This window comes from Scyliorhinus torazame, chromosome 6 (assembly GCF_047496885.1).
Source record: "Scyliorhinus torazame isolate Kashiwa2021f chromosome 6, sScyTor2.1, whole genome shotgun sequence".
In the NCBI taxonomy this organism is placed as follows: domain Eukaryota; kingdom Metazoa; phylum Chordata; class Chondrichthyes; order Carcharhiniformes; family Scyliorhinidae; genus Scyliorhinus; species Scyliorhinus torazame.
Genome location: NC_092712.1, coordinates 174201881 through 174273969, shown reverse-complemented (window position 1 = coordinate 174273969; position 72089 = coordinate 174201881). Strand labels below are relative to the sequence as shown.

At 46.4% G+C, this 72089-nt stretch overlaps 1 protein-coding gene across 1 annotated transcript; it reads left to right on the top strand.

Annotated features, from left to right (window-relative positions):
* The first annotated feature begins 27933 nt into the window (after window positions 1-27933).
* LOC140425154 (cytochrome c oxidase subunit NDUFA4-like) lies at window positions 27934-48578 on the top strand. The gene is made up of 4 exons (XM_072509114.1): window positions 27934-28196; window positions 44837-44925; window positions 47749-47809; window positions 47992-48578. The coding sequence occupies exons 1-4, from the start codon at window positions 28155-28157 to the stop codon at window positions 48046-48048; spliced, it is 249 nt and encodes an 82-aa protein (XP_072365215.1). The 5' UTR covers window positions 27934-28154; the 3' UTR covers window positions 48049-48578.
* Window positions 48579-72089: the final 23511 nt, after the last annotated feature.

Here is a 72089-nt window from a genome sequence, read left to right as displayed (position 1 = left end):
TTTTTGGAGGGTCCTGGGAAGCAGGGGACTTTCTCATTATAAGTTCCCACTGCCTGGGCAATTCCCACAGAGTCATTGCATTGGAACATCTGAGGGGTCAGTTAGCATATTGTTGTAACCCCTAAGATCCACAACCTGATTTATCTCCCTGTGGGGCCTGTGGAAAATGAGCTCCCCTGCTGAGGGGTGGAGGCCCAACAGCGGGGTTCATCAATTTCACCCGATAAAAGCAGACACAGAAGGAAACCAATATCTTCAGATGATCGTGGATGGGACGGGTTGTGCTCACCACCGCTGTGCGGTTTTACTTTGTGTTGGAAATAAAACTACCTGGACTAACCGTTTTGGGACTCCTCATGACTACAATGTTGGCTATGAGAACAAAACAGAACTACAGGCGGCACTGCTGGACATTCAGACCATAGCTGCATCTCACTACAGAGGAGCAAGGTTAGCACTGACTTGAAAATGTCACTCTTCAGGAGGCTCGAAGCTTTTTACGCAAGTGTAGGAGAATGGTCCCAGTACACTAAGAGAATGTGTTACTTTTTCAGGCAAACGCCGTTACAGGGAACGACTGCTGGAAGGTGATATTCCTGATCGACTGTGGGAACCCTACTTTTCGCACCATAAAGAGCTTAACCTACCGTGCGGCCCCAGACTCCAAGACATTAAATGAATTAGTGGTGCTCGTGGCAGACCTGTATGACTCCAAACTGTCGGTCATTGTCCAAAGGTACCAGTTCAATACAGCCGAGAGAATCCCGGGGGCATCCGTTACACATGTTTTTGGCGTGCCTACGCAAGCTGGCCAAACACTGGGCCATCCCTACCGAAGATACTGAGGTATCGCCTTGTATACAGAGTCAACAACATGACGACCCAACGGCATTGCTGGCTGAACTATCTTTGGATTTGAAAAGGACCATAAAGATCTCTATTTCACATGAAAAGTGCATAGAAGGGATTCCAGGAGTTTCAGAGCTTGTCAGAGATGGTGGTAAATAGCATTGGATGCCCCCCATTCAGGTAAATGGCATCCCTAAGAACAGAGCCTCTGGGACCAAGCCATTGCCGAAGCAATGTCAGGGCCAGACCCGTTGGCCGCGTGCCACTACGTCTCCCCGAACCCCTGGAGGAGGACCTGCAGAGCTGCTGCACCTGTGGTCTGAAGAACCGCAGGGACCAGGAATACCAAATCAACCATCAAGCGTGCTGCCCTGGTCAAGGGACATGTGCGCCTAGAGCCAGGACTTTCCACCTGGTGCAGCACGACGAAGAGGAGTGCATGCAGGTGAACTGCATCGCCACGCCACAGGTTGCCCCCATCAAAGTCACTGGCCGTATTAATGTCACCCACTAGGAATGCAACTTTACACTGGAGCTGCGTTCTTGGTGATAGAATGTTCACGCTCCAAAAGGTCAGGATGGGAATCCAATGCGTTGACCTGTGGCACACTGAGGTGCGTATGGCAATGTACACGGGAGAACCATCGGCCATCGTGGGCATGCATTACCTATGGACAGAGGTCTATCCAACTGCCTTTGATAGCAGGATTGGAACCCGGACCCAGTCTGTTGGGTCATGACAGGCTGCAGAGACTCCACTGGGACAGGCAGCAGATTTTCACGATGGACACTGGTCCTAGGGAAATACCCAGAGATCTTCCAGATATCCTGGGAAAAATAAAGGTTCTTGTGGCCAAACGTTACATAGACCTAAAGCCGAAACAAGGTCCCTATGCCTTACTGATAAAGATAGATGATGATGGAGGTAGATCATAGCCTGGGAATCTTTCAGCCGGTTCAATCTACGGAATGGGCAGTTACTGTAATCCCGGTGCTGAAGTGGGATAAACCCTCCGCCTATGTGGGGATTGCAAGTTAACAGTGACAAGCCCTCTCATTGGTACAGGTATCCAATGCCATGCATGGAGGACCTTTATGCAAAGCTGGCTGGAGGTCACTTCTTTTCAAAGATTGACATGAATCACGCATACCTCCAATTGAAGCTAGATGCAGCATCCAGAGTGTTTGTGACAATTAAGATCCATAAGGTTGCCATTCTAGGTATCATCGGCTTGTCCAATATTTCAGAGAGTCATGAAGAGCATCCTCAAGGACTTCCAAGGGTGACGGTTAATTTGGAAAATGTCCTGATCACTGGAGCCACCGAAATGTTGTTCCTGAGCAACTTAGAGGAAGCTCTCTACCGGTTTTCTGAGGCAGGTGCCGCCTTAAAAGGGGCAAATGCATTATTCATGCAAAAGAGGTTGCATACTTAGGGTGTCGGGTCAACATCGGCTTGGGACAGACGTGAGGAGCGGAGCTGGAAGAGAGACTGTGGACTGGATTGGGGAGCTGGAAAATGTATAAATGCTATAACATTCTTTTTATTAATGTGTATTGTAATTTACTTCTCTTCACATTGTTACAGAGTTCAAGTTATTGGCTGGGTTGATTGGAATGTTGCGACGGTTATATCTTATTTTAGTGAATTGTATGGGTTGGATTGTTGTTGTTTTTTCTCTCAGGGACTGGGTGGGAGGGGACGGTATACCTTGAGGGGGGGGGGGAGCCACCTGCGCTAGCTATCTAAAGTCGGCTAGTGAACGGAGGTGAGGTGAGAGGAGGGCTTTGGACATTGGAGCCTGGTTAGCAGGTTTTGATGGGCCTACGGGGCGAGCAAGGTGGGGGGGGGGGGAAGGGATCGATGCTGGGAGACGTTTTTTCAAGAGGAAATGTAGGGGGTGGGGGATTCTAGGAGAGGGGAAGGGGTTCGATATTAATAATGGATAGGGGCGTGTCAGACTCATGGGGCAGGGCCCGGTGGTATGATGATGGTGGATAAGAAGGCTGAGGGGGTGAGAGACCCCCAGTTAGGATAGTCACGTGGAACGTGAGGATGTCAAGACGTCAAGGGTGCTTACGCATCTTAAAAGTTTGAAAGCCGATGTAGCAATGCTGCAGGAGACTCACTTGAGGGTGAAGGACCAGGTGGGACTTAAAGAGGGCTGGGTTAGTCAGGTGTTTCACTCTGAATTTGAAGGAAGGGCTTAAGGGGTAGCGGTAATGGTCAGCAAAAGAGTACGTTTCCAGATGGAGAATGTGGTTGCAGATCAGGGGAGTAGATATGTGATTGTGACAGGGGTGTTGGAGGGGAGGTTAGTGGCACTGTTAAGTGTATATGGTCCCAGTTGGGACGATGTGGGATTCGCGAAGAAAGTGTTTGGGGCCATCCCCGACTTGGACACACATGAACTGATAGTGGGGGGGGGTACTGGAACTTGGTGCAGGAGCCAAGGTTGGACAGGTCACGGCCACGCTCGCTGGTCCCATCAGTAAGGTGTTTGGTTGGGCTAATGGTGGAAATGGGAGGGTTGGACCCTTGGAGGTTTCTGCACCCGAGGAATTTTTCTCAGTAGTCCATAAGGTATACTCGCGAATCGACTTTTTTGTGGTGGGGAAGGCTTTGTTGGCTGGGGTTGAGGGGTCGGAATACTCGGCAATTGCAGTATCAGATCATTCTCCGCACTGGGTGGATATGGTACTGGAGAAGGGGGTAGCATATAGGCCGAGGTGGAAATTAGATGTGGAACTTTTGGGGGACCAAGGGTTCTGTGACAAAATTGAAAAGGTAATTGACAAATATGTAGGTTTCAACTGTACGGGTAAGGTGTCGAAAGCAGTTGACTGGGAGGCTCTAAAGGCGGTGGTGAGGGGTGAGGTGATCTCGTTTAAGGCCAGAGTGGACAAAGAGGAGAGGTTGGAGCGGCAGAGGGTAATAGATGAGATGTTGGAGGTAGATAGGAATTATGCAAATGATGAGGACCCAGTGAAGTTGGAAAAGAGGAAGGAACTACAGGCGAGCTTTGACTGACTATCTACCAGGAAGACGGTGCGCCAACTGAGGCGAGCAAGGGGTGCAGTTTACGAGCATGGAGATAAGGCGTATGTTAGCAGGTCAGCTTCGGAGGGAGGCAGCGGTAAGGGAAATTGTTCAGATGAGGGACAGGACAGGGAAGTTGGTGATGGCGCCAGATCAGATTAACAAGGTCTTTGAGGAATTCTATGAGAGGTCCGCATGAATAACATCAGCTCAAGATACTTTTCTCTCCACCGTGAGACTAGGCAGGGATGTCCTATGTCCCCCTGCTGTTTGCACTCGCGATTGAGCCGTTGGCTATCGCATTAAGAAGTTTGGGGGTATGGAGAGGAATAGTGTGCGGGGGGGGGCGGGTACAGAGCATAGGGTGTCCTTATATGCCGATGACTTTTCATGTCGGAGCCAAGTGTGTCAATAGGGGAAATATTGGAGCTACACCGGGTGTTTGGGTCTTTCTTGGGGTACAAACTAAATCTAGACAAGAGTGAGTATTTTGTGGCGGCTCGGCCGGGGTGGGGGCAGGGCTGGGGGGGCTGCCATTCCGTAGGGCAGGGACTCACTTTAGATACCTGGGGGTGTAGATTGCCCAGGAGTGGGGGGGGGGTAGCTCCGCAGGTACAACATTTCTAGTTTGGTGGGTAGAGTGAAAGCTGATCTGGTAAGATGGGATGGTCTCCCTCTGTCACTGGCGGGTCCGGTACAGCGGTTAAAATGAACGTGTTTCTGTTTATTTTCCAATGCGTGCTAATTTTCCTGCCAAAGGCATTTTCAGAGAGATTGAAGGAATGATTACGTCGATCATATGGGGAGGAAATGTGGCCATAGTTAGAAAGGTGCTGCTGCAGAGGGGAAGGCAGGCAGGGGGTTTGGGTCTTCCGAACCTGATGTATTATTATTGGGCGGTGAATGTGGAGAAGGTGCGGAGCTGGGTCAGAATGGAGGAGAGTTTGTGCAGTGGGTCGGGATTGAAGGCACTGGAAACAGCGCCGCTCCCGATGGCCCCGAGGAAACACTCAGGGAGTCCGGTAATAATAGCTTCATTGAGAATTTGGAGGCAGTTTCGCCAACACTTCGGGTTGGGGGCAGGGTCAAGGGAAATGCCAATTCGGGGGAGCCACAGATTTGAGCCAGGTAAGTGGGATGGAAATTTTCGGAAATGGGAGGAGAAGGGGATTAAGACACTAAAAGATTTGTTTCTTAGGAGTCGATTTGCAGGATTGAAGGAGCTGGAAGCGAAGTATGGTCTTGAGCAGGGGGAAATGTGCGCTACAGAGGTACATGCAGGTTCGAGATTTTGCCAGCGAGGAGATACAGAGCTTCCCGGTGGAGCCGGCCTCCACATTGCTGGAGGAGGTGCTGATGACAGGGCGACTGGAGAAGGGGGTAGTGTCGGCGGTTTATGGAGCTATTTTGAAAGAGGAGAAGGCGCCACTGGAAGAGATCAAAGCAAAGTGGGAGGAAGAGTTGGGAGAGTGTATGGAGGAGGGGTTCTGGTGTGAGGTGCTCCGAAGAGTGAGTGCCTCCACCTTGTGCGCGAGGTTGGGTCTGATACAGCTGAAGGTGGTATACAGAGCACACCTCACGAGGGTGAGGATGAGCCGATTCTTTGAAGGAGTAGAAGATGTGTGTGAGCGTTGCAGTGGGGGGGCCCCACTAATCGCGTTCATATGTTTTGGTCCTGTCCAAAGCTGGAGGATTACTGGAAGGAGGTTTTTAAGGTAATCTCTAAAGTGGTGCACGTGAAACTGGACCCAGGCCCTCAGGAGGCCATATTCGGGGTGTCGGACCAGCCGGGGTTGGAAACCGGTGCGGAGGCAGATGTTGTAGCCTTCGCCTCGTTGATCGCCCGAAGGTGGATCCTGATGGGTTGGAGAGCAACCTCTCCACCCTGTGCCCTGATGTGGCGGGGGGACCTGTTGGAATTCTTGGCTCTTGAGAAGGTTCAGTTTGAACTGAGGGGAAGGATGGAGGGGTTCTACAATTCATGGGCATTATTCATTATGCACTTTTGAGAATTGGATCACATCGAACATTGGGGGGGTGGGGGGGGGGGCGCTGGGAGGGTTGGGGGGAGGAGGGCTGTGTGTGTTAATGGTGACTATGGGTGATTCCTGATTCCTTTTTGTCATTTGTTTATGTGAACATGCGGGCTAATGTTTGGGGTTTGGTGGGAGGATGGGATTGATATGGGGATTGACATACTTGTTACTGATTTTTGTTTATTGTTGGTGGGTGTAAATTTGGAAGAAAATGTAAAAAAGGAGTAGAATTAAAATATTTTTTTTAAAAAGGAAAATGTTATGGTCCATAAACCAAGTTTCCCTCCGAGATTTGGTTTGCTCAGCAATTACCATCTGCCATGGTTATAAAATCATCACTCCTGTATGCTTCACCCAATGCCGGTGTCTATGTATTTACATTGTGTACCTTGTGTTGCCCTATTATGTATTTTCTTTTCATGTACTAAATGATCTGTTTGAAAAATACTTTTCACTGTACCTCGGTACATGTGACAATAAACAAATCCAATCCAAACAAATTGGATCACATCAAAACGTAGAGGTTGGGAAATACGCCACTGCTCATAAAAATGGAAATCAAAATCTAAACACCTTTCAGCTTAAGGATGGATGGTGAGAGGAGAAATCAGGGCCATTTAAATTAATCCCCCTCCTGTCTGCACAAAAGTTAAAAACAAATGAAATCGAATGGACCACCTGGCTTCTCCCCAGCGTCCAGAAATAACAATGGCACAACCAGCCTTGTCGAGCTTCAAATGTCCTCCTTGCAGATGCAGATGCAACTGTCTATTGATGGGAGTGACCACCACACAATCTTTGTGGCAACAAAGTCTCATCTTCATATTAAGGATACCCTGTGTGTGTGGCACACTACCATTGTATTAAATTGATAAATATTTCAACAGATCTAGCAATTCAAAACTGGGCATCTGTGAGACAAGATGGGCCATGGGAAACAGCACAACTGTATTCAACCACAATCTGTTATCTCATGACCTGGCATATTCCTTATTCTACCATTACCATCATGCCAAGTAACACTACTTCAGTGAAGAGTGCAGGAGAACACACCAGGAGCAGCATCAGGCATATCCGAAATGTGGTGTCAACCAGGTGAATCTACAATAGAGGACTATTTGCATGCCAAACAGCTGAAGCAACGTGCGACAGACTGCTATACAATCCCACAGCCAAATGATCAGATCAAAACTCTGTAGTTCTACCACATCCAGTCATGAATGGTGGTCGACAATTAAAAAACTAACTGGAGGAAAAGACTGTATAACCATCCCCATCTTCAGTGATGAGGGAGCCAGGCACAAAACACACAAGAAAAACAACAGTAAACAACAACATTTACAATGAACTATGACGGTTACCCAGAAAGATGCTTAAATAATTCCCATTCCCCCCACCCTCCCCCGGTCTAAATCTATCTACTTTCCAAAATTCCAAGAATACACCTTCCCCAAAATAACACCCCATAACTTTTAAAGCTATGAGACAAATCCAACAAATAATTACCACATGGGAGCTTTCTTTTGGGAACCTTTCTTCTAGTTTAGAGTAGACATTATGGGGTCTCACACAGACAGACTTCGCCTGCTTTCTTTTCTGCACAACAGCTCTACTTTGCAACTGGGCATGGCTATGATCTAGGTCCTACGGCTGTTGGACTCCACTTTGCTTAATAAGGTATCTGTTTCACCCTGCTACTAGGCCTATCTGCATTTCACAAGTACCCAGAGCAGCTAAATCTCTTACAGTTTCTTTTTCATCCAATTCTTTACTTTTCATTTCATTCCAACTTCCTAACACTGATAAGTGGCAACTAACATTCATGGCAGCAGGAAAATACCATCTCCAACGAGAAAGAATCTAATCATCTCCAAATGGCATTTAATGGCATTACCATCGCTGAATCCCCCACGATTAACATCCTATGGAGGAGAGGCAGGGTTACCATTGACCTGAAACTGAAGTGGACGAGGCGTATAAATAATGTGGCCACAAGAACAGGTCAGAGAAAATTTTCAGGAAGCCCAGGAAATCTATGCAAACACAGTTAATTTTTAAAAGTTATGTTAATAATGTTGTAATTGAGTGCTTAACATTTTTAAATTGGCAACCACTTCTTCCAAGGAGATTGCTCGCAAACAGCCTAATGCACTGCAGTTAAATGCAGAAGTCAGCAATGTTAATTTCTGTGCTTTTAACCCCTCTCCCTCACCTGCTTCCAAACCCACCTGCTTCTGCAAGTTAAAAATCACTCTCTGTTTACACCCACTGATGCGTTCATTACTTTTTCTGTGAAAGGAACTATCATTTGTACAGGAAGCACAGCTTGCATAGGTGGCCTAATTCCCTCAATTGCAGAGTCAAACATGTGGGTATTAGAACTCTTCATATTAACCCATAGCCATCATGAAGAGAAAGGTTCTAAACTCAATTAATTTTCAGTTGATAACTAACCACAGTAGCATCATCATGAACATCAATCACTATTATCCAGAAAGCAGCCAGCAGCCTGTAATCCCTCCATTGTATGTCATTTTAATGCATCTGTATTACCTGATGTAGAAAAAAAAAATTTGATGGATGGCTCATTTGCATCACTGGCTGCTGGCTTCTGACAACTTCTGAGCACTTTGTCCTGATGTCGAGCAGCTACTATCTTTACTTGCAAAAGTGTGGATCCAGCTTAAATACAATGAAAAGGTGTGCATGGAAGTGCAGTGCTTCAAATGTTCTCTTGCAGATGCGCTGCAATTTTTAATGGGGGTTGTGCAATTGTTTATTAACCTACAAGAAATGTCATATTAAAATGAGGGGCAAACTTTTCTTTGTTCCTAATAACAATAAGCCTCAGCTTAACTTCCTTATTGCCTAACTATCAAATTCAATTCAATGAACGCGAGCAGTTATATTGGGGTTGACTTATTACTTCACCAGTGAGCCACTATCTTATAATAATCTTTATTGTTATCACAAATAGGCTTACATTAACACTGCAATGAAGTTACTGTGACAATCCCTTAGTCGCCACACTACAGCACCTGTTCGGGTACACTGAGGGGGAATTCAGAATGTCCAGTTCACCTAACAGCACATCTTTCGGGACTTTTGGGGAAAACCTGAGCATCCGGAGCAAACCCACGCAGACAACAAAGAACAAACAAAGAACAAAGAAATGTACAGCACAGGAACAGGCCCTCCAAGCCCGTGCCGACCATGCTGCCCGACCAAACTACAATCTACTACACTTCCTGGGTCCGTATCCTTCTATTCCCATCCTATTCATGTATTTGTCAAGATGCCCTTAAAATGTCACTATCGTCCCTGCTTCCACCACCTCCTCCGGTAGCGAGTTCCAGGCACCCACTACCCTCTGCGTAAAAAACTTGCCTCGTACATCTACTCTAAACCTTGCCCCTCTCACCTTAAACCTATGCCCCCTATTAATTGACCCCTCTACCCTGGGGAAAAGCCTCTGACTATCTACTCTGTCTATGTCCCTCATAATTTTGTATACCTCTATCAGGTCTCCCCTCAACCTCCTTCGTTCCAGTGAGAACAAACCGAGTTTATTCAACCGCTCCTCATAGCTAATGCCCTCCATACCAGGCAACATTCTGGTAAATCTCTTCTGCACCCTCTCTAAAGCCTCCACATCCATCTGGTAGTGTGGCGACCAGAATTGAACACTATACTCCAAGTGTGGCCTAACTAAGGTTCTATACAGCTGCAACATGACTTGCCAATTCTTATACTCAATGCCCCGGCCAATGAAGGCAAGCATGCCGTATGCCTTCTTGACTACCTTCTCCACCTGTGTTGCCCCTTTCAATGACCTGTGGACCTGTACTCCTAGATCTCTTTGACTTTCAATACAAGGGGAGAACGTGCAGACTCCGCACAGACAGTGAACCAAGCCGGGAATCGAACCCAGATCCCTGGAGCTGTGAAACAACAGTGCTATCCACTATGCTGCCATGCCACCCACTTGACTCTATCTCAGTAGAAGTAGTGCAATCTCAAGATTTCATGACTATTGAATTTATACCATGAGTGTGCATTTGATTTGACTAATGGAATGAATCATAACTACTGGTATTTCTCACCTGATTAAAATAAAAATACTAAATATACTTAATAAAAAAAAATAAGGATATAGATGAATCATTAGTGAATCCATTTCTCTAAACTAATGTAGCAAACGTAAGTGTCAAAATAATGGTTGGGATTCTCCGTTTCTGTCACTAAGTGTTGACGCCAACAGAGAATCCGTAGACTTTTACAACAGAAAGTCTGGCGGCGCACCTGAACTGATTCCGCTACCATTGAGGGGCTAGCACCGGTGCCACATGGAAAGCACTCAATTCTAATGAAAAATGGTGCGGGACACGTGATCGACTCTTGGGAGGCTGACAAGCTGCAGCCGCACATACACACTCCCTACATACACATATCCCAGACAAACAGATGGCATTGGTTTTGCCGGAACACACCCATACAGCTGATGGGTCGCCTGGGGCCAGAGGGCACCAAGGGGGGGGGTGGGGGGGGGCCTGGTGAGACACCTATATGACACATGCCACCAGGTTCAAAGCGGGCTGTTAGCGGTGTGTACAGCTGCATGGTTGCCTTACCGGCTGTGGCAATGGTGCTCCATGTCCGTCCACCCTGACCCCAAAGCCCAACTCCTGGCCACCTCCCCACTACTCCCCCCAGCTCTGACAGAAGCCACCCCGGCCAGCAGCACAACTGTCAGGAAACTAAGACTATATTGGACACTTTCCGTACTCCCTCACTCTCAGCAGCTGCCATGCAGGTTTCATGATTTTTAAAAGCGCAAGTGAACCACGCAGTCGGGAACTCAGCCCAACGGAGGTGGAGAATCCTGCAGGCTAATGATATGTAAATAGTGCCTACTGTACATGCGGAGTGAAACACATTTACGACGTTTTTGAGGTGACTGACAATCACGATTTTACGTCAAATCAGCACCTGCATTTCCCAATTTTGGTGTCAGTTAAAGGAGAATCCCGCTCCATGTTTCTCAGCTTTAAATCATTAAATGATTTCTAATGCACCTTTTAAATATCATAACCTTTGTTTTAAGTAATTGCTTTTGGTTACCATGGCCAATACTCTGCACCAGCTCTCCCAAAAATGACATTTGTTTGCCTTGTGATTTGAAGAACCTTGAAATGCATTGTGCAAAGTGTTCAATGCTATTCTGTAACTTTACATACACATACATTATTTTCAGTCCCTGCTCCAATCACCGTTCCCTAATGATCAATTCCATCTCTCTTCTTGGCAACAGTCTGACATTAAATCTGTCCATTTGCAATCTTAATGTCATGTCTGATCCTGAAATGAGCTTCTGAACTCAGATTTGTGCCATCTCTAAGGTCGCCTATTGCCACCTCCATAACATCACTTTATCCTTGTTCAGCTTATCTTCTGTTGAAATCCTCATCCGTACGCTCTATCAACTCAGACTTGACTATTCCAATGCACTCCTGGCTGGTTTCCCCACATTCTACCTTGTGTAAACTTGAGGTCATCTAAAATTCTATTGCCCATGTCTTCACTGACAGGAAATCCCAATCCCCTATCACCCCTTTGCTTTCTGACCTCAAGCGACATTCATAATGCTGAAGTGCAAAGGGACTTGGGAGTCCTAGTCCAGGATTCTCTAAAGGTAAACTTGCAGGTTGAGTCCGTAATTAAGAAAGCAAATGCAATGTTGTTATTCATCTCAAGAGGCTTGGAATATAAAAGCAGGGATGTACTTCTGAAGCTTTATAAAGCATTAGTTAGGCCCCATTTAGAATACTGTGAGCAATTTTGGGCCCCACACCTCAGGAAGGACATACTGGCACTGGAGCGGGTCCAGCGGAGATTCACAAGGATGATCCCAGGAATGGTAGGCCTAACATACGATGAACATCGGAGGATCCTGGGATTATATTCATTGGAGTTCAGGAGGTTGAGGGGAGATCTAATAGAAACTTACAAGATAATGAATGGCTTAGATAGGGTGGACGTAGGGAAGTTATTTCCATTAGCAGGGGAGACTAGGACCCGGGGGCACAGCCTTAGAATAAAAGGGAGTCACTTTAGAACAGAGATGAGGAGAAATTTCTTCAGCCAGAGCGTGGTGGGTCTGTGGAATTCATTGCCTCAGAGGGCGGTGGAGGCCGGGACGTTGAGTGTCTTTAAGACAGAAGTTGATAAATTCTTGATTTCTCGAGGAATTAAGGGCTATGGAGAGAGAGCGGGTAAATGGAGTTGAAATCAGCCATGATTGAATGGTGGAGTGGACTCGATGGGCCGAATGGCCTTACTTCCACTCCTATGTCTTATGGTCTTATGGTCTTATGGACATCTTGATTCTAAAATTGTCTTCCTTGTTTTCAAATCTTTTCATGCCTTGCCCCTCCCTATCTCAGTAATTTCCTCCAACTCCACTGAGATATCTGTACTCCTCTAATTCTGGCATCTTGTGCATTCCCAATCAAAATTGCTCCACCATTGATGGCTACTGCCACCCAATCTCTGGAATTCCATCCCTACACTCTCTGTCTCTCTACTTCATTTTCCTCCTCTAAGACACTTCTGAAAGCCTACCTCTACCTAATATCTCTTTCTGTAGCTCGGCATTATACTTTGTTTCACAATGCACTAGAAAGTGCCTTGGGATGCTTCATTATATTAAAGACACTACACAGATAAGGTTTTGTTGTAAAACACCATTTTGATAGTTTATGATGTAAAGAATTTGTTATCAGCTAAATATTTTTCTATGAAAATCAAAATATGGAGTGTGAAGTCTTTGCCCTTTGGCAATCGAATAAATTGTCATCTGTTTGATGTCCTTAATGCTATCGAAAGAAGCTCAATGGCCAGTGCAAAGAGCAATGGAGAACTGGAGCAGCTCTGTCTAGTGCCCCTGACTAACAGAAAATATTCTGATGTTGGATTTCGGAACATTGTACATCAGACGAACTGAGGAGGAAAATTTGAGGCCAAAACCAAATCTACCCAAGATCTCAAAACGCTAGATCCAATCCATATTTTGAGGTGCAGTTGGCAGGGGTGCAGCCAGGGTGTGTATGTCTTGGACGTTGCAGTTCAGGAGGTAGATTTGAGAGGGTGTAGTCAGTTGGGGGGGGGGGTGCAGTTGAAGAGGGGTATGCAGTCATGGGCACAATCAGGAGATGGGAGTGCAGTTTGGGTTAAGAATCCTTTGTGGGTCCTGTGTTTTAGAGGTGTCCTGTGGGGGTCAGGGGGTGTGGGGAGATTATGATGGTCAGTTTGGGGTAGGGTGTGGAGGGGGAGGGGAGGTTTCCCATGGGGGTTGGGATGATGTTGTTCCTTTGATGGGCCATCCTTCGGAAGCCATATGGCAGTTGCAGCACTAGCGGGGGACCCGGGGCTAGAGGTTGGCAGTTGGCACCTGTGGTATTATAGGTATTACGGTATCTGAGAGGCTGAAGTACCATTGGTAGAACCTATATGCTTGCCATTGGCTAGAGTGCAGAATAGCTCCGCCCTGATAGGCGGGGTATAAGAACCCGTGGCGTCCCAGCAGCCCTCATTCTGTACCTGAACTGCTGGGGGAAACATCTAGCTTATTAAAGCCGTCAGTTGTACTACAACCTTGTTTTAGTGGTCATTGATTGTGCATCAATTTAATAAGCTAGATGTTAAGAAGAAAGGATGGAACTTCAAATCAAGCCGCAGTGTCTGCAACTCAGCCCCCACGCAGCGAACACAGCGGCGATCTTTAAGCACTGGCTGGCGTGTTTTAAAGGGTACCTCGAGACAGCAGAAAACGCACCCACGGGAGAGCAGAAACTGCACGTCCTGCACTCAAGGGTGAGCCCGGAGATCTACACCCTCATCGAGGAAGCGGAAGACTTTGATGCAGCAATCGAACTGCTAAAAGGACACTATATTCACCCGGTAAACCAGATCTATGCCCGGCACCTGCTTGCATCAAGACGGCAAACCCCTGGGGAATCGTTGGAGGAATTCTACCGCGCACTCCTGGTGCTGGGCAGAAGCTGTGGCTGCCCGCAAGTTTCAGCGAGCGAGCACACGGAACTCTTAGTCCGGGACGCTTTCGTGGCATGTATGCTTTCATCTCAAATCCGCCAGCGCCTGTTAGAGAAAGACACCCTGGGTCTTAGGGGGGCACGGGACCTTGCTGGCTCCCTGGATGTGGCCGCCAGGAATGCCCGCGCCTACGTTCCTGACCACGTGGCAGCCCCTGGGCAGCGTGGAACCCCGCAGCGGCCGACCCAGAGACTTCCCCCGTTCCCCCGCAGGCCTGCGCTGCAGGGCGGCCTGCCAACTCCGAAGGGCCCCGCTGCTACCTTTGCGGGCAGGCCAAGCACCCCCGCCAGCGCTGCCCGGCCCCCGCATCCACCTGCAGGGGATGCGGCAAAAAGGGCCATTTCGTGGGGGTATGTCAGGCCCGAGTGGTGGCCGCAGTCTCCAGCGGCGACTACGGACCGCCACCACAAATTTCTCCACGGGCCACATGTGGCCAGCGGTCGCTGCCACCCCCATATCCCAGGGCCACATGTGGACCCCAGGCGCCGCCATCTTGTTCCACAGACGCCACGCTTGAGGGATGGGCGCCGCCATTTTGTGCACCCCCGGCCATGTGCGACCAATGGGAGCTGCCATCTTGGATGGGCCCCCAGGACCCCAGCTCGGCTGACCTCACACTGCCTGAACAGAATTCTCAACTACTGCGTTTTGGCCTCGGTGACTCTGGATCAATCTCGACCTCGAACACTCTCAACCGCTACGACGACCGTTTTCATCAACGGTCACGAGACGGCCTGCCTAATTGACTCTGGGAGCACGGAGAGCTTCATACACCCCGACACGGTAAGGCACTGTTCTCTCCTCATCTACCCTGTTAACCAAAAAATCTCATTGGCCTCTGGTTCCCACTCAGTGGAGATAAAGGGGTTTTGTTTCGCAAACCTCACAGTCCAGGGAAGGGAGTTCAAAACTTTCCGTCTCTATGTCCTTCCCCACCTCTGCGCGGCTACACTCCTGGGTTTAGACCGATAGTACAGAGTTAGAGGGAAGGTTGAAAAAAAATAGTACAGACTCTATTAAAGATGCCGCTATTCAGAAAAATAGAATATTCAACCCCAAAGCCGAGAGTTGGGGACAGTGCATTATGAAGCTGCGTTATTTTTGCGTGGTAAACAAATAACAACTGAAGCAAAGCAGAAGGTGATACTGCTCACAATCTGTGGACCACAGACTTACAGTCTAGTGAGGAGTTTGACATCACCCAAAGCTTCAAATGCAAAATCCTTCGACAAGTTTGTAAATTTAGTTCAATATCACCACAACTCCCAACCTCCCATAATCATGCAAAGGTACAAATACCAGTCTCTTATTAGGGAGCCAGGAGAGACGTCTCCAGCTTTGTAGTTAAACCCTGATAGTTGGCTGATCACTGCAAGTTCGGGCCTGCATTAGAGGACATGTCGCAAGATCATTTGGTTTGTAGGAGCAATAACTTCAATATCCAAAAGAAACTGCTTGCTGAAACTAATATTTCACTCGAAAAAACAGTGGAGATGGTCCAAGCAACTGAGTGTGCTGAGCAAGACGTTAGTGAGCTACAAAGGCATCTACGAGCAAAATGTAGAGTGAAACTGAAAATGATGATAAAAGCAACATAGGAACATAGGAATTAGAAGCAGAAGTAGACAATTCAGCCCTTCAAGATTGATCAGGCTGATCTCTTCCTGATCTCAAATCCACCTCCTACCTGTTCCCCACATCCTTTAAACTTGTTTTTTAAAATCAGAAATCTCTTTCCGGGTGCGGCTATGCAGAGCTAGGTCGCATATTCGGTAGCTCCCGCTTGGAACGGACTTTTGGGCTCTTTTACAGGGCCCCCACGGCATTTGTTTGACATTTCCCGGTGTGGCAAGAAGACTGCAGCATTCCCCTGACAGTGTCCCCCAGGAATGTTATGTCTTTTGGCTACCAGACCCGGCAGAAACAGTAAAAGATTTTGCTGTAACTGCAGGATAAACAGAGCCTCTTCCAGCATGCAGGCGGGGGAAGGGCAGGCTTAAAGCTGCAAACTGACCTGAGGGCCTTTATCAAAGTTGAATTCTAACAGCAGAGGGAACAACTGTGAAAAGAGCTCACCAAGGCCACTGAAGAAGTGGGGCGAGGCTTCCGGTGGCGGCCATGGAGGAGTAGGTCGCGCATTCAGCAGCTCCCGTCTGGAACGGACACTTAGACCTTTTTCAGGAGTTTCCACAGACATTTTGGGGTAGATTGGTGAAGCGAACACTGCCAAAAGGATTCCCTCTCGAGACTTCTGGTTGCGGCTATGCGGAGCTAAGTCGCACATTCGGCGGCTCCCGCAAAAACGGACTTTTGGGCTCTTTTCTGGCCCCCAAGGGCACTTTTTCGACGTTTCCCGGTGTGAGAAGGAGTTAATAATAGCTCCCCGTCAGTATATGGCTTTAACTAGGAGCGGGGTGACAAAAAAGGTGGTGGTGGACCAGAAGAAGGGAGGGAAGAAGGACAAAATGGCGGCGGGCGGAGACCAGGCAGCGTGGAGGCAGTGGGCGGAGGAGCAACAGGAGGGTATCCAGCGCTGCCTCAGAGAGATTAAAACGGACCTGCTAGAGCCGATGAAGGCTTCTATTGATAAGCTGCTGGAGACACAGATGGCCCAGGGGGTGGCGATCCGAGAGGCACAACAAAAGATCTCTGACAATGAGGACGAGATCTTAGTCCTGGCGGTAATGGTGGAGGCGCACGAGGCGCTCCACAAGAAATGGCAGGAGCGGTTCGAGGAGATGGAGAATCGGTCGAGGCGGAAGAATCTGCGGATTCTGGGCCTCCCGGAGGGGCTGGAGGGGCCGGACGTGGGGGCCTATGTGATCACCATGTTAAACTTGCTGATGGAAGTGGGGTCCTTCCAGGGGCCCTGGAGCTGGAAGGGGCCCATAAAGTGTTGGCGAGGAGGCCCAAGGCTAACGAGCCTCCGTGGGCGGTGCTGGTGCGGTTCCATCGGTTCGTCGATCGGGAGTGTGTGCCCAGTTGGGCCAAGAAGGAGAGGAGCAGCAGGTGGGTGAAGGCGGAGGTTCGGATATATCAGAACTGGAGTGTGGAGGTGGAGAAGAGGAGGGCCGGGTACAATCGAGCGAAGGCGGTGCTGCACAGGAAGGGGTGAAGTTTGGCATGTTGCAGCCGGCGCGACTGTGGGTTACCTACAAGGACCGGCACCATTATTTTGAGTCTCCAGAGGAGGCGTGGGCCTTTGTTCAGGCCGAGAAGAGCTGGACACAGACTGAGGGTCGGGATGGGCGATTGGGGACTGTGGTGGATATGTTATGCCTATTTTTGGTTCGGTGGGGGGGGGGGGGGGGCCTCTGCATTGTTTTGGGTTTCTTTTTCTCTGTGTTTGCCTCTTTCGGGTTGGGGAGGGTGGATGGGGCGGGTTGGGCACTGTTTTGGTTGGTGGCGGGGCCTGGTAGGTGGAGAGCGCGGGATTTTTTTCCCGCGCCGAAGACTGGGGGGGGGGGGGGGGGGGTGGGGTGGGACCGGGGCGGGGAAACGAGGATTGTTTCCCGCGCTTAGAACGGAGGGGGAGAGCCTGTGAATGTGGAGCGGGAGAGGAGGGTGTGCCACACAATGGGAGGAGTCGAAGGGGAGGCGGGAGTGGCCGGGGTCAGCAGGAGTCAGCTGACTTGCGGAAGTGCAATGGGGGGGAGAAAACCAGCTAGGATTGGTCCTAGCCGGTGGGGGGGGGGGGGGAGGAATCGGGTTGCTGCTGCTAAGATCAAGGAGGAGCTGGAGCGAGTGGGGTGGGTCGAGACGGGGGTATGCCGCTGTGGGGAGCGGGCCGGGTGTGGGGTGCGGGCGCGTGGCTGGCCGAGGAGGGGTCATGGTTGGTCGGCGGGGGAGGGGGGCGGGTAGCCCCCTGATCCGGCTGATAACCTGGAATGTAAGGGGACTGAATGGGCCGGTTAAGCGGGCCCGCGTGTTCGCGCACCTGAAGGGGCTCAAGGCGGATGTGGTTATGCTCCAGGAGACACACCTGAAGGTGGCAGACCAGGTAAGACTGAGGAAAGGGTGGGTAGGTCAGGTGTTTCACTCGGGGCTAGATGCCAAAAATCGAGGGGTGGCGATCTTGGTGGGAAAGAAGGTGTTATTCGAGGCGTCGAGCATTGTGGCAGATAATGGCGGTCGGTACATAATGGTAAGTGGTAAGTTGCAGGGAGAGAGGGTGGTACTGGTCAATGTGTATGCTCCGAACTGGGACGTTGCGGGTTTTATGCGGCGTATGTTGGGTCGGATCCCAGACTTGGAAGTGGGGGGCCTGATAATGGGGGGAGACTTTAACACGGTGTTGGATCCTGCACTGGATCGCTCCAGGTCTAGGACGGGTAGGAAGCCAGCGGCGGCTAGAGTGTTGAGGGGATTCATGGACCAAAGGGGAGGGGTGGACCCTTGGAGATTTGCAAGGCCGGGGGCTAGGGAATTTTCATTCTTCGCACATGTCCATAAGGCTTATTCTCGAATCGACTTTTTCATTTTGAGTAGGGCGCTGATAGCGAGAGTAGAGGATACCGAGTATTCGGCAATAGCCATTTCGGACCACGCCCCGCATTGGGTGGACTTGGAGATGGGGGAGGAGAGGGACCAGCGCCTGCTGTGGCGCTTGGAGGTGGGGCTGTTGGCGGATGAGGAGGTGAGCGAGCAGGACCGAGGAAGTATAGAGAGGTACTTGGAGACCAACGACAACGGGGAGGTCCGAGTGGGGATGGTATGGGAGGCACTGAAGGCAGTGGTGAGGGGAGAGCTGATCTCCATCAGGGCCCACAAGGAGCGGAGGGAGCGGGGGCAGAGGCAGAGGCTGGTGGGGGAGATGGTGAGGGTAGACAGGAGGTATGCGGAAGAACCTGAGGAAGGATTGTTGAGGAAGAGGTGCAGCCTCCAGGCCGAATTCGACCTGGTGACCACCAGGAAGGCGGAGGTGCAGTGGAGGAAGGCCCAGGTGGCGGTCTACGAGTATGGGGAAAAGGCAAGCCGGATGCTGGCGCATCAGCTTCGGAAGCAGGATGCAGCTAGGGAGATCTGGGGAGTTAAGGACAGGGGAGAGAGCCTGGTGCGGAGTGGGGTTGGCATCAATGGGGTCTTCAGGGACTTCTACGAGGAATTGTACCGATCCGAGCCCCCACGGGAGGAGGGAGGGATGGGCCGTTTCCTGCACCAATTGAGGTTTCCAAAGGTGGAAGAGGGACTGGTGGCGGGACGGGGGGCCCCAATTGGGCTGGAGGAGCTGATCAAAGGGATAGGAAGCATGCAGGCGGGGAAGGCACCGGGGCCAGACGGTTTCCCGGTCGAGTTCTATAAAAAATATATGCACCTGTTGGGCTCGCTATTAGTTAGGACCTTCAATGAGGCAAGGGAGGGGGGGGCTTTACCCCCGACAATGTCCCGGGCACTGATCTCCTTGATCCTGAAGTGGGACAAGGATCCCCTGCAATGTGGGTCTTACAGACCGATTTCCTTGCTAAATGTAGATGCCAAGGTGCTAGCGAAGTTCTTAGCCACGAGGATTGAGGATTGTGTGCCGCAGATCATCCATGAAGACCAGAGGGGTTTGTGAAGGGGAGACAGTTGAACGCGAATGTGCGGAGGCTATTGAACGTTATCATGATGCCGGCAAGGGAGGGGGAGGCGGAGAAAGTGGTGGCGATGGACACTGAGAAAGCCTTTGATAGAGTAGAGTGGGGGTACCTGTGGGAGGTGCTGAAGAGATTCAGGTTTGGGGAGGGGTTTGTCAGGTGGGTTAGGCTGTTGTATGAGGTCCCGATGGCGAGTGTGGCCACAAATAGGAGGATGTCCGAGTACTTTCAGTTGCACCGAGGGACGAGACAGGGGTGTCCCCTGTCCCCCCTGCTCTTCGCACTGGCGATTGAACCGCTGGCTATGGCACTGAGAGAGTCGAGGAACTGGAGGGGGTTGGTGCGGGGTGGGGAGGAGCATAGGGTGTCGCTTTATGCGGACGACCTGCTGCTGTATGTGGCGGACCCAGTGGGAGGAATGCCAGAGGTAATGAGGATCCTGAGGGAATTCGGGGACTTTTCGGGGTACAAGCTCAATATGGGGAAGAGCGAGCTGTTCGTAGTTCAGCTAGGGGACCAGGAGAGGAGGATTGGCGAGCTCCCACTAAAAAGGGCGGAGAGGAGCTTCAGATATTTGGGGGTCCAGGTGGCCAGGAGCTGGGGGGCCCTGCATTGGGTAACTTTAAAAGGCTGGTGGAGCAAATGGAGGAGGAGTTCAAGAGGTGGGACGCGTTGCCGCTGTCCCTGGCGGGTAGGGTGCAGTCAATCAAAATGACGGTGCTCCCAAGGATTTTGTTCCTGTTCCAGTGCCTCCCCGTGTTTATCCCAAAGGCTTTTTTCAGGCGGGTTAACAGGAGTATAATGGTGTTTGTGTGGGCGCGAGGGACTCCGAGGGTGAGAAGGGTGTTCCTGGAGCGGAGTAGAGATAGGGGGGGGGGCTGGCGCTGCCCAATCTCTGTGGGTACTACTGGGCCGCCAATGCGACAATGGTGCGCAAGTGGGTGATGGAGGGGGAGGGGGCTGCATGGAAGAGGCTGGAGACGGCGTCCTGTGTGGGTACGAGTCTGGGGGCGCTGGCAACGGCGCCGCTGCCGCTCCCTCCAAGGAGGTATACCACGAGCCCGGTGGTGGTGGCGGCCCTCAAAATTTGGGGGCAGTGGAGGCGGCATAGGGGGGAAGTTAGGGCCTCGGCGTGGACCCCATTACGGGGGAACCACCGGTTCGCCCCAGGAAGAACAGGTGGAGGGTTTTGGAGGTGGCACAGGGCAGGGATACGAAAGTTGGGGGACCTGTTTGTGGACGGGAAGTTTGCGAGCTTGGGTGAGCTGGAGGAGAAGTATGGGCTCCCCCGGGGAACACCTTCAGGTACTTACAGGTAAGGGCGTTTGCCAGACGGCAGGTGGTGGAATTCCCAGGGCTACTGCCACACACAGTACAGGACAGGGTGCTCTCGGGGGGGGTGGGGGGGAGTGGGGAAGATTTCAAAACTTACCAGGTGATGCAGGAGGAGGAGGATGTCTCGGTGGTGGATTTGAAAGGTAAGTGGGAGGAGGAGTTGGGAGAGGAGATCGAAGAGGGGACATGGGCAGATGCCCTAGGGAGGGTGAACTCTTCCTCTTTGTGCGCGAGGCTCAGCCTCATACAGTTTAAGGTGCTGCACAGGGCACACATGACCGGGACAAGGATGAGCAGGTTCTTTGGGGGTGAGGACAGGTGTGTTAGGTGCTCAGGGAGCCCAGCAAATCACACCCATATGTTCTGGGCATGCCCAGCGCTGGAGGAATTTTGGAAGGGCGTAGCGAGGACGGTGTCGAGGGTGGTCGTATCCAGGGTCAAACCGGGCTGGGGGCTCGCAATATTTGGGGTGGCAGAGGAGCCGGGAGTGCAGGAGGCGAAAGAGGCTGGAATTCTGGCCTTTGCGTCCCTGGTAGCGAAGGATTCTCCTTCAGTGGAAAGATACGAGGCCCCCAAGCGTGGAATCCTGGATCAGCGATATGGCAGGATGAAATTCGCCTTGAGAGGGTCGGTACAAGGGTTCTTTAGGCGGTGGCAACCGTTTTTAGACTTCCTGGCAGAACGATAGACATTGGTCAATGGCAGCAGCAGCTCGGTGGTGGGGGGGGGCGGGGGCGGGGGTTTACTTTATTCTTGTTTATGTTATTTACACTGGAGGGTCTGAGGGGGTGTATACACTTGTTGTCTTAAGTCGGGGTGTTAATGTTAATTTATTATTTAGGCACGGGGGGGAGGGGTTTGGGGGGTTGCTTTTTTAGATTGTGTTTTGTACTTAACCGTGTTGGATTCTTTTTTCTTTCTCATTTTGTTATTGATATTTTATGAAAACCTTTAATAAAAATTATTTTTTTAAAAAAATCAGAAATCTCCTTCTTGAAAGCATTTAATGACTCAGATTCGACTGTACTATGGGGCAGCGAGTTCCACAAATTCACCACCTTCTCAGTACATATCCATGGCATCACTAAGCCCTCCTAGTTCCTCCTCATCTCAGTTTTAAATCCACAGCTTCTCAACCTAGATCTGTGACCTCTCGTTCTAGATTGCCCTACAAGGGGGAACAATTTGTCTACATTTACCTTATCAATCCCTTTTAGTATAAGCTGGCAGAGGAACTGAGGCTTGCACACTCAATCAGGTTCAACTCCTATTGAGGTTGTCTTAATGTTAAATGGCCGTCTCTCGAAAATGCAAGTCTGCACTGGCGCTGCTGCTACCATCATAGGTGAAAGAACATTCAAACATCTCCAGAAGGGACTGTAGCACTTAAGTCTGAGCCATTCTGAGGCTACTTTAGCGATGTACACTGGAGAGACACTAAAAATATAGGGGACAACTTTCGTGCTTTTATTTTGTAGGAACTTAACTATTTCTTATAGGTAAAAGAGGGTTAATTAATAATTGATTTAAAGGCAATCATAAAGACAGTCAAATATGGATTCCACCATGACTGTGCAAAATAAATATCTGTTTGCAAAAAGCAGACAGCTTGCAAAAGAACTAGTAAATGCAACATTCTAACAAGGTCAGGTTGACACTGAATATATACATGAACAGTCCTTTGTCCGAAAGAGAGAACTGGCTATCATCCAGCTACGTGCCCTGGATAAACCACATACCAATATATGATAAGCATAAATGTCACATACCAATATATGTTAAACACCACCAAAGAATGTGTTGAAGCAACATAACTGTTAATTCTAAGATTGCTGAAATAATGTTTCTTTTACTGGGTTGACAAACGCGCTGATCAAATCAAATGTATTAAAGATTGATTGAAACCAATCAACGCGTTGAAGGGGCAAGGATTAGATTGACTTAGATTGATAACAAACTTCTTAAAAATCATGGTAACGGACTGAGAATTCTATTCTAGAATCATTCTCTACTATTGACTATCCTACCTTATCTATTTGCTAGTTTCTCATTCCATCTTAAACTGCACAGCTTGTCTTGAACTGTGCTTAAGAACTGTTACTGTATTTTGAATTCAAATATCTGTAATTACTGAGGACAATCATCTCTACCAAGCCTTCTGCATGGGCTAAATTGAGAATGTTTTAAGTTCTGTAACAAGAACTCCCTTTATACTCGATCAGTAGATACAAAAATAAAATTACTTTGCACCCGAGACGTGTAGTCAAAATTTCTGCATGTTTAGTTGTATGTGCGGTGTCACAGATATACAATAATAGAAATGCAGATCTAACAGCCATTCTGAGGCTACTTTAGCGACATGTACTGGAAAGACACTAAAAATAGTGGGGACAACTTTTGTGTCTTTATTTTACAGGAACCAGTCAGCTCAACTACCCACCATGGTGATTGGAAATCAGAGGCCCAATTGTATGGGATGGGACTGGCTAAAACAAATATTTTGTATCCAGGATGGGAGATTCCAAGAGCATCTATGTAAATATCAGGAGCTATTTCAGAGAGAACTGGGTTGGATAAAAGGGGTTTATCTAAACCCCAAGGCTACACATAGGTTTTTCCGAGCTTGACGAATGCCATATACATTACACCATAAAGTAGAGGTGGAATGAAGAGGTTGGAAGATCTTGGCATTATCAAGCCTGTGCCGTTTTCCAAATGGGCCACGCCCATCGTCTCGGTCCTGAAACCGGACCGCGCTGTGAGGATATAGAACATAGAACAAAGAAGATGTACAGCACAGAACAGGCCCTTCGGCCCTCGATGTTGTGCCGAGCATTGTCCGAAACCAAGATCAAGCTATCCCACTCTCTGTCATTCTGGTGTGCTCCATGTGCCTATCCAATAACCGCTTGAAAGTTCCTAAAGTGTCCGACTCCACTGTCACAGCAGGCAGTCCATTCCACACCCTAACCACTCTGAGTAAAGAACCTACCTTGGACATCCCTCCTATATCTCCCACCCTGAATCTTATAGTAATGCCCCCTTGTAACAGCTACATCCATCCGAGGAAATAGTCTCTGAACGTCCACTCTATCTATCCCCGTTTAGACTTAATATTCCCAAATTTATTGGGGAGGGTGGAGGCTAGGCAAGCCGCTCGCGAGAGTGTCATGACTCCCAGGAAAGGGACAGATCGTTTAACGTTGACAACATTGGCTAGGAATTTTGGTGGCAGATCTGCCTGGGTGACAGGGTGAGTTGTGGAGAAGTCAGGGCCAGTGTCATATGTGGTGGAGACACAGGGCCGTCAGTAAAGAAGCATGTTGACCACTTGTGCAAGAGAGTAGAACAATCTCCAGGTGACAAGCAAATGTGTTTTGCATCAACTCATATGCACCAGCCCCTGAAGCAGAGATTTCTACTCCCTTGGTGGGGCCAAGGCAGCCTCTGGCTTCGGTGACTGAGGCAGAAGAAAGGGTTGGCAAAGGCTTAGCTCCAGAGGTGGTCACGTCCTCTACATGAAGGGAACCTGTGTGGTCTGCTGCTGAAGAACCCCTGACTGAGTTGTGGCATTCCACAAGGATCTGCAAGTCTCCGGACAGACTAACATTCTGAACTGATTTTGTCTGGTGTCCCTTCAGTATTTTGCTGTTTGTCTGCCTATGTGCTAACTATATTTTTTTCCATTTTGTTTTATCATAGTGTGGCGAATGTATAGTGCTAATAATTCACCAGTGCATTTGTGTCACGTTCTACTGTTGTGTTATGTTGTTAACCCTGTGGGCTCCACCAATGGGCCATTGTGTGGCATCACCCACAGGTGGATATGTTGGGGCCTGTGTGGGCTCCGCCCATGGCTCCTCCCCTTGAAAGGAAGTATAAAGAGCAGCTGACCTGTAGGCGGTTCACAGTATTGTACCAGTCGCAGGCAGGCACTGTTCTAAGCTGATTAAAACCACGGTTTACTTCTCCTCGTGTCTTTGAGTGAATTGATGGTCGCATCAATTTAATCAGCTTAAATAGAACTTTGGAATCAGCCCTCAAACCTGACAGACTGGAACTCGATCTGCAGGCCGCGGAGGGGGAATAAATTTTTTCGCACTGGCTTCGATGCTTCAAGGCCTATCTCGCCGCTTCGTCTACGCCATCCATCACTGATGAACGGAAGCTGAGTCACCTCCACGCACGGGTGAGCCATCGCATTTCTGTTCAGCTCGACGAGGCCGCCTCCGATGCAAATGCCCTCCCAATGCTTGAACGCCTCTACGTACGGCCTGTGAACGAGGTCTACGCGCGACACATCTTCACCACTCGCCGCCAGCGCCCCGGGGAGTCACTAGATGACTACCTACGCGACCACAAAGCCATCGCACGCAACTGTAATTACCAGGCCGTTACGGCCGTTCAGCACATGGAGCTCACCGTCCGAGACGTCTACGTGGCGGGAGTCCGGTCGAATTATGTGAGACAGCGCCTGCTCGAAAAAGGGGCCCAGGACCTGGACGACATGGTAAAGTTAGCCACCTCACTGGAGGTTGCCTTTCAGAGCCTTACTGCGTTCCCGGCCGACCACGCGACTCCCTCGTGGGCCCCTGACCAGAGACTACCCCAGGCCTTTGCCGTGCGGCCGCCCGCCCATCATGGAGGGCTACCCTGCTATTTTTGCGGCCAGACCCAACACCCCCGACTGCACTGCCCAGCCCGCAACATGAACTGCAGCAGCTGCGGGCGAAAAGGACACTTCGCCAAGGTCTGTCTGGCCAGGTCTACGAACTCTAACTCACAGACCCGATCCTCAGACCCACAGGCCCGCAGACCTTGCAATGTGGCAACGTGTCTGCCGACTCCGGTTCCTCACAGCATGTGCGACTCAGGGGGGGCCGCCATCTTGACCATCCTCCCCCACGCGGCCTGCCACGTGTGATCCATGGGGGCCATCATCTTGGCCGCCATCTGCTACGCCGCTTGACGCGTACGTTCTACATAGACAGTCATCACGGGGCCACCCCAGCACCTCCGAACATGCCGCCGGCTACCCGCAACTCAACGCGGTCACTCTGGACCAGTCGCGACCCAAGCACCTCCGGAGCTCCATGATGGCCGTCCGAGTTAACGGGCACGAGACACCTTGCTTCTTCGACTCCGGGAGCACAGAGAGCTTCATTCACCCGGACATGGTAAGACGCTGCTCGCTCCCAATTTTCCCGATGCAACAAACCATCTCCCTTGTCTCTGGGTCGCACTCGGTGCAAATCAAAGGGTGCACTACTGCAACCTAAGTGATACAGGGCGCCGAGTACGCTAATTTTAAACTATATGTGCTCCCAGACCTGTGCGCTCCTCTCCTATTGGGACTCGACTTCCAATGTAACCTCAGGAGCCTAACTCTGAAGTTCAGGGGGCCCCTGCCCCCACTCACTATATGCAGCCTCGCGACCCTAAAAGTCGACCCTCCCCCTCTCTTTGCAAACCTCACCGCCGACTGCAAGCCAGTCGGCACCAGGAGCAGGCAGTATAGCATGCAGGACAGGACGTTCATTAGGTCTGAGATCCAGCGTCTCTTGCGGGAGGGAGTCATCAAGGCCAGCAATAGCCTCTGGAGAGCTCAGGTGGTGATCGTCAAACCATTAACCGGTATACGCAACTCGATGCCTACCCCCTTCCCCGGATTGCAGATATGGTAAATCAAATCGCACACTACCGCGTGTTCTCCACAGTGGATCTGAGGTCTGCACACCACCAGCTCCCAATCCGCCCGGAGGACCACCACTACATGGCTTTTGAGGCAGAGGGCCGCCTTTTCCATTTCCTCCGGGTCCCCTTTGGCGTCACGAATGGGGTTTCGGTGTTCCAACGAGCAATGGACCGAATGGTGGACCAGTACAGGCTGCGGGCCACATTTCTGTACTTGGGCAATGTCACCATCTGCGGCCATGATCACACAGATGGTTTCATAAGTTCGGGGTGGGGAGGTGTGGGGTAATGTGGCCCCCTTGATGGGTGATCCTTTGCAGTCCACATGGTAGTTGGAGCCATTGGAACGCGAGCATGGAACCCGGGTCTGGAGATTGGCAGTTGGAGACAGTGTTGTTAGGAGTAGACCTATATAGTTGTGTTATTAAAACCCTTAGGCTATGTAGCTACTCTTCATCAATAAATCCTGTAATTCATTACTTGCCACGTCAAGTCCTTTAGAATTATTACAAGGGCGTGTAGAGGTCCTGGGGAGTGAGTGGGGGGTGGGAGGGGGAGTCTCGTTGGTGGTCGGAGGATACCAGTCCACCAGCTACCCAGAAGCTAGAAGTGGTTTTTATTCTTCTAACTTTTCTTTCTGGGTAACTATTGCTGGGAGAGTCTGAACCATCCAAAGTTTGCGATTTAAATCGCATGTTCGGATGATTCCCAGTGCATGGGAACTGCCCATCGGGAGTTTAGACATTCCAGGCAAATGCCCTGCAAACTTTGCCTGAGGTGGGCTGTGGGGAGGATCCCCATGCCCTTTGGGGTATACACTGCCCTGGAGCTCGGAAGTTCCAGTCCAATACATTTGGGGCTGCATGTAAATATACGCTGTTTTTGATACTTCGAAGCACTCAAAGGACACAGCAGAGTGTTCGGATGCAACTTCGATCCTGCACTCTGTTGAGTTCCTTCTTTTAGCTGCACCACTGGTGTAAACTTGTTATGTTTTGTGCAGCTGCTCCCCTATACAAAACGGCCAGCTGAGAAGATCAATGTGAAACGTGTTGCCCTCTCCTTTCAGGACACGCCCCTTCCCGCCAGCCCCGCCCTCCGCCCGACCCGCGCCAGTGCCAACGCTGATTGGCCGTGGCCGCAGGGCGGATGGACCAAACACTGAGGCGCCCCCGCCCCGCCTCCTGACCAGTATTTTTGGATTGCCGGGAGGACCCTGAAGGTCAAACGGGACAGCTGCCGGGCAGAATTGAATTACTGCTGCAGTAGTTTTGCACGCACCCGTCCCCCCTCCTTTTCACATTATATTATTGTATTAAAATATGGTGTCTTTTGGATCTTTTTCAGGGTTGGGCTAGGGTAATTTTCTTGGCACCCATTCTCTCTCACCTGGACCCCCTTGGCAGGGCAGTGTGTTGGGCAGCTTGGTGTGGGTCCTGGGGTAGTGATAAGTGAAGGAGTCAAACTCTCTAGGACAACAGTTGCAGCCACTACTCAGCGTCGATCGCAGCAATGTTCCGCCTCATGGTAACCCAAGCCAAGAAGCACCCCAGTGTGAGTAAAAGCCGCTGTTTGAGAACAAATGCCTTTTCTTCACATTTGGACTTTTTCTCATATATATCTCCTCACTGCCGGAGGGGAGCAGGCAGGTGCAAAGTCCAACAGCAGGGAAACAACAAGGTCAGGGCCAGGTAGGCTCAAATCCCAGGGTGATTGGAGACGAGCCAGTCACCTCAACATGACCACTGCAACTCAGAACAGCTTTCATGCATATCGCGCCTTTGGGTAGAAAAACGGGATGGTGGGGCCAATTTGGATGGATTTTGTTCGGGATCGCAAGCAATGTGTAGCAGTGCTGGGACGATGAAGTTGAATGGCGGGCGGCACATGAGTTATTTTGACCTGGATTATTTTGTCTGTTGCAAATATCCAATGGTACTTCACAGGGATAAATGGACGCTGGAAGTTTGGAATGAAAACAGAAAATTATGAACATGATATTGGGCGAGAAGGTGGCCAGAAATGTGGTCGAAAGGAGTAGGTTTGGTGGTGTTAACGATCAAAGTAAAATGGAGGAGTTTAGGAAGAATGTGGGATATTTTTGCATGAAGGAGGAACATCCAGATAGAGGGATGGGGTGTTATTTTTTGTTGGGGGTGGGGGGAGGTGGCTGGTGGTAGTGAGAGGATTTGTAGGTCTGGAGATGGGGAAGGGTGAGATAAATGATGGAATTTTAAACTGGAGATGTTGGGGTAGACAAGGTGTGATAGTTGAGCCCTGGTGTGGAATAAGAATAGTAAAATAGAAAAGTTAAAACTGAAAAATTATGACATTTGTGCTATTTGTTAAAGCATCTAATGGTGGCAGCCATTATGTATTGACAACAATTACAAAGTATATCTTAAACTACAGCTGTCTCAGTAACACAACATCCCCTTAACCACAAAAGATGGCTATGGTCCAATATGCTCTCCACTCTTAACCTCCAGTGAATGTCTGGATTTCTTCCCCCGCCTGCCCCCAGATGATTGTCACATGTGTTTCCAAACTCCACGACCAGAATGCACATTTTAAAATTTTCTTTTGCAATAATGCTTCCCATTAGCAGTTTGAATTCCAAACTCCAGTCCATGTTTTCCAATTGACTCTTGTAAACAAAGCTTCCGCTCCACTTGTACAACAAATTTAATATCCAGGTTTTACCACTCCCCCTTTAGGATTTCTTTGTCTTGACTGTTGTACAAATTGTTCACAATTGCTTTAACTATTGATTCCCAGATTCGATTAAGATAGCATCAAAATTTATATTTACCTCAGAAGTCTGTTTTCCCACTTTTTAAAATCTGGTGACTGCAACTGCCCCTCTAACTTAGAACACACTGTTTACTTTGCACTTGAATTCTCCTGAACAATACCTTGGTTTCTGTTCTCTTAACTTTAGTCTCCAGACATCATTTATGTCCCAATTCCCTCGTTATCTCGACTCTATCTGATTCCTTGGGGAGCATGCCTCTTCTAGCTCCCTTGTCTTGTCCAGTCGTTTTCCCTGGCAGAGTTGAGATGTTCACTCCCCAGTGTTCTGTCTCCAACTGCAAACAAACCCAACTTAAAAACTAACATTTTAATACCCTTCCAACCTTGCTAAGCAACCACTGCTACTTCGATTTACTCTTCATACCATAACCCCCTCTATGCACAATAGAAACAAAGTTGGAATTGAAACCAACCCCCACACATAATTGTCCAGCATGAATCTAACTACAGGTTTCACCGTTCCTGTCTCAGAAATATTAAATTTAACCCACTTAAAATTAAAGTCTTATTTATAATGTTTACCAATAGAAATATAAATCCCTTAAAACAACCTTTTTGTTCTCCTAACACACTACCTCAAGGCGCTGGAAAATAAATGGGATGAAGTTATATTTCAGTTGTCTAGAGCCTTGTTCAGAAGCAATCTGAAGTACAGTATTAATTCTGGAAAATTAAACAAGGATGATAATTCGGACACGAGAAGAGTTTAAAATTGATCAAGAGGGGCTGTTAAATAGGCTGTCTGTTTTTAAAAGTTGATCAGGGGCCAAGGCTGGTTTTCCAGTCAGAAGACTGGAAAACTGCAGAGTTACACCCTTCTGCAAAAATCGATGTAAAGAAAAGCCCAGCAACTACAGGTCAGTTCACCTTCAGTGTTGGGGAAACATCTAAAAGCAATAATTCAGGACAAAGCCAATGATCACCTGGTCAGGCAGGTTAATTAAGAAAATCATCTTTAACTTACTGGAGTTCTGAAGTGGAAATAAAGAGGGTTGATGGGGGCAATGCTGTAGGTGTGATTTATTTAAAAAAAAAAAAAAAAAAAATCTTTCATGGGGCGTGTGTGTCGCTGGTTAGGCTAGCATTGGCCTTGAGAAGGTAATGGTAGTATGCACATATTCCAAAAAACATTTGATACAGTGCCACAACACATTGTGAGCAAAGTTATAACTCGGATAAAAAGTACCGCATGGATATGAAGTTGACTGCGACAGGAAACAGAGCAGTGGTCAGTAAGTTTTTTGGACTGAAAGAAGGTTTGTAGTGGATTTCCCCAGGGATCTTTGCTTTTCCTGATGTATATTAATGACCTAGACCTTGGTGTACAGGGTGCAGTTTCAATATTTGCAGGCAATATGAAATTTAGAAACATTGCGAAATGTGTGGATGATAGGGTAGAACTTCAAAGGACATAGACAAGTTGATGAAATGGATGACCGATGGGGTTCAATGTAAAGATATATATGAAGTGATTAATTTTGGTAAGAAGAACAAGGAGAGACAATATAAATTGAAGAGTACAATTATAAAGGTGGTGCAGGAGGAGAAGGACCTGGGTGTATGTCCATCAGTCACTAATGTGATCAGACGTGTTGAGAGAGTGGTTAATAAGGAATGCGTTTGATGCACGATCAATAACTCCAGAAGCGATATTGGAGACAATTGAAGGCTTTAATACGCTAGATGTTTCCCCCAGCAGCGCAGGTACAGAAGAGTCCGGCGGGGGTGGTGGCTTCGTATTACAACGTGGTGAAGTGGTAGAAGGTACCGTAATACCTCCGTACAGCGATTTGCCTTATTACATCTTAACTATTTACAACAGTAATGTACATTTTAAAATGAAGCAATTAGTCGATCGGGGGCCCTGGTCGTCCTCTGCGATCGTCGTAGCTTTGGTGGTGATGCCGGTGGAGGTTCGGGTGTCTGTGACTTCGGGAGCATGGTTTCGGCTTCTGTGGCAGCTTCATTACCCCTAGATGGGGCCGGTGGAAGGACCGACTGACCTGGGAAGGGGGCGGCTGTGGGGTGCGCTGGTGGGCGGGAGGGTCTAGATGGGGCCGGTGGAAGAACCGATCCACCTGGGAAGTGGGCGGCTGTGAGGTGCGCCGATTGGTGGCGGGGGGGGGGGGGTCCAGCGGGCGCCAGGTCCCGTAGGGAGACCGTATCCTGTCGGCCGTCGGGGTACGCCACGTAGGCGTACTGAGGGTTAGCATGGAGGAGATGGACCCTCTCGACCAATGGGTCTGATTTGTGCACCCGCACGTGTTTTCGGAGCAGGATGGGTCCGGGAGCTGCCAACAGGTCGGAAGCGAGGTCCCAGAGGAGGACTTCCTGGGGAAGACAAGGAGACGTTCGTGAGATGTTTGGTTGGTCGTGGTACAGAGCAGTGACCAGATGGAGTGGAGGGCATCTGGGTAGACTTCCTGCCAGCGGGAGACTGGGAGATTCCTGGACCGCAGGGCCAGTAGGACGGTCTTCCAGACCGTTCCGTTCTCCCTCTCTACCTGTCCGTTTCCCCGGGGGCTGTAACTGGTCGTCCTGCTCGAGGCAATGCCCTTGCTGAGCAGGAATTGACGCATTCCGTCGCTCATAAAGGAGGACCCCCTATCACTGTGTATGTAGGCGGGGAAACCGAACACAGCAAAGATACTGTGAAGGGCTTTTATGACAGTGGTTGTGGTCATGTCGGGGCAGGGGATGGCGAATGGGAACCGGGAGTACTCGTCAATCACGTTCAGGAAGTATGTGTTGCGGTCGGTGGAGGGGAGGGGGCCCTTGAAATCCATACTGAGGCGTTCAAAGGGACGGAAAGCCTTTATCAGGTGCGCTTTCTCTGGCCTGTAGAAGTGCGGCTTGCACTCCACGTAGATTTGGCAAATCCTGGTGACTGTCCTGACCTCTTCGATGGAGTAGGGCAGGTTGCGGGTCTTGATGAAGTGGACAAATCGAGTGACCCGGGTGGCAGAGGTCCACTTGTGCATTGGCACATGTGCCGCGGGATAGGGCATCAGGAGGCTCGTTTAGCTTTCTGGGACGATACAAGATCTCATAGTTCGATCCTCCACCGTAAGATCTTGTTGTTTTATATCTTGCCCCGCTGTGCATTATCGAACATGAAAGCAACCGACCATTGGTCAGTGAGGAGAGTGAATCTCCTGCCGGCCAGGTAATGCCTCCAATGTCGCACAACTTCTACTATGGCCTGGGCCTCCTTTTCGACTGAGGAATGGCGGATTTCGGAGGCGTGGAGGGTGCGTGAGAAGAAAGCCACAGGTCTGCCCGCTTGGTTGAGGGTGGCCGCCAGAGCTACGTTGGACGCGCCACTCTCGACCTGGAAGGGGAGGGACTCGTCAATGGCGTGCATCGTGGCATTTGCAATGTCTGCTTTGATGTGGCTGAAGGCCTGGCGGGCCTCTATCGACAGGGGAAAAACTGTGGATTGGATCAGTGGATGGGCCTTGTCTGCATAGTTGGGGACCCAATGGGCATAGTAGGAAAAAAAACCTAGGCAGGGCCTTGGAGCAGTGCGGGAGGGGGAACTCCATAAGGGGGCGCATGAGTTCAGGGTCGGGGCCTCTAACTCCATTACGCACTACGTAGCCAAGGATGGCTAGGCGGTCGATGCTAAACACGCATTTATCCTTGTTTATACGTGAGGTGAAGGATTATTGCGGTCTGGAGGAATTTCCAGAGGTTGGTGTCGTGGTCCTGCTTGTCGTGGCCGCAGATGGTGACATTATCGAGGTACGGGAGTGTGGCCTGTAAACCATACCGGTCAACCATTTTGGTCCATCTCTCGTTGGAAGACCGAGACCCCATTCGTGACACCGAAGGGAACCCTTAAGAAGTGGTAGAGCCGCCCATCTGCTTCGAAAGCAGTGTATTTGCGGTCACTAGTGCGGATGGGGAGCTGGTGGTAGATGGACTTAAGATCCACCGTGGAAAAGGCCTTGTATTGCGCGATCCTGTTGACCAGGTCGGATATGCGGGGGAGAGGGTACGCGTCAAGCTGCGTAAACCTGTTGATTGGTCTGACTGTAGTCAATGACCCTGTTGATAGTCTGACAGTAGTCGATGACCATCCTATGCATCTCCCCGGTCTTTACAACCACTACTTGAGCTCTCCAGGGGCTGTTACTGGCTTCAATGACCCCTTCCCTCAGTAGCCTTTGGATCTCTGATCTAATAAAGATCCGGTCCTGGGCACTGTAGCGCCTGTTCCTGGTGGTGACTGATTTGCAATCCGGGGTGAGGTTCGCAAACGGGGAAGGCGGATCGACCTTGAGGGACGCGAGGCTGCAGTCAGTGAGGGGGGTATAGGCCCGCCAAATTTGAAAGTTAGACTTTGGAGGTTGCACTGAAAGTCCAACCCCAGGAGTGTGGCCACGCAGAGGTGGGGAAGGACGTACAGTCGGTAGTTTTTGAACTTTTCCAAGACCGTGAGGTTAGCTACACAACCCCTTGATCTCTACTGAGTGAGATCCGGAGGCCAGGGAGATTTTTTGATTAACTGGGTGGATGGGGAGAGAACAGCGCCTTACCGTGTCGGGGTGTATGAAGCTCTCCGTGCTCCCAGAGTCGATTAGGCAGGACGTTTCATGCCCATTGATGGGCACCGTCGTCGTAGCAGTCGAGAGTGTTTGGGACCGAGACTGGTCCAGGGTCACCGAGGCTAATCGTGGCAGCAGTTGGATGTTCTCTTCGGGCGGTGTGTGGTCAGCCGAACTGGGGTCCTGGGAGCCAATCCAAGATGGCTGCGCCCACTTGTCGCACATGGCTGGGGGTGCACAAAATGGTGCCCATCCATCGCACGTGGTGTCCACAGGGCAAGGTGGCGGCGCCCGGAGGCCACACGTGGCCCTGGAGGAGGAAGATGGCGCCCGCTGGCCACACGGGGTCTGTGGAGAGGGTTGTGGTGGCGGTCCGTAGTCTGGCATACCACCACGCAATTGCCCTTTTTGCTGCATCCCTTGCAGATGGATGAATGGGCCGGACAACGCTGTCTGGGGTGCTTGGCTTGCCTGGAAAAATAGCAGCGGGGCCCCCTGGGGTTGCCAGGCCGTCGAGCAGCACAAGCTTGTGGGGGGATGGGAGATGCCTCTGGGTTGTACGCGGGGGTGTTCCACGCTGCCCAGGAGGCTGCCACGCGGTCGGGGACGTAAGCGCGGGTGTTTCGGGAGGCCACATCCAGGGAGCCGGAAAGGGCCCATGCCTCCTTGAGGCCTAGTGTCTCTTTCTCCCGCAATCGCTGGCGGATTTGGGAGGACAGCATACCTGCAACGAAAGCGTCCCGAATCAAAAGTTCTGTGTGGTCGTTTGCTGAAACTTGCGGGCAGCTGCAGTTTCTCCCCAACACCAGGAGCGCACGGTAGAATTCTTCCAGGGATTTGTCGCCGCGTCGCTAGTAGATGTCGTGCGTAGACCTGGTTTACAGGGCGAATATAATGTCCTGTCAGCAGCTCCATTTCGGCATCGAAATCGTCCGCGTCCTCTGAGGGTGTAGACTTCTGGGCTCACACTCGAGTGCAGAATTTGTGGTTTCTGTTCTGCCGTGGGTGTGTTTTCGGCTGTCCCGAGATATCCGTTGAAGGTTGCCACTGAGTTTGCCACGTGGGGGCTGATTTTCAGACACTCCGGCTTGAATCGGAGCTCCATTCTTTAAAAACTAGCGTATTAAATTGATGCACGACCAATAACTCCAGAAGCGAGATTGGAGACAATTGAAGGCTTTAATACTCTAGATGTTTCCCCCAGCAGCGCAGGTACAGAAGAAAATTGCTGGGGCGGGCTCTTTTATACCCCGCCTTGCAGGGCGGAGCTAACATACAGGCTTAACCAATGGGAACAAGTACATTCTCCACCAATGGTATTCCGGCATTACCAGGTACTGTAATCCTTCTGACTCAGACTACTACAACGTTATACAAGGTTTTAATAATTGGGGCAAGGAGGTTATGTTGAACTTGTACAAGGCACTATTTCAGCCTCAACTGCAGCATTGCATCTAGTTCTGGTGCTGCACTTTTGTGAAGGCATTGGGGAGAGTGCAGAAAAGATTGGATAAGGGATGTGGAATTTCTGTTATTGAAGATAGTTTGGAGATGTTGGGGCTGTTTTCTTTGGAGATAAGGTTGAGAAGAAATTTATTGGAACTGTTCAACATCATGAGGCATCTGGACAGGGTAGGTAGGGAAACCCTATTCCCAACATTTTAAGGATAGGAATGAAGAGTCTCAGATGTAAAGTAATTGGAAAAAGAAGCAAAAGTGATATGCAGGGAGTGGTTAAGATTTCCAGTTCACTACGTGAATGTGGTTCAGGTCGATTCAATTGTGGTATTATAAAGGGAATTAGACTGTTATCTGAAAAGTAACAATGTGCTGTGTTATGGGGGGGAAGGCGGGAGAATAGCATAGCACTAAGTGAATTGCTCATTTGAAGTGCCAGTACAAACACGATGGGCCAAATGGCAGCCATAACAACTGTGATATACTGGCCCAGGAGTATAGGTACATAGGTTCAACAGAATCAAAGTGGGACTTGGTTGCAAAAACTTGTCTTGTACCTTGAATATAGAAATTTTAGGGATAATCTGATCAAGATTATTTGATCTGTTTAAAGTGGTAAAATAATTTGATAGAATAAGAAACCAACTTCTCCAGCCGAAACAAAGGGGCAATATGTTAAAACTAAACAGATTATTCAGCAAGGAAATGAGCAAACTGTTACAATCCCAGTTGGGTGTTATAACTGGGCGGGAAGATCCCAGAATGGAATCCTGGCTCAAAAGATTGTACCTTTTAAAGAAAATATGGAGAAACAGTCACAGGGCTGCTAATAAGTTTTTAATAACAAGAAAAAAAATTGGTTTATATTACAGTACCCTTCTCTCCCACACAGATTTTAAGGTTAACATGGGTTACAAAGTATATCTTTGGCTACAATAGTCTCATTTACACATAGTCCCTTTAGACATGGGCTGTGGTCAAACACACTCCACTCTGAGCCTGGGTGAATTGCTGTGGATTTCTGCTCAAAATCCCTCCAGATGGTCCTTGTCACGTGAGCCACTTTGTCTTACTGAACTTCAGCTTCCACATGAGTGATTTCAAATTCCGCTTTCAAAAAGACACGCTTTCATCTTTTAAATAATGCTTTCCCTCAGCTGCTTGTATTAAAATATCCACTGCGGGTTTTTCAAATTATTCTTTGAAACAAAGCTTCCACTCCACTTTTAACAGGGAATCCAGCATCCAGGTTTTATACCTCCCCCTTCAATTATGTTCGTACTTGCTTAAACTATTGATTTCCAGACTGTATGAAGGTGGCACAACTTTTGTTTTACCTCTGAAATCTGCTTTCCCACTTCAAATTTGGTTTCTGCAGCTGTCTATTTAACTCAAAACACCTTATCCCTTGAATTCTCCTGAACAGTACCTCGTTCAGCTTGTTGGTCTCTGTTCTCTTAACTTCAGTTTTCCTGAGATATTCTTTCTGTCCCAATTCCCTGGTAGTCTCGACTTTATCTGGTTCTTTTGGAAGTCTGCTCTTTTTCCATTCCCCTTATCCTGTTCAGTTTTTCTTCTGGCAGAGTTGAGCGATATTTACTCCCCGGTCTCCTATCTCCAACTGCCCTGCTTTCCAGTTAAACTAAGAACAAGAAAACTTCCCTCTGGAAAGTGACCCCTGGTTTCTAAACAACAATTTCTACTTCTACTACAGCTTTCATAACTTCTCCACAATTGAAGTACAGTTTGAATTGAAACCAACCCCGCCCCCCACAAATGCAAACACCTTTTCACAATCTGAATCTAGCTATAGGTTTAACCTTCCTTACACAGGAACACTAAATTAAACTCACTTAAAAATATAGCTTATTTCTAATCTTTAACAGTACAAATATAAATCCCTTTCTGTTTTCCTGACAGAAGCACACTTTTGTAAAAGGGTAGCAGAAATCAGAATCTTCTCCCCAAAAGTAGATCCTAGGACAATTGCGGGGGATAGGATGGGAAAGCAGGCCGAGGTGGGGTGCTGCTTCGGAGTGTCAGTACAGTCTCGATGGGACAAATGGCCTCCTTTTACACTGTAGTGAGTCTATAAGTATGTGGTCAATTAATTTCCACTCTTTGTGCCCTTGAATTCTGGTTTATTTATTGGTGGGAACTGAGGGCAGAGAGTGGATGTGGTTTGAATAATGTTACAGACATTGATCTCAGCGTTTTAAAATTTAAATATTTAGCACTGTTGTTTCACAGCTCCAGGGTCCTAGGTTCGATTCCCGGCTTGGGTCACTGTCTGTGTGAAGTCTGCACATTCCCCATGTGTCTGAGTGGGTTTCCTCCCACAAGTCCCGAAAGACGTGCGGTTAGGTAATTTGGACATTCTGAATTCTCCCTCGTACCCGAACAGGCGGCGGAATGTGGCGACTAGGAGCTTTTCACAGTAACTTCATTGCAGTGTTAATGTAAGCTTACTTGCGACAATAAATATCATTGTGTTATAAACTCCTCATGAGTGTGGTACAGCTAGAAATACAAGAAACTGGGATTCTGAGCAGGATAGGGCCATTCACCTTTTCAAGACTCTTTTCTGCCATTCAGTATGATCATGGGACCTCAATTCCACCTTCCTGTCCAACCCCCCATAACCCTTGGATCCTTCGTTGAATAAAAATCAAACTTGGCCTTTATTCATTGACCCAACCTCCAGTGCTCTCTGTGAAAAACAGTTACGACCCTCTGAATGAAAGGAAAAAATTATGCACATCTGAGTCTTAAATGGGAGAAGGCTAATTTTTAAACTGTGTCCTCCAGTTTGTGGGGGAAGTCCCCTGTCCAGTCTCTTCACCTCTCATTCTTCTAGACCCCAATGGGTATAGGCCCAACCTGTTCAACCTTTCACGATAATAAGATAACCTGTCTCATTCCACATTACCATGCCGAAAATAGTCTGCTCCCTGGCTGGCATTGGAACGTACTGTTCTTTGGTTGCATTCGGGACAATTTCTATGAGTCTCCTCCATTTTACCTGGAATTAAAGAGACAGTCCCAAAATGTAACAACCCATGAATTTTATACATCTTTTGTTAAAGGTGTTGATGGTTATGGACAGCAGCAGGAGTAGGCCATTCAGTCATTGGAGCCTGCTCCGCCAAACATTATGATAATGGCTGATATCTGTAACCTGTTCCTGCCTCTTCCCCCCCCCCCCCCCACCCCATTTCCATTGGTCGTTTTAGCCCCAACAGCTCTAACTCCTTGAAAACATACAATGTTTTGGCCTCAACTGCTTTTTGTGGCAGACAATTCCACAGGTTAACCACTTGCTGGGTGAAGAAATTTCCCCTTGTCTCAGTCCTAAATGGTTTACCTGTATCTTCAGACAATGACCCCTGGTCTGGATATCGCTACCATCGGGAACATCCTGCCTGCATCTACCCCGTCTAGCCCTGTTCGAATTTTATAGGTTTCTATAGGTTCTTCGGAACTTTAGTGAATATAATCCTAACCAACTCAATCACCCCTTGTATGTCAATCCTGCCATCTCTGGAATCAGTCTGGTAAACCTTCATTGTGCTCCCTCTATAGCAAGAACATCCTTCCTCAGATAAGGAGATCCAAATTGCACACATTATTGCAGGTGTGACCTCAAAAGGCACTGTTTAATTGCAGCAAGACATCCCTGCTCCTGAACGAATAATAGGGGACCCGGCATAGATTCCTGTGGTATGCCAATGGACACTGGCTTCCAGTCACTAAAGCAGCCGCCTGTCATCACCCTCTGTTTCCTACAGCTCAGCCAGATTTGAATCTACCTTATCAAGTTGCCCTGTATCCCATGTGCGTTTGCCATCTTTATAAATCTCCCGTGGAACTTTGTCAAATGTTAGACATTTTAGTTGCTGTGATATGAAGTCAAAAGTTCTGTTCCTTTTTCACCAACACATTTATTTCATTCCAACAGACTCTACACAAAACTCTTAACTACACATCACCAGACACAGGCCACCTGAAGCCCCTTTACATATCAGTGTCAATTATTGGATACTTAACATAAATGAGACAACTAATTGCAATATCTCGTCACCCATTACTTAACAGTCTCCCCTTCCATGGAGAAAAAAAATTAGGTGAAAACAAAATTTCAAGACACTCAAAAATACACGTGATTCCCCCCTCTCTTTTTTGGGGGTTTTTGTTTGGAAGAGAAAGAAAAGAAAAAGTCATAGAAACAAGCGCCCTTCATTAACAATATCCAAAAGTTTCTGTGAACTAGCCCCTCTTTTCGTAAAACAGTCTGACAGTTGATAGCTACTGTCAACCCATTTAATTTTTATTTCCCCTCTGTCCAACATCTGTTTCAAACTTGCGATGTCTATCCGTAATCTCTTTTCATTGACACTTTTTGTAGAGTGCACATTTTCCCACAGGGATTTATTGTCAATGTGACAGTCAATAGGTATATTACCCAAATCCCCTAATCCCCAAATTTCTGTCTATCTGACTTGTATAAAAGGCCATATCCACCGCCTCTACAAGGCTTAACGTCTCAGCAGCCAAAGTGCTTTTTACCACTCTCCTTATTTTCTTTGTTTCTCACACAAGAGGGTAACATTTACCATTGTTCCCCAAAAGGAAAATTATAAAATCTCCTGCGCTTGAAACCCCATCACATAAATTTGCATAGGACGTATCACTATAAACTGAGGTTCAAGTGCCCAAGGTCACCTAAAACCGGGAACTTCAAAACACACTCCTGCATTTTTAGTTTGGCCAACGCTTTATTTGCTCTTATTATTTCTTTCACTTTGGGATCATTCATTTTTGTACTCAACTCTAAGACATCAGAACTCACGTCCCGTCTAGTCTGTCTACCTAACCAGTTCAGTTGCCCAATTAAACTTTGCAGTTGCTCTTTTTCTATCTTTGAAACCATGGTGTCTTTTTGTGAAACCCGGCCACGACCAATTGCTATTGGGCTGATGCTTTCCAAATAAGATTGCTGATGTAAAGTTGCCCCTAACTTAGTCTGTCCGATTTCCAGTCCAATATATTTAAGTGCACTGGAACCTGACTTCCAACCCTGAATTCTTTCCTCAAACCAGAGATTACAGTAGCTTCAAAATCACTAGTCCCACCCCACAAAAAATCATCGACATGCATCATAAAGATGGCAGAAAGATTTCCTTTTATAGTGCTAGTAAAACATTGCAGGATCTGCTTTCAACTGGCAACAGCCTAACTTTAACAAAACTGACTGTACCAAAAATTGCCAGACTCTAGATGCATCATTTAATCCATATACACATTTGTTCAACTTCCAGAGTACCCCTTCTGTGTTAGCTGCTTCTTTAGGACGACGGAGAAAAATGTCTGTCTGGAGCTGATGCCCCTGCAAAAAGGCAGCTTTTATATCTACAGATTTGCATTCCCATGCCTTTGTGGCTAATGGAGCCAAGAAGATCTTTAAAATAACCTTTCCTGCTGTAGGTGAATCTACCCTTAAATCCTGATCTTCTAAGTTTTCTTCAAATCCCCTTGCCACAAGCCTGGCCTTTGCCTTTCACTTCCATCCGGAAGAACCTTTTCTGTGCAAATCCATCTGTGGGGTAGAGCTCTTTGTCCCCTATCCGGTACTTTAGTGTATACCCCAAATACACTCCAACTATGCAATTCTTGCTGTTTAGCATCTTTGATAACTTTTTCATCTAATTTATTTGAAGCCACCAAAATCTCACGTGCATGTGGGCTTCTACTCCTATTTGTATTCGTAGTCTTACTCATGTTCCGAGACATTGATAAAGTACATCCCCTCTCCCGCCTGGTTTCTCGTTCTGTACTGCTACTGCTTGATCTTTCTCTTCTACTGTGGGATGTCCTTTCAATAGTTCTCGACCTTTTCCTGCGGACCTGTTCACTATCCGATGTACTATCTGAACTGGCACTGTGTTTCTGTGCCCTCCATTTTTGAACTTAGTGTTCCCAATCCATTGTCTTGACTCCCTCCCCTGAATGCTGTATATTCAACCAATGTTTATACTTTCCAGTGGCCTTCCCTGTTCTACTAATAACAGTTGCATGCTTCCATTGACTAGACTCTTCAGGCAAGTATGTCACTTTTGTACCAACTTTTGGCAGTTGTCCTTTCGGAAAAATGGCCTGTTCTAATTCATCGGACGTGTTGTGTTCCTCTATAGAAGCCCTGTCTATATCAGTTAACGGGTCCTCATAGTTCTGTAACACGTGTATACCAGATAGCCCTGGCTCCTCGTCATGTTCATCTGCTCTGTCTAAATTTGTAATCTGTACCCATTAGCCGTGATGAATGTACCCTAACAGTTTGATTGCCATTCTGCAAAATAATTGTTTTGCCATCTATGCCTATGATCTTCCCTGGACCTTTCCAATCATTAGAATTGTCTCTCTTCTAGTATACCATATCTCCTTGCTGAAAAACTGTATTTGATGGCCATACATTATGCCTTAAAGCTCTGCGAATTCTTTCAGAGACTTCTGCTTCCAAAAAGGCTTTTCTACCACTATGTAATGCATTTAAATGTTCAGCAAAACCAGAGCTAATTGTAGTCCCCTCCCAAGCTGGAGGCTGGTCATCCAAAATGGATGGAATTTTAGGATTTCTACCAAACGCTGATTGATGAGGTCTATAAGCCCCCAACCATCTGCAATGAATTCTTTGCATGTATCGCCCATGCTAAAGCTGAATTTAGCCTGCAATTTGATCGATCTGCCAAAATTTTCCAAAGCATGTCATCGATGACAGCATGATTTCTTTCACAGACACCATTACTAAATGGGCTTTCTGCAGCCGTATTCATATTCTCCCCCATTTTCCGTAAGGAATTTTGCCGGTGGACCCATTCCTGTCCCAATCCATTTCTCCACGATTTGATCCAGAATTACTCACTTTTCTTTACTTCGTACAATCGTTGATTGACTAAATCTGGTTGCTAAATCTACAAAATGCAAAATAAATATATTATTGGCTTTATCCCAGATCTTAAGGTCCATGGCCACAATGTTGTTAAAATTCCTGGCCAAAGTTAGGGTTACTATCAGTCATGCTGGTGTCCTTCTGTACTTCCTACAAACTTCACAGCGGTCACTAACCTGTTCTATCAGTTTAGTATAGTCGTCATCCCTTACCCCTGCAACCTTTAATAAATTTTTCAGCCTCCGAGGAGAAGGATGTGCACATTGCCTCTGCAGTTTTAATACAACAAGCTTCTTATCAGCTAAAGTCCCATTTTCAACTGCCAGTAACACATCCTTAACCACTCTACTTGAAATATTATTTGTCAGTAATGCAATACAATAGTGTCCCGACTGTGTAAATTGTAAGTCCACCGTCTTTCCAAAAACTGTTGCCTTATCCTTTCCATATCCAGTTTCATGTGTGCTTTCTTCATCGACGGTCTGCTCCGAAGCAGAGGTATCTCACTTGATACAACATCCGTGCTAATGAAATTATTCACTCCGGCAATATTGCAAGGGATCACCACTCTTTTCAGCAACTTCAGAGTATTATCATCCCCAAACCTGAAACTTGTGAAACTTTCAAATTCCTTAACCTTGTTACGATTTTCAGCATTCAAAGAATCCAGGTAACATTTTAACCAGTCAATTCCCCTACATCAACTGCACGACCCTCATCTACACACTTAATCACATGCTCAAAGGCATGACCTCCCTCTGACAAAGTCATGCTGACTATTCCTGATCAAACCTTGCCTCTCCAAGTGGAGATAGATTCTCTCCTTCAGAAGTTTCTCCAATAGTTTACCTGATAGACTCACTGGTCTGTAGTTCCCTGGATTATCCCTACAGCCTTTCTTAAATAGTCGGACTTTAAAATCCAGCCATTAATGTCGAGGAACATGTAAGGTCAATATTTACTGGAACAATAGCAGGGACAAGAGAAGTTGTGAAATAATACTTGAAACAAATTAGTAATTTCTACTGGTACAATGAGGCTTGGTGAGATTGCCTTTGGGAGACAAAGATAGAAGTTAGAAATTGGATGGAAGATTGACTAGCCAACTGAGAGTAAGCATAAATGGATATTTTTCTGGTTGGCAAGGTGTAATGAATGATGTGACACAGGAGTAGTTGCTGGGGTCTCTTTTTTTACAATTTATATAAATGACTAAGGTGAAGGTACCGAAGATAAATTTACATATGAGAAGAGGAAACAAGGATACTAAAAGAAGAGAGAAAGATTGGTAAAGTGAGTGGGCAAAGACCTGGCAAATGGGCTATCATATGGGAAAATGTAAAATGGAAACCTAATGAAGTACATTATCTAATTGGTGTGAGAATGCAGAGCTCTGAATTGCAGAGGGATCTAGGGGTCCGAGTGCATGAATTTCAAAAGGCTAGTATGCGGGTGCTGGCAAGTAATTAGGAAAGCTAATAGAATGTTGTTGTTTATTGCAAGGAGAATTGAATACAAAAGTAGGGAGAGGATTATGCTCCAGTTATGTAGGGCATTGGTGTGGTCACCTCCTGGAGTACCGTATACAGTATTGGTTTCCTTATTTGAGGAAAGGTGTAAGTGCTTTGGAAGCAGTACAGAGAAGGCTTACTAACTAATACCTGGATTGGGTGGGTTGTCTTTATGAGGAAAGGTTAGACAGACTATGCTTTTACCCGCTGGAGTTTAGAAGAGTAAGGATCAACTTGATTGAAACATAAGATCGGATCAATGTGGATAAGATGTTTCCACATGTGGGGGGAATCTCAAACTTGGGGCCACAGCTTAAAAATAAGGGGTCGCCCATTTAAGACCACGATGAGGAAAATAAAATCCTATGGGTTGAGAGTCTTTGGAATTCTCTTGCTCAAAGAACGGTGAAAGGATAGTCTTTGACTATGTTTAAGGTAGAGGTAGGTAAATCCTTGAAAAGCTAGGGCATGAAAGGTTATTGGGGGTCGTGGGAATGTGAAGTTAAAGTTACAAGCAGATCAGCCATGATCATATTGAGTGGCGGAGCAAGTTTGAAAAGTCAAGTGCTCTACTCCTGCTCCTACTTTGTATATTCACATGTAACAGGATCATGCAGTGAAAAATGGCAGAATTATTGGGGAAGCTAGCCTGGAGGATTTTGAGCTCGGGGTTGTAAGGGGCTCTGTATTCATGTGCAAGGATACATAACTATTGCAAAAGGTGTTTGTTTCCATCAGCATTCTCAAATTGGAAGTATCATTTATTATTGCTCTAATACATTGTTTCAAAAACTGTTGATAATGGGATTTTTTCAATAGTAAAGTATAAACAATATTATTTGTTCAAAGAATTGTTTTTAAAATTGTTGTTTTACCAGAGAGAAACATAATAGCTATCTATTTTTGTTACTTTAGTTGATTCCTCTCTTCTTCTTCATTGGACTTGGAGCTTCTGGTGCTGGGCTATACCTGTCACGTCTGGCGATGTTTAGCCCTGATGTCTGGTATGTGATGTAATCTAGTTTGTTACTTTCTTCTATATTTATGGCTTTATAAATGAAGGCATAGAATAAAACGCTAAAGGTTTAGGCAACACTGGTTAGGCCTCCCTAGAACATTGTGTCCAATTCTGGGAACCACGCTTTAGGAAGGATGTCAAGACCTTAGACGATGTGTCCATTCCAAATCTCTTCCCGCACCTAGTGATGCACTAGGGCAACCTTTTGTCTGTTTCCATGGACAGTAACTCACGGAGCAGTTCGCTCGTCTGCCGCCAGGGCATCACAGTTCAGGGATGCCATTCCACATCGAGCATGGCTGACCATATGTCTCTTGCGGTCTTTGCACCAGCCATTCGTGTGTTTGGAAGGATTTGAGGTTGACACTTAGCCTGTTTGACCACCTGATGAACGCACCTTCCTTGACCATCAAGTCTGGGGGTGGGACGTGAAGCCGGAGCCTCTAGCTCAGAGGCAGGGGTGCTACCCACTCCGCTGCAAGAGCTGGACAATGAGGAAATTCAATAGAATGGCACCTGGGATGAAAGAGTTCCATGGAGAGATTAGAGAAACTAGCAGACAAGGTTAAGAGGGGATTTGATGAAGGCTTTTAAAATCAAGAAGGGTTTTGATAGGGTGAAGGAGGGGAAATGGTTTCCAATGTAAGAAGGGTCAATAACCAAAGGACCCAAGATTTGTATTAATTGGTAAAAGCACCAAAGGAAACATGAACACAGTTGTGAATCATCTCGGCCTCATGGTATTGCTGCAGGAGTTCCTCGGGGCAATATCCTGGGCCCTCGATCATAAGATCAGAAGTGGGTTTCTCGCTGATGATTGTGCAATGTTCCATTTGCAATTCCACAAAGAAGCAGCCCTTTTGCCGTGCAGCAAGACCTGAACAACATGCAGACTTGGATTGATAAGTGGCAAATAGCATTTGCACTTATGAGTACCAGCAGTGATCACCTTCAAGAGATATTTTAATCAACTCCCCATGACCTTTAATGGCATTGCCATTGCAAAGTCCCCCATCAGCAATATCATAGGAATCATAGAACTTCTACAGTGCAGAAGGAGACCATTCGGCCCCTCGGGTCTGCCGCAACCCTCTGAAAGAGCACCCTATCTAGGCACAATTCTGCACCCTATCCCCTTAACCCTGTACCCCAACCTAACGTTTGGACACTAAGGGGCAATTTACAACCTGCATATCTTTGGACTGTGAGAGGAAACCGGAGCATCCGGAGGAAACCCACACAGTCACGGGGAGAAAACTCATGAATCACCAAAAACGTGATTTAAGCAGCCAGATAAATACTTTGGCTAAACGAGCAGGTCAGAGACTCAGTATTTGTAGAAAGTGACTTGCCTCCTGATTCCAAAGCTTTTCCACCATCTATCGAGCACAAATTCAGAACGTGATGGAATATTCTCCACTTACCTCGAAGAGTGCAGCTTCAACATCAGTCACGATAAAGCAGCCCACTTGATTTGCACCCATCCATCATCTTCAATATTTATTCCACCAATGGTATACCATATACAAGACACTTCAGCAACCCGTCAAGGCTTCTTTTACAGCATCTTCCAAACCCACGATCTACATCACCTAGGGTAGTCAACACATAGAATACCACCACCTACAAGTTCTCCCATCTAAGTCGTGTATATTAGCTCGTACGTATACCTATCCCTTCAATGTTGTGGAGTGAAAATGCTTATACAAGTACAGTACCTCAAATCCAGCTATGTGAAAACCGAACATTAGACCATGCAAGAATTTTCGTGCTGTTAAATGAGTGACAAAAGCTTTTTGGCTTGTTTGGTGAGTTGTTGCATCGATGTCATGCCTAGTAGTTATCCACTTTGCACACTGGTCATTTCCCATGCTCCGAATGGTTGAAGCGACCTTTGACCCTGCCGAAATCGGCTTGCAAAGTTTGGGGAGTTGCGCTTCTCTGCACAGCATCCATACTGAATGTTCCTCTTGTGCTCCAGTGACCCACAGTGAACATCCTTTTTTAAAGTTGTGGCCTTACCAAAGCGCACTCCAGCTTCAGTCTGACCGCAGTCAATCTTCATCTTTAATGCAGGTACTGTAAAATGCCACAGGACTTTTTTTCCCCGAAAACCAACAAGATCTTAAATCCACCATGGACTCTGTCCAGAGGTTGCTAGTTTTGAAACACTATCTGTGCTGCCCAGCACCCCAGCCCATACAACTAGAGTGCTTTCACACATTCCGCAGTAGTTCAAGAAAGCAATGCGCCACCACTTTCTCAAGGGTAGTCAGAGGATAGTTAGTTAATGCTGGACTTGCATCTGACTCCAAATCCTGTGAATGCATACATTAGGGCAAAACGGTGGTGCAGTAATTAGCACTGCTGTCTCACGGTGCCGAGGTCCCAGGTTCGATCCTGGCTCTGGGTCACTGTCCATGTGGAGTTTGCACATTCTCCTAGCTTTTGCATGGGTTTCGCCCCCACAACCCAAAGATGTGCAGGCTAGGTGGATTGGTCATGCTAGATTGCCCCTTAATTGGAAAATAAAAAAATGAATTGGGTACTCTAAATTTTTTTTAAAAAAGTGAATGCATACATTAAAAAAAAATATGAATAGAGGAAAAAGTTTTAACAGCAAATAACTATCTGAAGAAATGGTGAAGACACATTCAACAGTAGATTTTAGACATTTATCGGACTATGGGGAATGAACAGGGAAGTGGGACTATTTGGATATTTCTTTCAAAAATCTCGCACAATCATGATGGCTGAAAAGTCTCCTGTGCTTATGATTCTATATAATTGTATATTTTTTTTTTTTCAGCTGGGATAAAAAAAATAACCCTGAGCCGTGGAAGAAATTGGGTTATAATCATCAATACAAGGTAACTTGGTGGAGAGAGGATTTGTTGAAAATAACATTTACAGTTGCACTGTTGGAATCAAAATTACTTCTCATCATGCATTTAAGAAAACTAAATAATACAGCAATAATCATAACATAATACATGAACTGTGAAATGATTGAGAAATATGCCTGCTGATTGTTTTATTCTTACTTTGACAGTTTGTTGCCGTCAACATGGATTACAAACATCTGCAGAAAAATGGTCCCGACTTCTGAACGATTACCAAAATGCCACCTGCCTTTGCTGAAATTCCAAAGATTTTTGAAAGCTCAATGCACGACACATTGTGTCTTCAGTGATTACATTCATTAATCATGTGTTCTTCTTTTGATATCAACAAGTGCAATTGGTAATCTGCTTTATACTAACTTTGACTTTTGAAACGCAAAAAATCCTGTTCTGATAATGTGCTTATTGCCCATATGTTATATGGATCAATCATGTCAATAAAACTAAAATTATCCTTGATAACACTCTCTCCTTTCAGAATGTAATTTTGAGTAGAAAAATGAGACTTATTTATCTGAATTAAGTGGTAATTTATAGATGACTAGTAATTTAAATTATGGAAGTTAAAGAATCATAGATTTTTAGGTTCATGTTAACAGAAATATGATTTACAGCATCTAAACTCCAGGCTGTAAATTGTACCATGTAAATCTAAGTCCATGGGAATGTGCATGAAAGTATGAAATATTACAATGTAATTGAGCCACAGACTAAATAAAATACATATCATCATGAATTCGCCCTTGAGTTATTTAACCTCCCGGAAGAGCTAAATAGTTGCAAGTCGTCGTGATTGACTGTCCCTTGATTTGAGGATCGCATTACTCGGGGATGCAATTTTAGTCTTTGTGCTGATCAGGCTAACCCTCGAGCATATTTCTTCTGGCACATGGGACAAGGTCCCAAAACGTAGTGGAATCTGGAGTGCAGGACTTTCTTCCTTTTTCTTTCTTTACTGCCTCTGCTCTCCCTCATCATTAAGACCTTATGACTCTAATCAAGATGCAGTTTCATAGATAGGTTACTGCCATTTTAAATGTTTGACAGCAAGTTCGTCCCTGTCATTAATTTCAATGCTGCAGTGCTTGAGTGAGAGCGTCACAATGTCTCTGACCCTGGATGTTGGCCATTTGAGTTGAGAAAAAGGACCTGATGGCTTTCTGCCATCAAAGTTAATTTTGCAGGACTTTTGCCTGAATGCTTGTGGAGCTGTCTTCGTGAAGGACACCATATGTTTGATGGTCCTCCCATTGAATCTGGAGGATGCAGCAGAGGCATGACTGATGGAATTTCTCTTGTGCTCTTATGCATCGCTGATACACCGTCCCAGATCTTGCTGCGGTACAAGTGTGGTAATGACAGCAGCTCTGTACGCTAGAACATTTGTTGACTTGCACAGGTCTTTGTTGTCAAACATTTGTTGCTCTAGTTTGGAGAAAACTTCACTGGCACATCTGATGATAACGAATCTCCTTGTCAATGGTGGTTTTGAAAGATGGATCTCCAAGCTATGGGAAGTCCTAAACATATTCCAGCGTGCCTCCTTCAACAAAAATGGGAGATGGAATATTTAGCTGACTAGATATGGGTTGATGTATGAGTTTGTTTTGGCAACATTATGGTACAGGTGTATGCAGATTTGAAGAGGTCAAGAGTGGCTTGCAAACCTGGTGCAGTGGGCAACAACGCTGCAGTCATCAACAGACGAAAGATCATATATATCCACAGAGGTCAGTTTAGTTTTGGCATAGAGATGACTGAAGTTAGTTTCCATCTAGATGATATTTACTACTGACACCAGAGGGCAGTTGATCTTTGAGATGAATAGCCATTTTCTGGATAGATTCAGTAACATGGGAGATATACAGACTTGCTTTCCACCAGTCCAAATGTTGAAGGCATCTGCGTAAGATCTCCCACTCGAGTTGCAGTCATATAATGAAGTTTCTTGGGCCGCAAAATCTTTGGAACACAATCCACTGAGCCACATGATTTGCTGAGTCAAATAGTTTGACCAGGTCAGTGAATGAGATGAAGAATTCCTGGTGGTGTCATCAACATTTTTCCTGGATTTGCCCGATAGCAAAGTGGACACCACTTGCTTGTATTTTGCTGGTTCTTACAATATTACACGGTAGCACAGTGGCTCAACACGGTAGCACTGGTTAGCACTGTTGTGTCATAACTCCAGGTTCGATTCCCGTCTTTGGTCACTGTGCAGAGTATGCATGTTCTCCCAGGGTCTGCGTGGGTTTCCTCTGGGTGCTCCGGTTTCCTCCCACAATCCAAAGATGTGCCGGTTAGGTGGATTGGTCTTACTAAATTGCCCTTGGTGCCCAAAAAGGTTGGATGGAGTGGAAGTGTGGGCTTAAGTAGGATGCTCTTTCCATGGGCCAGTGCAGATTCAATGGGCCAAATGGCCTCCTGCACTGATATTCTATACAGTTAAAATAAGTTGCTGGTGGCAGACTAGAAAACAGTCTTCTGAACAAATGGGAAGGTTCTTTGTTGTGACCACAACTTTTCTGCCCAACTCTATTTCCATTATCATGAGACTTATTGCGAACTCAAAGGTGGCAGGGATGTTTTTAAATTTAAATTTCACTTGTAAATGTTTAACTTAATTGACGAGTGCATCATCGTTATTTGTTGAGACAAACTCAGTCAGAGACCAAATGGACTGGCATACTTCAAGGTTGACACACATTGGTTATAGGGGAGTTAGGAACATTCCCTTTTTGGTGAAAGAATGTGATATTTCCCAGTACACTCTTTACTGAATGTTCATGTTGTATTTGCTACGCCGTGGGACATCGTTGAACTTGCAAACACTCAGCTGGCTCTCCCTTCAATGCATTCTAAAGGACATTGTCTGAGATAGTTGCAATGTTGGAGGTGAATTCAAAGTCCCATAAGGACTCTGCCAGCCAATGCCAAGAGATGGACCCACATGTAGACAGTACAGACGCTACCTTTTGGCCCCTCATTTTCTTACCTTGACTGTTCACACCACAACGAGGACATAATGTCCTTCCCTCTTCCACTCCCCCATGCCCCAGCCCCCACCCTCTGTCCTGCCTTCGTCTGTTTATTCCTCTATACCCATTTTTAACTTCACTGTGGAAATTTGATAACGGTCTATGTGATTATGACAACAAAACGTATTCCTATTACCCATTCTTACAAAGGTTAAGGGAGATAAATTTTGAAGAAAAACATTTTATGCAACCAAGTGATGATGTCATTGGGCTTGCTGCCTACGTGGGCGGTGAAAACAAATGATTTTTAAAAAATGGGTGGGCACGTGAACAAAATAAAGTTACGGGTTTACGGGGCTAGAGTGGGGAATGAGTATAATAGTATTGTCTACAGAGTGCTATCGTGGACTTGATGGATCAAATGGCCACTTCTGCTGTAAATGACTTAATTTGTTGTGTTCTGTGTTCTAACCGTTGTAATGATATACACAAAACATAATAGTTTAACTCTAAGGATGATTTATTAATAAACATGTGGAAATATAACGAACGAACTATAACTATAATATAGATGATGGCAACTTAATGAATTCAGTGAATTCTGGTGCTACTCTAAGTGCTACTATCCTCTTGTATGACATACTACCAACTGGCGGGTATCTCAAGTACCCGCACTGCTGCTGATGAATAGACAGCTGCGAAAGACCCTGCCTTCCATTCCAACTCTCCTGTGGACCGAGAACTGGAGCATAAGCTGTTTTTTCAAAGGAGGAGGCAGAAAGTGTTCTATGATAGATCCACAAGGAAGCTCCAGCCAGTACATCCAAGTGATGCGGTAAGATTCGAGGATACAAATGAAAATGGATGGTCAAGACTTGCGAAGGTTTTGCCACAGGCAGATCCAAATTTGTTTCTGGTTCTTATTGAGGATGGTTCAGTCTTGCGAAGGAACCAAAGAGTGCTAATGAAAGCACAATGTCCTTTTGTGCTGAGCCTGGCAGAAGAGCTGGTGTGTAATCCCAAAACACTTGAAGAGAACACAGACCCAACAGAGCCAGAGATCAGAGAAGCATCCACAGCAGTGACAATAGAACAAGCAGGAACACCAGCGACAAATGAAGGTGGAACACGATTGCCGATTCAGCCGTCACTCAGGAGATCGACCAGGTTACGTCGCAAACCTGAGACTGAACTTGTAATGAAAGTGTACAATATATGTTCATGTTGTGTAAGGAAGGCTTTGACACTCTGCCTTTTACGTATCGCATCCAGTTGAAGGGGAATGTGAAGCCAATCGTGCACGGGCCGAGACATGTACCTGCTCCGCTGAAAGACAAACTGAAGGCTGACTTACACAGAATGGCGGCTCTAGGAGTCATCAGGCGCACAGAGGAAACATTTGCCGCTTTGGCAGGTCGGACTATTTGTGCCGTCCGTTGAAATCATGTTCACAGTAGCCAGGTGGTCGATGCATATCTCATTATCCACACTACTTGGTCCTGCTTGGTCAACTGTTGGAAGTTAGGGACATTGCCTGGCGAAGTGACCCGTACTGCCACACTTGTAACAGATCTTTCGAAGCACGGCACATCGTTGTGGAAAATGTCGATTTGCCACCGTGCGAGCACAAAATGGTGGATCAGGCCGGCCTCTCAAAATGGCCACCCGCACTGAGACCACGCTTCATTTTTGACACTATTACAGTGCACACAAAATGGCCACCTGCACGGAGACCACACTTCTTTTTTGACTATGTCACAGTGCGCTCAAAATGGCTGCCCGCATTGAGACCGTGTTTCTTTTGTGACTGTGTCACAATGCTTATGACGCCAGCGTCTTCTGCCCGACTTGCGCCAAAATGTTGCTGGTTGAATGTACTAATCTGCTGTGCAGCTAGCTCACTTGCATGGCAGATGTTGATAGTATTTTCTAATTTCAGGATCTCTTCCCTTAATAATCTTTTACGTACTTTGTCATTCAGTATGCCGGATGCTATCTGGTAATGGATCATCAACGAGTTTAATGTACGAAAATTGCATGACTGCGACTTCGACTGCAAGTCGATTACAAAAGAATCAACAGATTTGCCTGCTTTTTGGGTAAGCGTACAAAATAGATAACGTTCATATGTCTCATTTTTCTTTGGCGAGCAATGCCGATCAAAGTACTGTATTATTGCATCAAAGCTTTTGATTTCATCTTCGCTGTCGAAGGCGAAGTTGTTGTATTTTCCTAGTGCTCACCTGTTACCGTGAGCAGCAACGCAATGTGCACTCTCGTCAGTGCCTGCAGGCATGGTAGCACAGTGGTTAGCACTGTTGCTTCACAGCTCCAGGGTCCCAGGTTCGATTCCCGACTTGGGTCACTGTCTGTGCGGAGTCTGAATGTTCTTCCTGTGTGCGTAGGTTTCCGCCGGGTGCTCCGGTTTCCTCCCACAGTCCAAAGATGTGCAGGTTAGGTAGATTGGCCATGATAAATTGCCCTTAGTCTCCAAAAAGGTTAGGTGTGGTTACTGGGTTACGGGGATAGGGTGGAGGTGAGGTCTTAAGTGGGGTGCTCTTTCCAAGAGCTGTTGCAGACTCAATGGACCGAGTGGCCTCTTTCTGTCCTGTAAATTCTATGAACATAGAGTCTAAATTGTTGTTTGAAAACACGCTAATTTTGATCTATGTTACCCGAGACTTGAAGCTGATGGGGTGCCTTTAAGCCTCCCATCTCTAACTTCACAGTCTTACATTGCGTTGAGTTGCAGATGGCCATAGTTTACCAGGTTGGCGGAAGAATCCTCTCTTTTCGTTCTTCAGCCTATTCCGCCCTGTCTTCTCCTTTGTTATCTTTAAGAGTTCTGCATTTCTGGTAGCATGTTGTGTTCTGTGATATAACCATTGTAATGATGTACATAGAATATATAGTTGTTTAACTAGAAGGATTTATTAACAAACACGTGGAAAGATAACTAACAAACTATAGTACAGACCATGGCAACTTAATGAATTCAGTGAACTCTCTCTTATATTCCACTTTGTGGTAATATGTCGTTATTCTTTGCCTTGTGATCCAGAACAGTCTGATGAGTTGAAGATAAAGAAACCACCAATCTTTAGACTGAAGCAAAACTAATTTATTGAATAACGATTAGTCACATAAAGTTTGCACACACTACTGAGCTATAACTACTAATAAAGTAATGTTGAATCTGTTAAACAGTAATCTATAATCTAGATTAACTAATGATGACCTTGTGTTAACTCTCTGTCTAATCTAAACTACTCCTCGTGCTGTGATCAGTACTTCTCCTTTGCTAACTCTTGCTAACTACCCAGCATTTCCTGATGTCTGATATTTATACTGGTAACTGGTGGTGCCCTCCGGTGTTTGAATTACACCTGAGATGTAATAATTAACCCTTCACTGGTGTACCCTATATACATAACATATTACACTCTCCTGGAGCTACTTCAAGTGCTATCCTCTTGTACGACTTACGACCAACTGGCGGGTGTCTCAAGTCACGTGGTGGATGTCTGATGCCACCTGTTGGTCGGAGGTCATACCGGTAACTATGTGCACTGATTGATGTGTACATGCATATCACCACATCAATAGGCATGAACTGGATAGAATTCTAATTAATAGAATGACGTATACTGGTTGCAAATTTAAGGGAACTTGCATATACAAGGTTCCAGCCCAGAAGATAATTTTTCTCTCGAATAATTTATTTTAATTTTAAATTGAGTACAGATCTGTATTTGTATTCACAACATGTTACAAGCAGTATTACAGGCTCCTAGTTCATAAAAATGTGAAGGTTCTTTGGTAATTAAACACATGTCCAGTGGAATATAACACTGAGACAATCTTTCTTTCACAACCTGAAGGAAGATGTATTTTAGTTCAAAATAAAGTAATATGTTATGTTCAGAAAAAGTCAGTGTGTTGTAAGAATGTTCAGAAGATTAGATGAAAGAAGAAAATTGAAATAAAGGACCAGTAATCTCAAATTGAGCATAAGAAATGCGTTTACTGTTAGAAATAAATTATAAATAAATTTATAATATTACACTATATGATATGCATATAACTTTGAAACGTAGTGAAAAATAAATAAGGAAAAAGTTCAATAGGAACGATTCACAAATCGAGCCTCTTCTTTTCCTGGTGACGTTGTTAAGCTACGAAGAGGAGACGCCGAAGTTTTTAAAGTCCTCTGTGAATCTTGACGAACTTGAGAATTTGTCATAGTATCATTGAAAATACTTTCATGGAATTGTAGATTTGGGAAGATGTTATTGTGTTGTTTGAGTTTTAGTTGTGCTCGCCATTTGCGTCGCACTATTATTCCTTCAGCTGTCTGAACGATTTAAGAACGTGATGCTGTTTGTCTGATAACTTTTGCAGGAGCTGACCAACCTCCATCAGGAACTTTGATCCTGACAGTATCATCTGGAAAGCAGTGATTCCAGAGTGTTTGCATGTTGATCATAATACATTCTCTGTCGTTCTCGCTGATGTTTCATCTTTTGTATCATGGGCAGATGATCTGGATTGGGTAGAGACATAGATGGTAGAGTAGTTCTCAAATCCTTGTTCATCAACATCTGTGCAGGTGATAGACCCGTGGACAGCGGAGTTGCTCTATAGGAGAGTAACGCTAGATTCATATCTGAACAAGAATCCAAAGCTTTGTTAAGAAGTTGTTAATTTGAGCTCCTTTCTCCACTTTACCATTTGATCGAGGGTAGTGCGGACTCAAAGTGATGTGAGCGAAGTTTTATTCTCGAGAGAATTCAGCCCATTCATCACCTATCGAAACACGGCCCATTGTCAGATATGACAGTGGTTGGAATACCATGTCTGGCAAAAGTTTCCTTAGTCGCTTCAATAACATCTGAATGTGAGATCTGATAACTTGATGACTTCCGGATAATTGGAATAGTAGTCGATTATCAGGACATAATCCCGAACATTACAGTGAAACAAATTAATCCCAACTTTTGCCCATGGAGATGTCTCCAATGCATGTTTTTGTAGTTTTTCCTTGCATTGTGTAGGTTGAAATTTCTGACATGTTTCGCATCCAAGTATCATATCAGTAATGTCTCGATTAATATCCAGCCAATACACAACTTGTCTTGCTCTACTCTTGCATTTTTCAATGCTAAGGTGACCTTCATGTATCTGGTCAAGAATCATGGGTCGGACTTCCGGTGGCAGCTATGAAGGAGTAAGTCGCACATTTGGTGGCTCCCGCTCTGGTCGGACCTTCTCCCCCATTTTCTACCAGACTTGAATTGTAAAACTGATGACAGAGGCAATTGTGTACTGAATTCCCACATCGTGCATGGAGAGAAGGACTAGAAGTGCTTGTAAAGGCAGAAACAGAAAGACAGCGAAGGCTTGGGCTGATGCTGCAGCAGGAGACAGCATGGCGGAGGACCGGACCTCTGGTTTGTTCACCCCCCGAGGGCAATGGTGGTGAGATTCCACAGGTACTTGGATAAGGAGCGCATTCTACAGTGGGCCAAGCAGACACTGAGCTGTAAGTGGGACAACAGTATCCTGCGGGTTTACCAAGACTTGAGTGTGGAGGTTGCCAGGAGAAGAGCAGGCTTCAACCAGATTAGATCGATCCTTTTTAGGAAGTTCGGACTGTTGTATCCGGCCCATCTCTGGGTCACGCACGAGGAACAGCACTTTTATTTCGAGTCGCCTGAGGACGCGCTGGACTTCGCGAAAAGGAAAGGACTGGTGGTGGACTGAGAACTTTTGAACTTGGCTGCAGCGTTCAGTTTTTTTTTACTTTATAAAAAAAAAAAAAAAAGTTTCTGGGGGGGGGGGGTGTCGTCCGGTTGTGGCGATGCGGAGCTAAGTTGTACGTTCGACAGCTCCCGCTAAAAACAGACTTTTGTGCTCTTTTTAGGGCCCGTAACGATGCTTGTTCGACGTTTCCAGGTGTGGGGAGGGGACAGCAACATGAGCTGGAGGAGAAGTTCGGGCTCCCCCCGGGGAACCCCTTCAGATATATGCAGGTAAGGGCGTTTGTTCGGCGGCAGGTGGTGGAGTTCCCACCGTTGCCGCCACGCAGGGTTCATTTTTCTTGCGTGGGCGTGTATATTTGCCTTTGTGTTGATGAAGGCTGTTAATTTATTATTTATGTACATGGGGCGGGGAGTTGATCTTTTCTTTCTGTATTTTGTTGTTGATATTTTTTGAAAATTTGAATAACTTTTATATAAAAAAAATAAAAAAAATAGTTTCTCGTTTTTTGTTTTGTGGAAGCTGTTGTAATGCCTTTTGCATTGATTTGGGACCAGCGGTAGAGCTGAGTGAGTTAAGGTTTTCATTTGCACTGTTGGGGGATGGAGGTGTGTTTGTTTAGATTTTGGTGTTTTTCTGTCAGGCAATTGTGTGGAGATTGTTTGATGTTGGAGTATGTTTGTATAAGCGGGGGTAGGGTGCGGAGGGAACAATAGATGGGAGACTATCCGGCGCCAGGGATGGGGGCCACCAAGCTAGCTGGACGGGCTAGCACACAGAAACATAGTGAAAGGTATGCATATGCTCGGTTTATTAAAGGGGTTGAGTTTTATTGTGTTGCTACTAGGGAGGGAAGGGGGGGTAAATGTTCTGCTGACGAGGGAGGGACTTGGGCTAAGGGACAGAGAGGAGGTTGGGGGCGGAGGCTGTCTGGGGACGGGCTGGTGGAGGCGCGGAGCACGGGCTGGAGGCTTGCCCAAAAAAGGGTATGGCTGATCGGCGAGGGGGGGGGGGGTGGCTTGGAGCCCCCCAACTAGGCTGGCATGTTCGTGGGTTAAATGGGCCGGTCAAGAGGGCACGTGTGTTCGTGCATCTTGGGGGACTGAAGGCAGATGTAATGTTGCAGGAGATGCATCTTAGAGTAACTGACAAGATTAGATTGAGGAAAGGCTGGGTCAGTCAGGTCTTTCACTCGAGATTAGACTCCAAGACTAGAGGGGTTGTGATCCTGCTCAATAAGCAGGTGGTGTTTGAGGCGGGTAGAATAGTCTCGGATGTGGGAGGTCGATACATTATGGTCAGTGGGAAACTGGAGGGGGTGCAGGTGGTATTAGTAAATGTGTATGCCCCAAATTGGGATGATCTGGAGTTTGTAAAGAGGATGCTGGGGAAAATACCGGACCTGGACTTGCAAAGGTTGGTCTTGGACGGGGACTTCAACACAGTCATTGAACCTGGCTTGGACCGGTCAAGCTCGAAAACAGGCAGGGTGGCAGCAATGGCAAAGGAACTAAAAGGGTTCATGGAGTAGATGGGGAGGGGTGGATCCATGGAGATTTGGGCAGCCGAGGGTGAAGGAGTTCTCCTTCTACTCAAACGTGCATGAAGTGTACTCCCGGATTGATTTCTTTATTTTGAGCAGGGCCTTACTGGCAGGGGTGGTGGACACTGGGTGCTCGGCGATCAAAATCTCAGACCATGCTCCGCACTGGGTTGACCTGCAGGTTAGTAAAGACAGTAACCAGCGCCCGCATTGGAGGTTAGAAGTGGGACTTTTGGCTGACGAAGGGGTGTGCGAGCGGCTGAGGAAATGTATTCCGAACTACCTGCAGGTCAACGAAACGGGGGAAATTTCAGCAGCGGTGGCCTGGTTTGGGAAGCACTGAAGGTGGTGGTCAGAGGGGAGCTGATCTCGATTATGGGCCCATAGGGAGAAGGTGGACAGGGCAGAGATGGACCGACTGGTAAAGGAGATACTACAGATCGATAGGAAGTATGCAGAGACCCCAGAGGCAGGGCTTTTAAGGGAACGGCGGAGGCTACAGGCAGAATTCGGCTTGTAAACCACAGGGAGGGCGGTGGAGCAGCTGAGAAAGGCGAGGGGGGCGATCTATGAGAAAGGAGAGAATTTAGGGAGGCAGCCAGGGAGATAGGGAAAGTAAATGATGGAGATGGGAACCTGGTTGGAGATTCAGCAGGGGTGAATAAGGCGTTTAGGGATTTCTACAGTAGGCTGTACAGATCGGAACCTCCTACGGGGCCGGAGGGGATGAGGCACTTGGAGGGGCTGAATTTCGCAAAGGTGGACGGAGAGCTGGTAGAAGGGCTAAGGGCCCCGATCGGATTGGAAGAGGTAGTGGAGGGTCTGAAGGCCATGCAGTCGGGTAAAGCCCTGGGGCCGGGCGGGTACCCATTGGAGTTTTATAAAATGTTCTCTGTGATATTGAGGCCGGTGTTGATGAGGATGTTCAATGAGGCAAGGGAAAGAGGGGTGCTGCCCCGACGATGTTACAGGCCACGATTTCGCTGATTCTGAAGCGGGACATGAACCCAGAGCTGTGTGGGTCCGAGAGGCCAAATTCCTTGTCGAATCTGGATGCCAAATTGCTGGCCAAAATGTTGTCCTCCAGGATTGAGGATTGTGTTCCGGACGTTATTGGGGAGGACCAGACAGGGTTTTTTAACGGTAGGCAGTTGGTGGCCAATGTAAGAAGGTTGTGAAACGTGATCATGATGCCCCTGGAAGGTAGGGAGGTGGAGGTAGCGATCGCAATGGATGCAGAAAAGGCTTTTAATCGGGTAGAATGGGATTATATGTGGGAGATACTGGGACGGTTCAGATTTGGGCGGGGCTTTATTGACTGGGTCAGGTTGCTGTATCAGGCTCCTGTGGCAAGCGTACAGACGAATAGGACAACATCGGACTATTTTAGACTGCACCGGGGGACGAGACAGGGATGCCCCCTCTCCCCACTGTTGTTCGCGCTAGCCATAGATCCGTTGGCAATTGCTCTGAGAGCAATTTGGTCGGTTTTCGGGGTATAAGCTAAATATGGGGAAAAATGAGATCTTTGCGGTCCGGGTGAGGGGACAGGAGAGGCAATTGGGGGAGCTGCCATTTAGATTAGTAGGGGGAAGTTTTAGGTACCTAGGCATTCAAGTGGCGCGGGAATGGGACCGGCTGCATAAATTAAATCTGGCCCGGCTAGTAGACCAAATGAAGGACAATTTTCGGAGGTGGGACGCGCTTCTGTTGTCACTGGCTGGGAGGGTGCAGACGGTGAAGATGACGGTCCTCCCGAGATTCCTGTTTGTATTTCAGTGTCTCCCCATCTTTATTCCGCGGCCCTTTTTTAACCGGGTCAACAGTGGTCACTGGCTTTGTTTGGGCGGGCAAGACCCTGCTGGTAAGGAAGGTAATGCTTGAGCAGAGTTGGGGAGAGGGCGGGCTGGCACTGCCAAATTTTAGTAACTATTACTGGGCGGTGAATATAGCCATGATCAGGAAGTGGGTGGTGGGGGAGGGGTCGGCATGGGAGCGTATGGAGGCGGCTTCATGCAAGGGCACCAGTTTTGGGGCATTGGTAACTGCGCCTCTGCCGTTCCCACCGGCGTGGTACTCCACCAGCCTGCACATGACAGTGGCCCGGATGAGCAGATTCTTTGGCGTGGAAGACAGGTGTACAAAATGTGCAGGAGGACCAGCGAACCATGTCCACATGTTCTGGACATGTCCGAAGCTCAGGGGATTTTGGCAGGGGTTTGCAGATGTCATGTCCACTGTGTTAGAAACAAGGGTGGCACTGAATCCAAAGTTGGCGATTTCTGGGGTGTTGGAAGACCCGGGAATCCAAGAGGAGAAAGAGGCAGACATTCTAGCCTTTGCTTCCCTGGTAGCCCGGAGACCGATACTATTAGCTTGGAGGGACTCAAAATCCCCGAAGTCGGAGACCTGGCTATCGGACATAGCTAGCTTTCTCTGTTTGGAGAAAATCAAGTTGGCCTTGAGAGGGTCACTGTTAGGGTTCGCCCGGAGGTGGCAACAGTTCGTCGACTTCTTCACGGAAAATTAATCGTCAGCAGAAGGTGGGGGGGGTTAGTTTAGCTTAGAGTAGGAGGTTATTAAAGGTGGGACCTGTCAGGAAGGGAGACGGCACGCTGTTTATAGTTCCATATACATTGTTTATTTTGTTGTTACAATACCAAAAATACCTCCATGTTTATCAAAAAAAAAATCATGGGTCGGAGAGACACTGATATAACTATCTCATCAAGCCGAAGTAACAGTCCATCCACAACTGTTAAGTCTGCTTGAATATTGCTGAACTTGGAACAATGCCCTTTTGGCCAACCATTGTTGAGATGGCCTATGACTCTTTGAAGCATTGAATCCTTCTTGGTTTCTTCACGGATGAGGTTGAGTTTCACATCTGTAGCAGGAAGAGTTTCAGCACACAGCTGTCCTTGAGCTTCTACATGCTGTATAAATTCATGAGGTTCTCCTTCTGAATTCATTGAACATGACAAAGCGTCTGCAATTATCAAGTCCTTGCCTGGAGTATGGATGAGGTTGAAGTCGTATCTCCTAAGCTTCATCAAGATCTTCTGTAATCTCGGAGTCATATCATTTAGATCCTTTTGTATGATATGTACAAGTGGTCTGTGGTCAGTTTAAACAGTAAAGGTAGGAAGTCCATAAACATAATCATGAAGCTTTAAAATACCTGTAATTAAACCGAAGCATTCTCTCTCAATTTGTGCATACTGTTGTTCATTCGGCGTCATCGCTCTGGAAGCATAGGCAACAGGTAACCATGACGAGTTGTCATCCTTTTGCAACAGAACTGCTCCTATTCAGTCCTGACTTGCATCAGTCAAGATTTTTGTTTCTCTGTCTGGGTCAAAGAACGAAAGAAGAGGAGCAGTCATCAGTTGAGCCTTTAAATTGAGCCATTCCTTTGGACGATTGTCGGTCCAATCAAACGCGGTAAACTTCTTAATGAGATTTCTGAGAGCAGTAGTTCTGGGCGAGAGGTTGTGAATGAATTTGCCTGGAAAATTCACAACACCTAAGAATCGTAAAACAACCTTCTTGTCCTCTGGGACTTTCATTCATTGTATGGCAGCAATCTTGTCATTGTCAGGTCGCACACCATGTTCTGAAATCTGGTCTCCAAGGAACTGCAGACTCGAAATACCAAAACTACACTTGGTTCTATTCAGTTTCAAACCATACTTGTACACTCTTTGAAATACCTGTAATAACCTTGACATGTGTTCTTCTGTTGTAGATGACCAAATTATTATATCATCCATATATACACGAACACCTTTGATACCCTCCGTCATCAGTTCCATCACACGATGGAAAATCTCAGAAGCTGAGATGATTCCAAATGGCATCCTGTTAAAACAGAACCTGCCAAAAGGCGTGTTGAAAGTACATAACTTTCTACTAGATTCATCAATTTGCATCTGCCAGAATCCTCTGGAGGCATCCAATTTGGAAAAGATTCTTGCGTTAGTGTCATGTGAGAGTACCTTTAAGAAATGGGTATTTATTACTGCAGTGATGTCAGAGAGTGGGTGGAGCTGGGCTGTCTTGTCAGCATTTTACTTTCGCTTTAGGCTTTTTGCTGCAGGGTGGGTTTGGTTTCATTTTAATTTTGGAGAAGCTGCAATCACAGCAGGCTGTGTGTGAATCTCTGCAAGCTTATGAATGTTCATTTGCTGATTTCAACGTGGTAACTGTTCTCAGTAGTGAAGTTAATCCTGAGGTGCTTCTGTTAAAGGTTTTGCTTTAAGTCTTATGGATGTTAAAAGGAAAGCTCAAGGATTACTTAGTGTTGTATTCTTTGGGGGTTGTATTTGAATTAATGGTTGCTAAGATGTTCACTATGTTTTAAAAAGGTTAACTTGAGTTCATAGAATAAACATTGTTTTGCTTAAAAAAATACTTTTCCATTTCTGCTGTACCACCTGTAGAGTGGGCCGTGTGCTCCCCATACCACAATCTATTAAAAGTTGTGGGTCAGGTGAACTCCATGATACATTTTGGGGATCTCTAAACCCTGGCCCATAACAGTTAGCCGTTTCGCACGTGATTTCTTCTCTCTTGGGAATGGGATAGTGCTCCCTTTTAATATTCTTATTAAGATCTTTGGGGTCTATGCATATCCTCAGATCACCAGAAGGTTTCTTCACATAAGCCATGGAGCTGACCCAGTGAGTCGGTTCAGTGATTCTTGATATAATGCCTTGATGTTGTAATCTTGCCAGTTCAAGTTTCAACTCTCAAAGTGGTGCAGGAACTCTTGTCGGCGGGTGTACCACAGGTTTAGCACCCGGTCGTAACTGAATTTTGTAACAGTAGGGAAGAGTACCCATGCCTTCGAAGACGTCTGGAAAACGATCCAGAATCCCTTGAATGTCGCATGAATCATTGGTTGAGATAAATTTGCACTATACATCCGCTGAATTAGGTGTAAATCCTTGCAGGTGTGCGCACCTAAGAGTGAAGACTTGTTTGATTCAACAATCTCAAATCTTAAGAAATCGCTATGTCACCATTGGTAAGTAGCAAGATCCCATTGATGGGTTGACATTGCCGTTATAGACGTGCAGTTGACAAACTGATTGATTGATTTTCGGAGTTTGCTTTAGCTTTGTGAAGTCAAGGTTATCAAGCAAATTGGCAGTAGCACCAGTATCTAGTTTAAAGTTGATTGCAAAATCATTGACTTGTAATACTGTGCTCCATTCCATATCAGTGTTGATGGAGTGGACTATCCTGAGAGGTGATGATACTTCTGTGGTTCTATCATACTTGTCAATGATGCCAACAAAGAACGAGTCTTCCAAAGAATAAACATCTGTATCATTGGAAAATTTTTCTTCAAAACCTTCTTCCTTAGAATCTACACTTCTAACATTAATCTGTCTTGACTTTGATTCTGCCGATTTAAATGTGTGTGTGGATCAGAGCAGCAAAGTGGTTTTGTTTTCCACATTGTGAGCAGAGCTTTCCTCGAGCAGGGCATTTTTTTTTGATTGTGGGCGGTTCCACATCTTCCACACGTCATTACATACATGTCATCGCGTACAAACTTCTTCACGCATGGACAGATTGGTCTTTGCCGTCTCGCATCTTTTAACGAAGTGCGCATGTGTAGGGTTAGAATGCGTGAGCGCAAGATGGCTGCCATCTGAAACATGCATTTTCTTCATCTGCAACACTGCCTTAACACATTCTACCTTGAGGTTTATTTTTGCATCTTTTTCACGGAGAAAAAATTCATTATACTGACTTTTCGATAACTGATGCTAACGGCACATTTCATTCGCCTTTTCAAGCGTGAGATCCTTCTGTCTCAGCAAGCGTTCCCTGAGCTTTTCATCAATTATACCGAAGACAATTTGATCCCTGATCATTGAATCATTCAATACTGAGAAGTTACAAGATTGAGCTAGCAAACAAAGCAAGATTGAATAATCTTGTTTTGCATTCTTCTATTGAAAATAAAACCCTCAAAAGTTTCATTTGTTTGAATTTTGCAATGATGATCAAACTTTGCAATGATTACATCAAACTTGGTTTTATCTTGTTCTGCCGTAAATTGAAAAGAGTTACAGATTTTGATGGCTTGTGGACCAGCCATAGTTAGTAGAAGAGCTATTTTCCATGCACCAATTGCATTATTTAAATCTGAAGCCTCTAAATAAATTTGAAACTGCTGCTTGAACACCCGCCAGTTAACATCAAGTTTACTGGTGATCCGGAGTTGTCGTGGAGCTTGAGCTTTGTCCATAGTCCTGGATTTGTCGAAGTTCTGCAGTCACAGGTTCGTGCTTCGAGATTCGAATTGCTTCTTAGTTTTCTTTCCTAGATCCTCACTAAACTAAACTAGTTAGTTACAGTAGACATACCTGGTACCATGTTATATTCCACTTTGTGGTAATATGTCATTATTCTTTGCCTTGTGATCCAGAATGGTCTGATGAGTTGAAGATAAAGAAACCACCAATCTTTAGATTGAAGCAAAACTAATTTATTGAATAACGATTCATCACATAAAGTTTGCACACACTACTGAGCTATAACTACTAATAAAGTAAGGTTGAATCTGTTAAACAGTAATCTATAATCTAGTATTAACTAATGATGACCTCATGTTAACTCTCTCTCTAATCTAAACTACTCCTCGTGCTGTGATCAATACTTCTCCTTTGCTAATTCTTACTAACTACCCAGCATTTCCTGATGTCTGATATTTATACTGGTAGCTGGTGGTGCCCTCCGGTGTTTGAATTACATTGAGATGTTATAATTAACCCTTCACTGGTGTACCTATATACATATCATTACACTATCCTGGAGCTACTCAAAGTGCTATCTTCTTGTATGACTTATGACCAACTGGCGGGTGTCTCAAGTCACGTGGTAGATGTCTGATGCCACCTGTTGGTCGGAGGTCGTACCGATAACTATGTGCACTGATAGATAACTACATACATTGATGTGTACATGCATAACTACATACATTGATGTGTACATGCATATCACCACATCAATAGACATGACATTTCATAGGATAGAATGGGCTGAACTGGATAGAATTCTAATTAATAGAATGACGCATACTGGTTGCAAATTTAAAGGAACTTGCATAAACAAGGTTCCAGCCCAGAAGAAAATTTTTCTCTCGAATAATTTATTTTAATTTTAAATTGAGTACAGATCTGTATTTGTATTCACAACATGTTACAAGCAGTATTACAGGCTCCTAGTTCATAAAAATGTGAAGGTTCTTTGGTAATTAAACACATGTCCAGTGGAATATAACACTGAGACAATCTTTCTTTCACAACCTGAAGGAAGATGTATTTTAGTTCAAAATAAAGTAATATGTTATGTTCAGAAAAAGTCAGTGTGCTGTAAGAATGTTCAGACGATTAGATTGAGAAGAAAATTGAAATAAAGGACCAGTAATCTCTAATTGAGTATAAGAAATGCGTTTACTGGTAGAAATAAATGTAATTACATATTAAATATCAATGGGAACAATCATTCAGGTTAATAGTAAATAGAACAAAATAATGAAGTGCAAAAAGTCTTTTTTAGAAATTTGCAACATGAGATTGTTGAAGATAGCACTGCATATTAAGAATTTGCTCATTCTCCTAGTTTCTCTGCCTCCGTCACATCTGAAGATGCCATCTTCAAAATGCTGCTTCTGCCATGTCTGCTTTTTTTCTTTGACCAAGGCTTCCCCTCACCGGTGGTCGATGGGATGTTCAAACAGGTTCGACCCATTTCTACACTTACCCCTTCCCCTCCCTCCCAGTGAAGCTTCTCTCGCAGCAGGTTCCATAGATATTGTGATTTCTGCAGCAAGTTTTAGGGTTAATGCACCTTCAGTCATCAATTTCCTTTGGATAGCTTCATTCCTGAAGCCACAAACTAATCAGTCACACAGTGTATCATCCAAAGTCTGTCCAAATTTGCAGTACTTTGCTAACTTTCACAGTGATGCAACAAATTGTGAAATGTTTTCCATCTCCTCCTCTGCACGATGGTGAAAGCAGAATCTTTCAGCTATTAATAGTGGATGGGGAGAGAAATATTCTTACAAGTCGGTCATTAATTCATCAAATGACCTATTCGAAGATTTAGCTGACTGCACAAAATTCTGTAGCTCATGAATGTTTCCTCCCAACTGAGATGAGAAAAGTCACAGTATGCAGGTCTGCGAGTGTCTTGTTGGCTATAAGGAATGAATGGAGCCTTTCCTCACAAGAGTTCCATGTCTCCTCATCAAGCGTGTTCATGGTGCCTTTTCTTCTCGCCATTTTTGGACTGCAGCTCCCTGATCTGTGCTTCAGGCTGTCTTCCCTGCCGTTAAAGAAGACAAACTCGCAGAGCACAAGCAGAATAACTGTTTCTGTGCCCCGCCATTGATTCCCGACAGTAGGTCGCAGAGTTGTTAGTCCCGTAGGTCCATATTCCCGTAGCCTGTTTCAGTGCTTTGTGCACAGTCTCTGCAGCTCTATCAAGTAAATGTTAAGTGTACTGAAAACTTCAGTCCTCCTTTTGAAATAAGCCCCCAGTAATTTGCAGTTGTCAAATAGCTTTTTTTCTTTTTGTAAACCCTTTACTTGCACTAGCGGCTGTCGTGATCAACTGGATGATTCGCCAATGCCCGTTACAATATAGTATCCAAGTATTTACTTGAGAGTTGCTTTTACTTGCCACAACAATGATTTCACCTTGCAAGTTGATGATTTTTCTCCCAACCTCACTCCCGATGGTGTGTGGGCCTGGATCTCCATCGAGATTCCTTCTCCTCACTCAGAAAATTGTCGGCGCAAAAGTTGTTTTCCTCCTTTTTGTTTACAGCCTAGATCTCGTTGACAGTTCCTCTTTTGTTAGATTTTTTGTTGTAGCCTCAAAGAGAAAGAATCAGATTTGGTGCAGGTTGGGTTTGTATAACCTAATGCAAGGGGTTTATTTAACAAGATGCTGCTCAAACATGGTACAATGGTGAACTCCACAAAAACCTGCAAAACGCTCCAAAGATGTCATTGCGTAAAACGTGAAATTACACCAGCCAATGGTGTTACTCTGCTACATAACAAAATATAATATCAATAGCAATGATCCTGAAAGATGCAGGCTGAAATAATTGTAACCCTATTTTCCTACCACTTCAGCAAAGAGGATTGCAACACCAGTGATTTTGTTCCTTTGTCTAAAATCTTTTTTTGGTTTATTATGGGCCAGGGTTTAGAGAACCCCAAAGTGTATCATGGAGTTCACCTGACCCACAACGTTTAATAGATTTTGGTTATGGGGAGCACAAGGGTCCACTTCACAGGTGTGATGCAACAGAGATCTAAAGTACTTTTAAAACAAAACAATGTTTATTATATGAATCCAGTTAGCATTTTATAAATACCCAATAAACATCTTGGCAACTATCAACTCAAATACTTCCCCCAAAGAATACAGTACTCTATAAGTAACCCTTAATCCTTCCTAGCAACATCCATAAGACAAATACCCTCTTTAACAAAGACAGCAGTTTTAAGTTCTCTACTGAGAGCAGTTATCACTTTTAAATTAGCAAGTGATCTGGAGACATTCTTTTCATGCAGAGACAGATCAAAATTACACCTTGTTTGGCTGGATGCAGCTCCAACTCTGAAAATGAAACTAAACACACATGTAGCTGCCAGCTCAAAACGAAAGTAAAAGCAGACAGACAGCCCAGCTCCACCTACACTCTGACATCACTGCAGCTATTTGATAAACACCCATTTCTTAAAGGTACTCTCACATGACAGGTTATTTAAAAATATGTTGCCCATGGCTAACTAACATTGTATTTCACATGCACATATTGCACCTGTGTATGCTTAGTATATCTCAATTCTGTGGTCCTCAGATTTGAGGATGCAGGGAATTTATGATTTATTTGAATGAGGATAGACAGAGGAGGTGTTTCTAAATGTGGGAAAAGCAAAACTAAAGGACATTAATATAATATAGTCACCAAGAAACCAAATAGAGAATTCAGAAGAAATGTCTTTATCACTGAGTGATGAGAATATGAAACTCACTACCACAGGGAATAGTTGAAGCAATAGTATAGAGCATATAAGGGAGATGTGAATTAAGGGTTGTGCTGATGGGGTCTGGTGAGAAAGGATCGGAGAGGCTGGATAGCCTGGACTGATTGGGTTCAATGGCCTGTACTGTATATTCTATGTAATTCTATGACTTGAACGTCTAAAGTGAGTTTGTGTAGATGAATGAAATGAAAATGAATATCACTTATTGTCACAAGTAGGCTTCAAATGAAGTTACTGTGAAAAGCCCCTAGTCGGCACATTCTGGCACCTGTTCGGGGAGGCTGGTATGGGAATTGAACCGTGCTGCTGGCCTGCCTTGGTCTGCTTTCAAAGCCAACAATTTAGCCTTGTGCTAAACCAGCCCCTAAATTTCTGCCATGGGAGACGCATACAAAGTACGGACCTAATCACAAAAGCACTCTTGTATTCTTCACCACTTTGTTCAAGGACTTTTCAATGTTAAGGGATATTGCTGCAAATTGTTTCCAGCACACTGTCAATGCATACTGTTTAGCATCCTTAAATTATTTGCTTGAAATATTCATTTCACAAGCATGGAATTACAGTTCTCTGTAGATGAGGACATTGAAGGCAAAAGCAAGGAAGTTTTTGAGCAGGACATCAGCAACATCAATTATCATAATCAATAGATTGCAAAGTTTTTTGGACCCTGAGCTAAAAGTTTAAGGCAAGATGGTAGTGGTTAATGGACTTTCCTGGTAATTACCCAGAGTTAGTTGAACTTTGAAAAATCAATCGAATTTCTGCCATGGGAGACGCGTACAAAGTACGGACCTAATCACAAAAGCACTCTTGTATTCTTCACCACTTTGTTCAAAGACTATTCAATGTTAAGGGATATTGCTGGAAATTGTTTCCAGCACACTGTCAATGCATACTGTTTAGCATCCTTAAATTATTTGCTTGAAATATTCATTTCACAAGCATGGAATTACAGTTCTCTTCTAAAGATGGGCATGTAGTATGGTCTGCATATAATAAGCAGTATTCAGGTAGGCATTGGGACAATTTCTTTGGAGGATTTTTTAATAAAGGAGTAGTGTTTTAGCTGTCCGATTTGGTTCAGGTGGTCCAAACTTAAAAAAACATTTTGATGAACATATCCATCTTTCTAGTGAACATTCTTTACGCTGGTGTTTATTTACAGAGAAGCTACCCTCAGGTATTTTCCTTGATAATAAAGCCTTGATTGGTTTCACAATATTATTAATACACAGTGGTTAGCACTGCTGCCTCAGAGCTCCAGGGACCCGGGTTCAATTCCAGCCTTGGGTGACTGTCTGTGTGAGTTTCCTCCGGGTGCTCCGAAAAAGAGCCGAAAATAATATTTTTTTAAACAGCTGAGACGTTAATAAATGTTGATATTCAGAAAGAACTAAATGTTCTTGAATGCAGAGAGTTAGCAGGCAGTTCTGGTAACCGATTAGGAAAAAACATGATGTATCGCCTTTAATCCAAAGGAATCAGAGTATAAAAGTAAGGAAGTCTGGATTATCTGCCGCCCGCTGCCGGTAAAAGAGTTCCCGATGCAGCAGAGAATCCAGAGTATGCGAGCGACCCAACGCCGGTAGAAGCTGAAAATGCAGTTCGACCTATTGTCCACAGACTGGGCAGTGCACCAGTTACAGCGCTTAAAGGGGGTGCTGTATCAATATGGGGAGAAGGCTAGCTGCCGTTTTGCTAATCAGTTACTGCTACAGGAGGTTGCCAGGAGGATTGTGCAGGTGCGAGGGTCGTGGGGTGGGTTGGTCTCCGCTCCAGAAAAGGTGAACGAGCATTTTCGACCATCCAGTATAATTTTATAAGAATTTTGCAGATCAGTTGGCCCCGTTAGTGTTGGGGATATTTAGTGATTCACTGGCACGGGGCTCTCTCCCAGAAATGTTGAGGCAGGCATCCATTTTCCTGCTCCTGAAGAAGGATAAGGACCCCACAGAGTGTGGGTCATACCGCTCAATTTTGCTGCTCAATGTGGATGTGAGCTTTTGGCTAAAGTCTGAGCATTGAGGTTGGAGCTCTGTCTCCCAGAGGTAGTGGGGGAAGATAAGACAGGTTTTAAAGGGCAGAAAACTGTTGTCCAACGTGTGGCGGTTACTCAACATAGTTCTTACACTGGCAGGAGGACGGAGCCGGAGATGATTGTGTCTCTGGACACAGAAAACGTGTTTGATAGGGTTTAGTGGAGCTATCTTTTTGAGGTTCTGGAGAAGTTTGGACTGGGCCTGAGTTTGTGTCGTGGGTGCGGCTCTTACACGAAGCTCCGTCTACTGATTTGTGCCCTAACACTATGAGCTAGGTGTTGTTTCGGCTGCATAGTGGGACAAGGCAGGGGTGTCCTATGTCTCCACTTTTGTTTGTGTTCATGATCAAGCTATTGGGTATAATTTTGAGGGCATTGAACAAGTGGCGAGGAATTGTGAGGGGTGTGGTGGAACACAGTGCCCCTATATGCAGATGACATCTTACTGTACATAAGGGATTGGGGCCAGTTATGGGAGATATCATCAGTATATGAAGAGGTTTGGCTCCTTCTCGGAGTATAAAGGGAAGATCAAAAGGAAAAACTTTGGGTGGGATTTTCTATTTCGGAGGCTGAGTGTTGACACTGTGACTGAATAAGTGGACTTCTATGACAAATAAATTGTCATTGGTCCCGGATCAATTCATGATCCGTTAATGAGCCAGCAGCGGTACCATGTGCAAGTCTAGTGATTCCAATGAAAAATGGTGCCTGATTTGACGGGGTCGGGATTGCCACTCGAGAGGCTGACAAGCTGCAGCCGCTTATTGACGCTCCACTCCCCGCAAACACTTATCCCAGCCAACAAGGTGGCGGCACGAAGAGCAGCACCCCAGTTCTCGGATGCAGAGCTCGGGACTCTGCTGGATGCCTTGGAGGAGAGACGGGTCACCCTGTTTCCAGGGTTGGGAAAGAGACTGTCATGCCGCTTGCGCGCTACTGACACTAATCTCCGTCCCACCCACCTGCCATGTACGCAACCCATGCCAGCACCTGTACTGTCCGCCATGGTTGGGTGCCCTGGCCACAAAGGCCACCAGCTGCCCACCGCCTGTGCTGCCCGCATCCGACTGCCTAACACTGTGCGCTTTCTGTTTATACGCCCCCCCCCCTGCCCCTCAAGGAGAAGGCGGCGCATAACCCAGAGAGAGAGAGAAGACCAGAGGCCTCACCGCTGAGGCTGGTTGGTGGGCCCGGGAAGAGGGCAGTCACCTAAACGAATGTCGGCATTAGGCAACCAAGTGAGCTCCCTTTGAGTTGCGGTGTTCCTATGGCACGCTTGGCATGATCCCACACCACTCCCCTACTCTGCCCCCACACCACCTCCACACCATCCCGCCTCCCCCTCACTCCCCCTACCCCACCTCCCCCAAACCACTCCACCTCCCCCACAACACCCCAACCTGTGATCCAATCATGCGTCATGTCTTGTGTCTTGCAGGACCCAGAGGTGGGCCCTTCTGGGGTCCCCCACCCCTGACCCCAACCGCAAGCAGATTCCAGTGACAAGGCAGCAAGTGACAGCGAGAGAGCTGCTAAGCAACAGCCCGAGACACCCCAGAGCCCCAGTCTGGGGACGACACTAACTTTCTGTCACAGCTGTCTTAAACACCCTCCAACATCTCAGAGACTCCCACCTTGGTTGGGCACTTTAGTGAAGAGGCTCCTGAGGCACTATCTGGTGCACACCATACATGTACAGTGGTACACCAGGTGGAGGTAGGAACCCCCGAGAGGACGGACACTCGGAGGGTGACCAGGGACTAGCTGCCAGCCAGTTGAGCCTCGGGCTTCTGGAAAAGTCGGTCCCATCAATGCTGGAGATGCAGATACAGAG

Coding starts and splice junctions, on each gene's coding strand:
- LOC140425154 (XM_072509114.1), top strand. CDS start 28,155: ATGTTCCGCCTCATGGTAACCCAAGCCAAGAAGCACCCCAGT. Junction 28,197..44,836: donor AAGCCAAGAAGCACCCCAGT/GTGAGTAAAAGC, acceptor TTGTTACTTTAG/TTGATTCCTCTCTTCTTCTT. Junction 47,810..47,991: donor GTTATAATCATCAATACAAG/GTAACTTGGTGG, acceptor TTACTTTGACAG/TTTGTTGCCGTCAACATGGA.